Consider the following 72,089-nt stretch of genomic DNA (forward strand, 5'->3'; position numbering starts at 1 on the left):
TGCGGAAATAGCTGGAAATCCATGGAATTCCAGGATATTTGGAATTCTATGGAATTCCAGGAAAATACAAAAAACTGGAATAATCAAAATAATTTAAGGGCCAAATAATTACAACAAAAATGATAACATCACAATTTTTCATAAATCAAATCTATATTTTCAAAATAAAAAAATTATTTTTGCTGTACAATGTGTTTGGGGACAAATATTGCATACACACTTCTATGTATAATGTAAGCACATATTTTAGAAAGTATTATCACTGAAAGTATTTTACATCAAAGGTTATTTAAACAATGTTAAAAATCCACAGAAAAATATCATTACTGGATGATCACCTTGGTTTAATTAATGAGAATTATTATAATATACATGCATGTACATGTAGTAAATTACAGTCTGCATGAGAAACAAATGACTTTTGGTTAAAGAAAATCCTTTGTACCTAATCTCAAACATATGACATTTTTTTGATAATAAAACAAAATAGATTTAAAAAGAAACCCATTAATTATGACCTTTTGCTTCATTAAATGACCTTGGAAAAGGTCACTAAAGCCTTAACAGGGTATATTTGCAACATTTGTATACAGTTACAATGATCTTCCAGTGGTCCAGATACATTTACCATACAAAGTTAATGACTAGAGTGACAAACATATAGGTATCAAGTACACAAATATCTACTACACAACTATATTTGGAAGATCCCATAAAATCAACACATGCTATTTTTTCCCCCAACATGCCCCAAGATCCTAATTATTGAAGGTCCTAAACTTCTGAAGTGTTGGCTAGAATCACTTCCTCACTGGTTCTGCTAGAGGGTGGTCAGATAATTGGTGTCACGAATGGATTCACTTTTGGTACGATGGCTTCAAAAGCTCAGCAAGTTTGATGTTGATCATTCCCACACTTCAAACTTTTCTTGCTCAATTTCTGAAAGAAAAGATTACCATAAAGATGTACATGTATGATATCTACAAATTGTTGATATCCAATGGAAGGCCTTCTCACAAGGAAACACCTAATGACGTATGAAAGCCAAACCTGAATCCCCTTCACTCAAGGATGTTTAGTGACAAGTTTGGTTGATCCTATGGTTCTGAGAAGTCAAAAATGTAACACCAGACACTGATTAGAAAACTCACTTGAGCCTTGAGCTCAGGTGAGCTAAAAAGAAAAGGTTAGAACTAAAGTGTATAAATAAAGAGACATGATTGTGTCTAAGTTAATTAACCTTGAATATGAGAGAGAACATTGTAAATTACATAAACTATGTACCCTTAAAAACATTCAGCAAATAAAGTTAAAGTATGAAAAAAAGTACATGCACATTAGTAAATATAATTTATATACCATATAAAACATTCAGTTTTGCCTTGTCAATGGGTCGTCTTTTGTCTCTTAAGCTTCTGATTAAAAGCACCCTGAACAGGAGTTTGGACGCCTATGCTGCCTTTGACATATTATCCTCCATATTTGCAAAATCTGTTAACTGACCCTTGAAAAGAGGAAAAGACGAATTTATATGCATATGTAGTTGCTTTAAATGCATATTGGCATATTTACAATGTAACAAAAATATAGACAAAGCAAATAACATAAAGTGAATATATAGAATACATTTGTTCTACTGGCTTCAAACATGCAAATACATGTACATATTTTTTTTTGAAAAATTAAGGAAATATTAAATAAACTGTTATAAATACATGTAACTTCCATGCATCAACAATTCAGTATTGAAATTAAAAAAATATTTGAAAGAGTGATGTCTAATGTTTATAATAACTGGCTAACATTGATAAACACATAATTTCAATTCTTTTGATTTTATTGATTAGGAAAATGATTAAAAAATCTTACCTTTGTGTAAATTTCCATACAGCTCTGAGCTCTTGTCCTTTTCGTGAGCATTCCTGTAAATAATGCATGCATAATTTTATGTCATAGAGTATAGTCATTTTTAATATTTCAGGGATAGACAATTAACTTTCAGATTCACTTGCCCTTTGGGCAAGTGATCTCAAACTTTGACTTGTCCAAATGCAAAACTTGGTTGCCCACAATTAGGAAAGAATTTAAGAAGAAAATTATTAATTACTGTAAACGTTATGATAAGAAAAAAAGAGGCTGCCGACATTGAGCATGGAAGAGAATTCCATAATATCACTGCATGGGGGGGGGGGGAGCTTTATTTAAATTATCTGTGCAAGCACTAAAGGTCTGAAAGTAAGGAAGTCTTGAAATGCCTTTGTTGGTGGTAGTCTGTGAAACTAAATAGAGGCTTGGGTCTACCGCAACTAAGCTGTGCACAACTTTATATCATATAGAGCATTATTAGTCTACCACGTTTCTTCTGCCTTGTAAACATGGTAAAAATAGCCAATTTAGATGTTGCATCATGTTGGAGACACTAATAGTGTTATGATGTGTGTGTACGATGTAACGTGGACTGTCGTGGCGCAATTGGCAACATGCCACTCGAATATATAGCGAGGTTTAAGGCATGTACGAACGGGAGGAAATTCGGGTTGAAATCCACCCATTATTCAAACATATTTTGATAAGCGATGTTTAGAATTGTACTGACTTGTACAATAATTATTACAGAAATGAAACTGCGCTCGCCCTAATGGTTTCACCGTCGGGCATTCTATGTGTGTGGTGCCCAGACTGAGGAACAGTAGCAGAAGCAATTATCCATTCAACTTCAAGGACGCATAAAATACTGTACATTGTACCTACCGGGTCTTAAAATGTCTGCATCTTTTGTCAAAAACAAATTCCATTCCAAGCTAATGATGACAGCAGTTCCCTTCTTCCTGGCACTCTCTTTCCTTCTGTCCAACAATACAACATGGCAGCCGAATTGTTGAATTTTGGCGGGCTGTTGTTTAAATTAATTGTTCATCGAGCCCGACATCGAGCCCGACGTAATTGTACTATGAGCCGACAGTTCAAGAAAAAATTCTAAGTTATTTTCCACAGCTTTCCAGAGCAGAAAATGTCTAAGTTTCTCATTTTATCAGCTTTTCCATAGATTTCCACAACTTTCCAAGCCTCAAAATGTCTAAGTCCAAATTTGTTATTCAAATTCCAAAAGATTCCAAAAACTTCCAAAAACACTTTTACACTCTTGTATGGAAATGTTTGGAATTCCATGGAATTCCAAAACTTTTCCAAACCCTTTGGAAAATCTACATTAGGGTGCCGAGCATAGGACAAAATTTGCAGCTCTCCACCGGCAAGTGGTGGCATCTCCATATGCATATGAGTGAAAAATTCTCGAGAGGGACATTAAACAACATACAACATACAAACAAAATGTATTGTAGTCTAAGATTTTTGGGTTAATCGTGTGTGTTTAGACAGAAATTCAAAATAATGTTATAGTTTTAGCCGTCAATGCTATCCGTTAGTGTGTTATTGGAGCTTAGATAAATTATCCAATATTTCCTATTAGATAACCTCGCTTTTATGAGTCAGGTTTCGGATAAGCGAATTTATTTTAGTTACAAATGTACCCATTCGTCAATTCCTGATAATTTACGTCCATTCGGATGTATATCTTCACCCTTATAATTAGTCACAAGCTATCAGGTCCATTCGCATATACATGTAGTCTAATATTAAGTTGTTTGCAACATCCTTTCCCGCAGGCAAAATCGATCACTGGCGCCTGACGAATGGTTGGTGTATCCGCCCCCCCCCCCCCTTTCTGACAATTTTTAAAACTCGATAACTTAACAAATTTCCATAAATTTCTAGTTTATCATACCAATACTTCGATATTTGTTATCAGTTTTCGTTTTGGTTAGTTTTAGAGATTGCTCCTTTACGATATTTAAAAATATTAAAATCTTGTAAACATACACGATGCCCCGCTTGGAGGGTGATTTTCAATGTTAATACAGCAAAACCAATAAGCATTCTGAGAGTATTGCATTAGCAATACTAGTCCCCTACCGGCAAGTGTAATCTGGTTCCCGTTAAAATTTGAAAATAATTCCGTCAAAAATCAATGAAGCGGAACAAAATGCAAACTTGATCTATTACTCACCAAGGTAAAGTCACATACCAAAAAATCAGCTCAGTATCTGCAAGCCTTTAGAAAAAAATGCGGAAAACCCTGAAAAATTGAAAAGGTCTAAATTCCGTCAAAAATCATTGAAGCGGAACAAAATGCAAACTTGATCTGTAACTCATCAAGATATACTCACATACCAAAAATCAGCTCAACATTTGCAAGCGTTGGAAAAAAAGTGCGGAAAACCAAGTGGGACAGACTGACAGACAGACTCAGAGGAAGCCTATCGTCCCCTCCAGTTTCACCGGTAGGGGACTAATAAAATTTATGCAAGATGCAGTTCAGGGGGATGTTCTTTTACAAGCCTCTTACGTTTACACCCGGTCAAAATTATTTGTCCTAAATTTCGCGTTTACACTGTATTTACCCATTTTCCGTTCACTGGCAGCCAAACAGGTGGTTTTGATTGTTAAGTTGTGGAAATCATCTAAGGTGTTCCAATTATATGTTCTATCTCTGGAGTTTTCATTACGCTAAACTAAGTAGTACCTGAAGGCCTCCTGTTTGGCTGCAAGTGAAAGGAAAATGGTGTAATAAACCCGAATTTAGGACAAATAATTCATTTTGACTGGGTGTAAATGCAAGAGGCTTGTAAAACAAAATCTCCCTGAACTGCATCTTGCAATTTATTGGTTATGCTGTAATAACGTTGAAAATCTCCCTCAAAGCGGGGCATTGTTACAACGCACTTTGAAAAAAAAAATTCAAAGTGTGTTAATTTTGGGACCAAGTTAATGCACTTTGACAAAAAAATCTTCTGAAAATGCGTTAATATAGACCATATTAACGCACTTGGAAAAAATTAATACTGCTTGGAAAATATGCTTGCAAATTATCGGTATGATAAATAATTACTTGAACGTGGTTGGATAACTTTTCGGTGATGATGTCACTTCAGGATCTGAGACATAGACTTTTAAAGCTTTTTAAGGGTTGTCTTGTTCGCAAAAATTCTCGTAAATATTATAAAAGGGAATTTGAAATTTATTTATTTTTTTTTTTTTAAATTACGGAGAAATGCTTGTTTATAATAACACAATTGGTTCCTTTTTTTGTTCAATCTGTAATAAGTTCAGTAGATGTAGGGGTCGATAAGTGACTTAGAGCATCAATTTTTCTCGAGGAAAAGGGAGCAAAATGGGGTATAAGTTTGTATGCTCATTGAAAATAATTTTCCCGCACAATTTATAGTTATTTAATTAGTATTAAAAGGCATGAAAATTATTTATACAATTTTTTATGCCAATAAAGCCTATCTCAATTTTTCATTTATTTTACGTTCACTTACATTTACTGAAAGTACATCAATGTCATACCAGTTTATTTGGGTAGAAAAGATAAAGAGTTGGGCTGAGGAAGCTTTACCTATCTTCTCCTTGTTCTCGATGCGGGTAACTAGTAATCAATTCATCAGTTTCGAAGGAAATACATGTATAACAAAATAATGCTGTCTATTACTAAAATCTAGTTCTAGAATTTTTGTTTTATACATATTTTTTTTCATTCAAAGTGCGTAAAGTTTCTCCAGGTTAAAAAAATATTGATGTAAACTCTTAACACACTTTGAAAAAAAAAAATTAAAAAAAAAACACCCGAAGTGCGTTGATTTTGTCTAAAGTTTAACGCACTTTGAAAACATCTTCAAAGAGCGTTGATTTTGTCCCAATTTTAATGCACTTTGAAACTTTTTTAAAGTGCGTAGCCACAGGGCACCCTGTGAGTTTACACGATTTTGTTTCTTACCTTTAGTATTTTCATATACCGTAAAGGGGCAACCTCTAAAACTTAACAAAAGGCGTTTACACCAGTCTATGTCGCGGTGGTGTATTCTGTGTGTTTGCGTATTCCGTGAAGACTGCATGCTTGGTCGTACCTAAGCGCAACTGGAGGTTTGCAACACATATTCTTACGCTCATTCAATCGTTTATCCAATAACACATATGTTGTAAATTGAAATTCGTGCATTGACTTTTTAATTGACAAGTAATTGATTGATTGATAACTGAATGATTGCATTTGATTGACAGTTGCATTGGTGACGTTCATGCACTTGTGACCTATCCAGTGCATGATCAGCAATTTCGGTCGTCACATTTGTTGTATTGATTATTGATTGTGGGGCAGCCCTAACAAAAACTACTATAGTTAACTGATTTTACGCTTTGAAATCTCTAAAAAAGTTCCAGAGTAAAGTTTCATAGTAAATTAAAGTATCAAAGTTTTTACTATAGTTAAATGTAGTAAACTATAGTTAACTATTGTTAACTATATTTAATTTTTATTAGGGAGCCCTGTAGTCCCAGAAAGATGATCATCGCGGTCAGAAGCGCCAAATTAAACAAACATAATAAGATCTCTGTTTGGTAGGTAGGTATATTATAGGGAATCTGAAATAATCTCCCGGTATCTTGACCACACAACGGCCTGATTTTGATGTATTACTACAGTAACTACTTAGTCCTCTTCGTGCTAGTTAGCACGTAAGGCCGTCACCATAGATGGTCTGTCTTGTCTGGATCTGTCACCACGTGTAGCTGTTTTCTTTCATTTCTTTCTCCACCGATCATCTACAGGTCTCTTTTGGTTTTCCTCTCTTTCTCTTACCGGTCGGTGTCCACCTCAATGCAACCATTGGGATGGAGGCTGGTTGCATTCTACGTATGTGTCCTATCCACAGCCATTTTCTTTTCATATAGTTTGGGATAGAGGAGTGGTGTTAGTCCTTTTGTACAGCTCTTCATTGGAGATGGTATCAGGCAAAGTGCAAAGGCAACGGGTCTGGAAGGCATGTAGCTTGTTTGAAATGGCTTTTGTTACTTTCCACGATTCAGCACCATACAGGAGAACCCCAAGCATATTACCCTTAAAAATCCTAATTTTGGTATTTATGCTGAAATAATCTAAAATAATATATTATTATTATTTACTATAATACATTGAATCCATGAAATTTAAAGTAGAAAAAACAAGAATCCTCAATATGGATTTCATATTGGAACAGTATCTTTATTTTGGTTGTTTATTTTTTCTACCTCTAAAAGTGTTTGTAACTAGTGAACAGATTTGCTCATTCTATATTAAATTATTTTGTTCATACAAAGTTACCATTTTAATCACTACATGTAATAATCACAAGTATTTCGCAATAATTAATTTTCACGACTGAGAAAAAAATCAAATACTGTCGAGAAACTTGTGGAAAACAAGAATTGTTCATGGTGCATTCGCGAAAAACTAATAAATATGTAATCCAGAATTTTCCAGAATCTTGATTTTAACCCATACATTAGAATGATATATTTATAGTATGTGTTTTCATCTTCCATTAACTTCCGAAAGTGGTATTGTTCTTTGTCTGACTAGCTTCAATTTTCTGTGACCTGGAGACATTTTTCTATCTGCGGAAGTCGATCCATTTTTTTGCCTCTCGTGCAGGCTTTCTCCATTACAAACTTGACTAGGCTCGCTTGTTTTAAGGCAAAGTTCCTGCATTTGTAGAAAGCTACTTTCCAAAGTGAAAGCAAAGTGGTCAGAATTTGTATCATGATGCCTTCTGAAGGATGTCACACACACAAGTATCCAGTTGGGATGTGGATTGTAGCAGACCCCATACCCGTCATGTACAACTGGGCCATAGCACATGAAAGCGTCCATAGTGGTCGGAACCTATGTAGAAAAGACTTATTTATCATTAAAAAACTTGACACTTATTTTTTTTTCAGAAACGTGAATTTAATTATGTTGACACAGCTTACCTGACTTGTGGATAAGGAAAAGTGATTTGAGGTTTTATAGCTCTCATGTGCAAATATTTCTGGCATTGGTAATCCATGTTCATTGGCAATTTCTCTTAATCCCATTAGGTGACAGTCCATCCCGTGACCTAAAATAGTCTTCATACATCGAAATATAATGGTGAGTTAAAGAATGTCAATTACAAAGTCGGAACAATGATGAGTATGTTATCATTTCTTACTTGTGTCATAATGTCTGTTTGACACTGCATTGCCTTTCGAAGAAGCACAATCTTTTCTATATCCTGTTAAAGAGAAACCAAAGTAATTTAGTGCATGAGGAATAGTTACGTCCTTTATATAATTCCCCTATCGGTGAAACGGGAGTGAAGTATATGTTTCCTCATCGTCTGTCCACGTATAGGAGCATGTCTCGTATAATTGAGTTTTATCTTCGTAGTCGATATATATTTCCATGACATGTATTCTGGAAATATTATGCCCATTCACTTTATTCCGAAAATGTTCAGTTTGGTTTAACAAGTAGATACATCTGCATCTTTCATTCTACAATCTTTCTTCACATGGTAAGGTCATGAAAATTTAAGCTCCGAATAATTTCAGCAATTTTAACTTTTAAGTTAAACTACAATTTAAATTTTAAAATTCAAACAATTTTACGTGTTTTTAAGGATATTTTATTTGAGGGTGCTTATGTAATGTCTACGATTTTGACGAATTGAATTTTAAAGTGTCACATCTGACATTGTGACACCATAACATTTACACTAAATGAAAACTTAACTTTAAAGTATGAAACAAACATTTTTATTGTCATTTAAAGAATTATTTCTTAATTTTATATGAGAAAATGCCGAAAGTAAAGTCCAAGCGAAAAACAGCTTCACAGAATGTTGACAAGAAGGTGGATAGACCCAAACGATCCAAACGAACAGGAGGCCCAGCAGCTGGCAACTCTGCAGAGGATCCCCCAATTTCCCAGGAAAACTGTTTTTAAGGCACCAATCTTATCACAGGAGAACCAAACAATTACGGTTGCAGACCCGGTGCCAAATGTCCAACCCAGAGCAGAGATGCACAAAGTTCACAAGGTACACAAAATCAGATCTCTGATTTACCATTTAACACCAGTACTTTGCCATCTGAATGTATTCAACCAGTTTTGCTAAACACTACACAACTTTCACTTGGCTATTAAGCAAAAAAAAAAGTTAATGGGGAATATATCAATTTAGGCTCAGTTTTAGTACGAGACCCCACAAAACCCAGTCATCTACTTTATCTTTGGATGCTCAGGGCCACCTTGTAGCACAGCCCAAGCAAACACAACAAAGTAAATAGCAAGCTTCCACATATTACAAATGTAATGACTATAATTACAGAGCCGTTTGTCAGCGAATATAATGTCAATACTTGCATCGCTGCTTAAAATGCAACAACTTGCACCCTGCCATATATTGCGTCAGTGCACAGCCCACAGCTAATCAATATTTTGTTAATGCTCAGCGGCCATTTCGTGCAAACATGCCAACTCAAAATGCCAACCAATCCTTCTTTCAGCTCTTTGCTCACAGGCAATCCAAACCTCAATCTATAGGTCTATGGGATCTGGGCGCTTCCCCAATAAGGGTCAAATTCTATCACCAACCATTTGAGTAAGTATCCTGATAGTCATAGGCACAGGCACCCTGATAGGTCATCGGCACAGGCACTCGTTGAGGGTTTAACTAGGGGTTTCAAGCTTTAATATTCGGGGCCACGGCTCCTAGTTTTCACCAAAAATTTGATATCGGCACGCGAACATCCCCAGATTCTGCAGGAAAAAATTGACAAAGAGGTTAAAGACGGCCGCATGGCGGGTCCTTTTAATAACCATCTCATGCACAATCTGCACATTTCCCCCGTAGGTATCATTCCCAAAGCTGATGGCGGTTAGCGCATGATTATGCACCTTTCTTACCCAATTAGTCCATTAGTGTTATCCACAACATAGATCCTATTTATACAACGGTGACATACACCTCTTTTGAGAGTGTTATTGAAACAATAAGTCAAGTGGGTAAAGGGGCAATCATTGCAAAGTGTGATATAAAAAGTGCTCTCCGTCTTATCAGGGTCTATCCAGGTGATTTCGAATTTCTAAGTTTTTACTTAAATGGTAATCATTATATTGACAAATGTTTGCTATTTGGTTGTGCTATTTCCTGGAAAATATTTGAGATGTTCGCGGCTTTTTTAGTATGGCTTGTAAGGGACAGTACAAACTTGCAAACTCTGCACCATTATTTGGATGACTTTATTTTTATAGGCAATCCTAACACAAACCAGTGTCATTACCTATGTGCACATTTTAGGAATTATGTCGGGACGTGGGCGTCCCACAAAACAATGATAAAACAGTACAACCAACAACCTGTTTAATATTTCTTGGCCTTGAAATTAAGGTCAGGATCTAGTTAATGAAAGGTGCCTTCAGATTTCTCAAATTTGAGAAACAAGTTCTTTCACTGATCCTTTACAAATATAGCTTGGTGAAATTAGGTGTACCGCGACATAAGTTTTAGGTAAACTCAACGAAAAAAGATACTTTAAACTGACATTTTCAATGAAAAATGAAGGAAATCAAGTATCAATATGGGAGTTTTTTCCATCTTAGAAAAAGGAAATGTATCAATATTGCCTACAGTCTCTCAAAAACAGTTTTTCATATCTTCTTGATATCTTCTTTAAAATGATATTAAATTCAATATAGGTATTCGGGTTACTTTTGACATGATTTCAAATTGAATGCCATGAAAATGCTTCATTTTTCTACATAATTCTGTTATAGCGGTAAAGTACGGGAAAAATCAAGTTTAAATCAATTATGATGTCATAATGGCAAAAACCAAAAAGACAGTCTAAACTCATTTACTAGATCTTGACCTTAATACTGTTATGATGCAAATAGAAATTCCTCAGAATAAGGTTAGGGAACTCACATATTTGTTATTGCACTGGGTGTCAAAGGAAAAAATGTTGTCAGACCTTCAGACAATGGTAGGGAAACTACATTTCTTTAGCAAAGCTATACCGGGGAGTACGGCATTTAATCGGCGTTTCTATAATGCCATGTTAAATTTACAAAACACCTACCATCATATCAGAATAAATCACTCCATGAGGGAAGACATGGATACCTGGCTACGTTTCTTATAAAATTTCAATGGGGTTGTTTACTTCCCAGATAGGCAGTGGACTACCACTGACACCCTTCAATTATTTACTTATAGTGTGGGATCAGCAGGTTTGAGCTGTGGATGTTATTTTCATGGTCAGTGGATCTATTTACAATGACCACACTCCTGGGCTGATACTCAGATTCTACGAGATATCACTTTTCTAGAACTAGTACCAATTGTTTTCCCTTTGCACATTTGGGGTGAGACATTGCAGAAGAAAAAAATCATATTTTTTGTTGATAACATTGCATTGGTTCACATATTGAACAGTCTTCAAAGTCTGATAGGGTAATGTCATTTCTTAGACCACTAATACTTGTTGCAACGCATAACAATATACAGTTTAAGGCCCAGCACATATCAGGCATTGATAATAAAATTGCGGATGCAATATCCCGCACACAGTGGGAATTTTTTCAGGAGGCTAGCACCCAACGCAGACAAGGACCCACAAGCCATACCGGGAACATTCCAGATATTGTTATCGCAGACGAAGTGGAACGACTTCTTGCAGCATCTATGTCAGTGAACACACAAAATGCATATAGGGCAGGTATCCAAGCCTTCGAACAGTTCCGTGAATCACAAGGCTTGACCTTATCATGACCACCTATAGATGCACATTTAAACATGTTTATTGCTCATCTCTCATTGAAAGGATTCAATCATGCTACTGCTAAGTCTTACATTTCGGCAATTAGTTTTTACTGTAAACTGTATTTCAACTTGAACCCTACAAAAGCGTTTCTTGTTCAAAAATTGTTGCAAGGTATGAAAAGATCAAATTCAGAAATGACTCTAGGCTTCCAATTACCCTGGATATTTTAAATATCATTTTACCAAAAATACAGCTAGTTTGCAACAATATATATGAAGCTTTTCTCTGTAAGGCAGCATTCATCCTTGCATTTTATGCACTGCTCAGAGTTGGGGAACTTACTCTCTCTAAGGGTAATACACCAGATAGGATACTGCAAATTGGGGATGTGACCTTGTCTAATGATCAAATTACACTACGCATCAGACATTCAAAAACTGATCAACTCGGGTGGGGGACATCAGTGGTTATTAAGGCATCACCAGGCCTAACATGCCCGGTCGCTGCTTTGAGTAACTTTCTGGGAGTACGTCCAAATTTTTCTGGACCTCTATTTTGTCATTTTTCATGTGCAACACTTACTCGTTACCAATTTAGTTCAGTTCTCAACAAATTTCTTAAGATTTGCAAAATTGATTATACAAATTTCAAATCGCACTCGTTTCGCATAGGCACAGCAACTACGTTAGCAAGGCAAGGGACAGACAAACAGCTTATTCAAATGGCGGGTCGTTGGAAATCAAATGCTTATAATTCTTATATTCGCTAAGACCTTTGTTAAGTTTTATTTGCATGTGCTAACGCATGCTAAGTTTTTCTAGGTCAACACGAAAGCTGGATTGTTGGATTATCTATTGTTAAAAGGGCAGGATTAGCAGCCAGGGAGCGAACAGGGGGTGCAACCTTAATATACCCAATACAAATATTTGGTGGCAAGGATATGGAAGTATCATCCTTAGTCAATTGTTGTCTAAGCTTAAACTCTTAAGACGACTAGAAAACAACCCCAACATTATTATAGTTCATTGTGGAGAAAATAGCTTGGGCCTGGTACAGTTGAAATCATTCTTAGTTCAACTTCAGTTAGCCATACATATAACTAATATCTGCAAACTTTTTTGTACGGACTAAAATTGTATGGTCATGTCTTTTGCCAACTTGAAGGTTTGTTTGGCGGTATACACTAAAAGTCAAAGCAATGGAAAAGGCACGGGCAGATTGGGAAGCAATTAGGTTTATTTCATACAGGGGCGGTGCGTTCATTAGACATCCACAATTTGAAGGGAAACCAGTTCAGTTGTTTCATGCATATGGGGTGCATTTGTCACAGGTAGGCAATGACCTGTTCTTGGACAATTTGCAGGGTGCGATTGAGCGTTTTGTTACGTTGTAGGGCTCCATTACAAATGCCATAAAAAGTTTTTAGCTTTGGTCTGCGGTGAACATTTGTGTTGAGGTTCTGCCACCGTCACCATGGTTATTTGCTCCCCACTGGTGGTGGTTGCAGTGCCATAAACACCCGTGGTTTGGCTCGACCATCCCTCGGGAATTTTATGGCCCTAGCAAGTGGCGTCTATTGTCGCACCTCAACACAAATGGAGGAGTGCACTTAATTTATTGTTTCCAGAACATTTAAGTTGTACATATATTTACTTTATATTGACATTTACTTTAATGATCTTTAATTACTTCAAAATTGTTGCTTAATCTATGCATATCTTGCATAATTACCATTTATGACGTCACGTATTTGCGGTAAACCCAGTGCTTAGTCATATTTCGGCCGTCATTTCTTTGCCAATTGTTACTTCATATTTGGGGGCAGCCCTTTGGTAGCCCCCGGAATTATCACCGCGGCCAAAAGCGCCACACAAAATAAAAATACTCTAATATAACCAGTATGTTTATTCTTTTCGACAATCTGAGATAATTATTGATTAAAGCATAAAGTTAGTGAAAGTTTAATGACATCTTTTTAAAATCCTATCAAGAACCATTGGGTCAGAATAGATGTTTCAACCTATGTGAAAGATACATTACATACACAGAGTTAATTTAAGATGTTTTAAAATCTTGACCCCGGGGGTAGGGTGGGTATACATCAGGACATCAAACTTACAAAAAGAAAAATACAGAAAATAACTTATGAGGTGTAATTTGTCATATTTATAAGGAATAATCCTCGGGTAGTGTAGATTTAAGTTTGTTCAAATCATGACTCCTCGGAGTAGGGCGGGGCCATAACAGAGGATGAAAGTTTTACATACCAATATATAGGAAAAATCTTCTCAAGAACAGCAAATTCATAATTAGTCATATTAATACGCAAGCATACAAATTCAGTAGATTCAAATTTTCTAAAATTAAAACCCGTGGGGGTAGATTTGGGTCAGAATGGGCAATCCAAATATTACATAGAAATACACAGTGGGTTTTGAAACACTTTCTCTTGAGAACATGCCATTTTTAGTCTTTGATATTAATACAGAAGATCCTCAGGTAATTCAAATCATTTCCTTCAGGGGTAGGATGGGACCACTTATACATTTAAACTTTTCATTGGTGAACTATCTCTGCTTTTCTGTAGCCAACGTGTTCATGTGATCGATGTGGCCCAAGGGCCACTTGTCAAATTGTAGCATAAATTATTTAGGTGGCAGAGGATAGTTTCGGATTAAGTACCGGTCAAAAAATACAAAAAATAGAGAAACCTAAGGTTTGAAAGCATATTATATGTGATTTTATTGCTAGAATATTTTATGTGTGCATTTGGAGGGAATTGGTGGCCTTGTATATTTTATTGATATATGACACTTTAGTGTCACTACCACTGTTTATGGGATATGGACTAGAAATACGAAACTAAGATCAAAAATCACTCTTCCGGTATTTCACCAGAAAAGCGGGGTGGGTTCATAGGATGAATTGTAGCTTGAAAACGAGGTGGTTGAGCCATTATCTCTTGCTGTTCAGTGGTACGTACAGGTGTTTGTCTGCATTTTGTGTGGTAGCGTAGGGCATTAGCACGGGCCTGGAAGCTGTTGCGGATCTGGCGAAATAGTGAAAATAGGCTAAATTTTCATGAAATTTTGAGATTGTCCCTGTGCCATCATTAGGGCTCATTGTGTAAGTTGTACATGTTTTATTCCTAAAAGCTTCAAAATCCTCAAGGGCCTAGACCATACTATTGTTACATGTAGAGAGAATTTAAAATTTTCCAATGCACATTTTACAAGCAGCTCAATATTAAGAAAAACGTCAGCCAAACATTTTGATTGCCAAAAAAAACTGTCCTCTGCCACCTTCAACAATACATCAATTTTCAGAAATATGAATTTTAGTCTGATTTTTCTATAAATAGGTTTATTGGAGTATGTCAATTTAAAATCTCACTCTATTTCTTTCATTTAAAATCCGTACAATTGGATATATTCACTAAAAGGCAAGGGGGGTTACTCTTTTTCAGCATACACTTTCAAAGCCTTTGAACCATCAGCATAACAAATCATAAAAAAATTCAGGCATTTTTTGGCAGAGAATGAATTATTTGTTTGATTTTGATACTTTGGGTATTGTTGCATAATTCTAATCAACTTTTGCTTTAATTAATTAATTCTAATTAAAATTAAAGTGTATTAATTAGTGTGATAATATTGAAATTACATAAATTTGCTATTTTTTCAACTTACTTTACTAAATCAAATTATTTTGAAAATAAAAATCAGTCTGTATACCTAAATGTCACTACTCCTAGCCATATGTAGTACAAAAAAAAACTTTTATGCTTTATTTTACCAAATTAGGCCCACTTTATAATAAATGTTCACATGAAAAATGCCCCCCCCCCTTTCAATTTTTTTTATTTATCTATATTTAAATGTAATAGAATCTGAATTTTTCAATTGTTTCCTATGGAATGTATATTTTTCTTTGAATAATAACAAAACAAAGAGTTTATATTGCATATTTAATGAGGTAATATCAGTAAGATGTACATTTTCATGTAATTGTTGAATTGTGCTAGGCCCATGTAATCTGCCCACAAATGCCCAGGAAGGACAGAATAGTCACTTTTAATATTCAGGAGAATTAAATGTATGTATTTGATTACTCAAAATTGTTGAAAGTGAATATTAAACACTTAGAAAGAGTGCAGTTAGGAAAATCAGATTTCCACAGTGCATTTTCATTACACTGGAGTAATGGCTGGAGGGGTAGGGTGTATAACTGCCATTTCCAGGACACTTCTTCTTCAGCATGTGATGCAAGAGGGGTTTTTGCATATCATATTAAATATCCTTAAAGGTAAATGAGGTTTTAATTTTGTAAAGAAGCTGTAGATATATAAAACCAAGGAATAAAGAGATAAAATGGAATTTCACAGAACATGAAAAATAGGGGAGTATGTGATACATGTGAGTACATTTCATCAAGATGTGCACTTTTTATTTGACTTTCTACATGTAATTGTATTTGAAATATATTAAAGTTACCATTTAACACTTTTTTGATAGTATATTGATCCTTTTGAATTGTAAGAATTGCTTCTTTTTTATGTGAAACAAACAAAATGGGCTTAAGGTGGTTGACCGATAATTGGTGAGGTCTCTAATTTGGCCATAACTTTTTTATTTTTCAATGAATTGAGACATATTTGGTATATTTTTGCTCAGAATTGCATGTACTTTTTGAATTAAGGAAGTTTTATTACTTGCAAGACAAACTTTGAAAGTTAAAGGTGGCAGAGGATAGTTTTGGATTAAGTACCGGTCAAAAAATATAAAAAATAGAGAAACCTAAGGTTTGAAAGCATATTATATGTGATTTTATTGCTAGAATATTTTATGTGTGCATTTGGAGGGAATTGGTGGCCTTGTATATTTTATTGATATATGACACTTTAGTGTCACTACCACTGTTTATGGGATATGGACTAGAAATACGAAACTAAGATCAAAAATCACTCTTCCGGTATTTCACCAGAAAAGCGGGGTGGGTTCATAGGATGAATTGTAGCTTGAAAACGAGGTGGTTGAGCCATTATCTCTTGCTGTTCAGTGGTACGTACAGGTGTTTGTCTGCATTTTGTGTGGTAGCGTAGGGCATTAGCACGGGCCTGGAAGCTGTTGCGGATCTGGCGAAATAGTGAAAATAGGCTAAATTTTCATGAAATTTTGAGATTGTCCCTGTGCCATCATTAGGGCTCATTGTGTAAGTTGTACATGTTTTATTCCTAAAAGCTTCAAAATCCTCAAGGGCCTAGACCATACTATTGTTACATGTAGAGAGAATTTAAAATTTTCCAATGCACATTTTACAAGCAGCTCAATATTAAGAAAAACGTCAGCCAAACATTTTGATTGCCAAAAAAACTGTCCTCTGCCACCTTCATCACTGTATTCTAGAACTTTCAACCACTTTTTTTTCTAAACAATTACGAAAATGGAACTTAATGACATTCTATCTTAAAATCTTGTCTATTATTAATTCTCGAAGTTTTAATGGAATGCCCATGACTGGAATTCATCAGTCTTATTTTGATTTTTATTATTTATTATTAAAGGTTCATCGAAAATTATTTTTGAGTACATTCAGAGTTATTCCCCGTAAGACCAACTCTTCTTTATTGTCCGAGTTGTTGGTGAAAACAATCATGGCGTCTTTAGCAATGTGGGAGATTTGAAACTGATAACTGATTAGAATATGGAAAACTGCAGTGAGCCATTATGATAAACGTTATGTAAGAACAATGAATAAAGAAATTAAATTTACTTATAATATATATCGACGATGTATTATCAATTATAGTTTCTTTAATTTCCAGAGAACTTATAAAAGACACCACAAAGGCTGCCACATATGTTTCATATTCGATTGTTTTACTCACTATAGACGATTAGAGCAAGAACTAAATTGTAGGACAAGCTTTTCCATCGTCAAGTTTCATATTTATGTAGTAATATCCCGCTATCACTTGCATATGGTATTTACATCTCCCAACTTATTCGATACTCAAGAGAATGCTCCGAGTACGATCATATTTTAAACTGAAACAGACTATTGACAAATAATTTGATATTACAGTGATTTCAACAACTCGTTTCAGTCAGAATTTCATATATTCTATCGTCGTTATAATGACCTTGTTAGAAAATATAACCTATCATTGGGTCGCATTTTATCTGACTCATTTCATACCAATTGTTCGGCCTTTGTTTTCATACTGAGGTTGGCTACAGAATGTTCCGTCTACCTGATCAATACATAGGGCTCACGGCCGGTGTGAACGGTCAACAGGGGATGCTTACTTCTCCTTGGCACCTGACCCTACCTCTGTTATTTACAGAGGTCCGTGTTTTATACCTTCTTCACAAATTTGTTTTGTTTATAGATTTTTTTTATCGATCGCTGTTCGTTATCTTCACCTTTTTCATGTTTAAAATCTTGAAATAACAGTTGACTTACATACATCAATTAAAATAATATATAAATGCTCATGCTGTGATATTAAGAAAGTGACGTCATTAGTAAGGTAATGGATGTCACTGACAACTGTGGCCTCAAAGAAGAAAATAAGTTACTAGTAAATCGTGTACTAATCAACAAGGTACAAGGTACATATATATTCGGAATACCATGCCTATTTTTCACAGTTCAGTGCGCCGGCTGTGTCAACGCAGCCGCCATTTCTCAACATATCAAATTTCAAAGAGGTGGATACTAGTATTTAACGTCATAAAATTCTTTTTTAATTATGTCATTTACACAAAATTTGAGGAAAAGTAGTTTCAAAACAATATATTCTCGAAATCTGGGAAGTACATTGTACCGGGTAAAGACTTTTATTGTAGTATTTAAAATATTACCGATTTTTAATTGTTATTTTGGGGTACTGCGCCGCCTTCTTACACTTGACAATGAAATATTTAATTTAAATAGGGCTAGTCTGTGTAATTGCTCACTGTTTGTCTATAATTATTGTTAGTTTAATCTATGTATAAAGTTTCCTTGTTATATGGCACCGTGTACCGGTTCCTACAAAACAACGCTTGTCTACGGAGGGACAACTCTCGTATGTTAATGAGAAACCCTCGTTTGACCTTAAAATGCAAGCAAACTCGGGTTGTGTGCCTTCGGGTTTGTTAATCATTGCCCCGGTGTATGATGGGACAACAACAGGGTCGTGAGCATTATAAAGAAATACATTTTTTAAAATACGCATCCTAGTGCAGGACACAATTTTGTTCAAAACATGCCCCCAGGATTTTGATTAAGGGCACTATTTGGGTGCAATTTTACATCCCGATATGTAGGAAACAAAAGACCCAAGGGCTTTCACAGCCACCTGAGAATAAAACAATCCTGTAAAAGATCCATAAAATATCAAATCATTATTATATAACAATATTACAATAACACTGAAAAAGAAGATATTTTACAAGAAAACAAAAATAGTCAGTTTGATAATCAGAAAACAAACTCAGAAAATAGACTTTTTTGATATACTTTCTTATATGACCTATATCAATATCACCAAACTTCACAGCTCAATACTTCTTTAGCATAAAACACAGAATTTACATAGCACAATCGCAATCTTCATACAATTGCCCCCCTTCCTTTTTGAAAAACATTAATATACAGATATATAAGAAAGAATAACTGCACTTCGTGTACAAAATCTCCCCCCCCCCTTCAGGAAAATGAGATAAAAATGAAGTATCAACTAGTAGACTAATGCTTCACAGAAAAATTAAAAGTACCTTCTTTAAATATAATTTTCTTTTCTTTTTTAACTTTTTACGGCTAAATGTCATGAAAAGAAACCAGAAATAGCTGAAAAGATTAAAAATTAGAAGTAAAGTTAAACTAATCTTGACTTTGATCTTGACCAAATATTCAAGGTCAAAGGACAAGGGTCCCACTGCAATTAGTTCCGTGTTTCAACGACTTTTCCTTATGTTATGGGGTTTAAAGGAAAGCAAAAAGACTAAAAGAGCAAGAACTCACGTAAGGGGTCATCAGATCTTTTTGCACTGAATAGATTCCAGTTACTGAAAAATTGGAGTCTCTAAGGTTTACGGTTTCAGTGAGAGACCCGTTTTAATCGTTGGATATTTGCTCTGCCTTCTCCGTACATTTATGAGACATGATAACCAACTCGGACGAGCGCAACATTCCGTACCTTACGTCCTCCAAGTGGGCATTTATAATGTAGTAAAACTAAAGCGCAGTTTTCAATGTACATTTTCGCAAGTACTGCACAACAAAGATATCAAAGAAAGAGATATATATTCCATAATTTAGTTTTAAATAAATAATAACGATACCAGAGGCGTTGAAAAAAAGGGTCACCAATCAAGAAAGAATCAATTTTGACATCTACATGTACATAATGTTTATTTTTCCATTTATAATGTCGTTACTTTTAAAAAGACTTTCTAGAAAAGAGAAATAGGTTCTTCACCGTCTCGGCTGTAGGTTAGTAATGCTTGATAATTGTTTAAACCATACGCTAAGCTTTTCTGATTGAATTCTGTCTGGTGTCCATCTGTCGCTTGTGGCTTCTATAAAAATTTACACGTTTTCGACTCTTTCTCCGAAACCTCTGGAGTATTATCAGCCCAGCTCGACAATAATACTACCTAATGCTAATTATTTCGTATATAATGCTGTTTGGGGGAACTTTTTAATGGAATGGAACATATATTACGTATTGTTGGAAATTTACCGTAGCTTTCGTTTCGCCGGTCATTGCTTGGACCCATTCCAAAGCAGCAGGGGTGTTTGCTCGAATATTGTCAACTCGTCCAAGACGAAATCTTCTGACAGACGCACTCTCATATGTAGAAACAAATTTTCTATGTATTCTATAAAAAAAAGTTGCCAATGAAATTTGCATATTTTGGCAGAATTGTATATATATATATATATATATATATATATATATATATATATATATATATATATATATATATATATATATATATGAATTTTCCCTACATACGAGTATAGCGTTGAAAAATGTTTGTGATAAAATGTATATGTATCAAATTACATGTATAAGGATTTTCCTTTATCAATTCAAAAAAAAATTTAAGGTATGTCACTCGTGAATTTGTTATATCAAGGATTTTTTGAGAAGTATATTTAGATCAGTACTCATATAGCATGAGGCCATTCCAAGTTTTTTCTATGTTTAGCGTCCACCCATCTTTCAAATACCTACCTACCTATTCGCAAAAAAACACACAAACCAAACAATAAAACACAAGTCTTTATAGTCATAAAAGTGATGTCATTCAAAGGATTTGATTCCATTAATCTATTTTTCTCGAAGAAACATCTATTCTTCAGCAAAATCAAGGTATTAAATGCTTACAATATTCTAAATATGACATAAAGTAGACAAATACTTAGAGAAATTGACAGAATTCAGTGATTTCAACCAGAATAAACAATTTCAGGACACCTGATTTTGTTTGTTTTTTCTGATATAGGGTGTCAAAAACCAAGGCGCACGCGGACGCTAAACATAGAAAAGACTTGGAATAGCCTGATTCAAAATCGCAAAGAAAATTGGGGTAAGTGTGCAATTTACAGAGCAACGGTACAATTAACATTACCTTTTTGCACTTCGCCGTCACGGTAGCTCAGTCAGTAGAGCGCTCGCTCTGTGATCAGAAGGCCGTGAGTTCGAAACTCCGCCGCGACTGACCTAAGTCGATAAAAAAATAGGTAGCAATTGTTCCTTCGCCAGGCGCTCGGCACTTTAAAGTGAAAGTTGCGGGTCCTTCGGATGAGACATTAAAAACCGAGGCCCCGTGTCACGATAAAGATCCTCACTGCTCAATGGCCCTGAGTGCCGAGTAAATGTCTAAATTTGAAGCCATGGTGACGTCGCTATATAAGTGAAAAATTCTCGAATGGGACGTAAAACAACAAACACAATCACCTTTTTGCACTTTAATTGTAACTCTAAGGTTAATCATTTTAATCTTTATAATTTTTTATCAGATGTAATCATGGCAATAAATCTAATTTAATTTTACGTAAAATAGATTGAATAATATGTATCATGAACAAATCATGCAAATTAATGCGCATAAATTGCGTAACCTTTTTGCACTTGGGATGAGACCGAGGTCCCGTGTCACGGGCTTTGGCACGATAAAGAAGACTCACTGCTCAATGGCCCTGAGTGCCGAGTAAAGGTCTAAATTCGAAGTCCTTCACCGGTATATGGTGACGTCTTTATATGAGTGAAAAATTCTCGAGGGGGACATAAAACAAAACACAATCAATCAATCAATCTTCTAAATATCCTTACACCACAAGAAAAAGTCCCCCATAGATCTTGTTTCTTTATGACTTTGTGAGCATTTTTAATTTGAATATGGTATAATTCCCATTGATTTATTCAAATTTGTTATAAATATTGATTGAATTGAATAGTTTTGAAGTTCAAGGTTCTGACCGAACTTTTCTTAAAAGCTGACGAGTGACATACCTTAAAGAAAAAAGTGAAATATTAGACGTTGAAAGATGTTTGTCTTGTGTTTGTGTTATAACTTAGGATAGATGTTGAGTTTTCTTACTTGTAGTAGGTCAGTTGTAGAGCTAACTGTATGAAGGAATCTGGACTCATGTTCTGTGACTTCGGGAATTCTCTTCCAAATCGTTCGAATCTTAGAATATACAAGTCAAGGTCCTCTATCAATCTGAAAAAATATCATATCAGTAAAAGCTAGCAAAAACATCAATTACTGCGTGTACCACTATGTAAATATAATTTATGTTTGAAAGATTGTACCAGTCTTATTATGTTCCCCAAACGAAGTTTTGGAGCTAGTTCATCGCTTCAGTCACCGGAACGAAGTCGTATTTTGGTTCACTTTAGTTTTGTGACATAATTAGCTACGCTTGGACAACCATCAACTCGTATCAGTCCTTTCAGTACTTTGATTCAAAGAAACTTCTGATAGCATACAATGATCACGTGACAGCGACTTTTCTTAAATCATTTGTTCCTTACCCGGCGTCAGCGACAAACTTTGAAAAAATAAAATATCCCATTTTTCTGTTTTATTTCTATTGTAACTGTGTACGGCCAATTCCAGGTATTTTAAGAATAGAAATCACTTTGACACAATGCAAGGAATCATCGATTAAAGTTTCAAAATGATTGCTTGGACAGTTACTGAGAAAATCGAAGTTAAAGAATTTTCACTTTTCCTTTGTTTCCATGGCAACAATTGACAATTTGTAAATTTTAAATGCGAATCGCACAACTACAATTACTGATCATCATTTCTGTAAAGTTTCATGATGAATGTTCAAGGGACCAGAGAGAACACTCCCGGACAAAATTCGTCACTTTTCGCACGTTTCCATGGCAACGGTAGCCATTTTGAAACTGAAAGTCTGCACTGCACAAGTACAACTAGTGATTGTCTTTTGTGGAAAGTTTCAGGAAGATTGTCCCAGCCATCTGCGAGAAAATTCCCGGACAAGGTTTTTAGGCGTACAATAGCAAATTGTCGCCCGACTTCGTTCGGGGCGACATAACAACAACAACAACAGAATAATACACTTTTTGACCATTTCTAATAAAGCCAGTTCGGGGCGACATACGCTATTGCTTGTAATAGCAGACTTTCTAGTTTTTTTTCTTCTTCCTGGGTACTTTTTTGTCCGTGAGTGATCTCGGGAACTACTGATCCGATTGACCTAAAACCTTTTTAGGGTTGAGAGGCATGTTATGTAGATTTGCGGAACGAAGGTCATTTTGCGCGCACATGCATGCACGTGCGTGCGCGTGCAATGATTATAATGACCAATATACTTGATATAGCCATAACTTTCATATCTTTTGATGGAATGCTTTGATACTCAGAATATATAGACATATTACAAATGTAAACAAGATGACATGGTCAGCATGCACATGCATGCATGTGCGCGCACGTGCAATGCATAAAATGACCGATATAATTAGTATAGCCGAAACTTCTACATTTTTTGATGAAATGCTTTCATACTGAGAATATGAAGATAAATTAAAAGTGTAGACAAAGTGACATGCTCGTCATGCACATACATGTACGTGCTTGTTCGTGCAATGCGTAAAATAACCGATATACTTGATATAGCTGTAATTATTATATCTTTTTACGAAATGCTTTGAAGCTCATATAGAGACCTTTTTAAAATGTTGACAAGATGACTTGGTCAACATGCACATGCATGCACGTGCGCGCGCATACAATTAGTTAAATGACTGATATACATGTATTTGATATAACCGTAACTTTTACTTTTTTATGAAATTTTTTGATACTCAGCTGAATATAAAGATATGTTAATAGTTTAAACAACACAACGTGATCATCATGTATATGCATGCACGTGCGCGAGCGTGCAATTCGTTAAATGACTAATATACTAAAAATTACTTTAACCTTTTTTTAATGAAATCCTTTGATACTGACAATATAAAGATATATTAATAGTTAAACAAGATGACATTGTTTTCACGTGCATGCAAGCACTAGCACACGTGTAATGCTTAAAACGACTAATACCTTTGGTATAGCCATATTTTTTATACTGTTGCTTTGGTACTTAGAATATAAAGATATATAAATTGTGTAGACAAATGCCATGGTATGCATGCACACGCATACACGAGCGCGCATATGAAGTAAGTGAAAAGACTAGTATAATTGATTGAATGAATTTGACAGGGGATAAGGCAACAAAAGGGAGTTGGGGAGCGTTACAGATGTTTGGGGAACATCTGTAACGGTCCCCGTTACAATTTAAACTAGTTGCTATTGTATCAACAGCAAGGGAAGACAAGCTTTCTTAACACTGAATTAATTAAGAACTTGCCTGATCGTGATAGTGGACAACAGTTAACAAAAGTACCTGACCACCACCAAGACATTATATCCTATGTTATCTTTATACATAATAATATAATTTTGTGACAGTCACCTGTTCATGTTTTCAGCAGCTTCCTCAATGTCTGCCCCTATGTCGCTATTGATTTTCCACTGAAGACGCCGGGGCTGGGGCAATTCGCAAATAGACTGCATTCGAACCAATTTCCTTCCGAGTTCCTCCCTAAAACATACACAATACCCAGTTCTACCAACAGAATATTGTAGGATTCCTTAGAGCGTCCTTATAACTTAAATCATTAAAATCGGTTATATTGTGGTGTTCATTATACAGTCTATATATAATGAATACAAGTTTTAAGATAATTTGAAAATATTTCCAGAAATGTAAATTGCAAACATTCAAAGATCTTGCAATCTTGAAATACAAATTAAATATACACCAAGATACAAAATTTTTTTATCGTTTTATAATTTTGAATAAGACAAAAGGGGCACATGTAACTGTTAGAAACTTTTGCTCATATATCCTTTTCAAATCAAGATATTCAAAATTCTTTCAGTTCAAGTTTGAGATCAGATAGGTTAAGGTGGAATATATAGGCCTTTAAAAAAACTAAATACTATTTCTACCAACTTGGTGAACATTAAATTGCCAGAAAGGAAACCTCTCAAAATTCCGGAAATGTAAAAAAAAAAATTAAATGTCGGAATTGAAAATAATAATGTCGGAAATGAAAACAAAACGTGTCGAAAATGCAATGCAAGAATCCGGAATGAAATGCAGCGCATAAACAAGGCTAGCTGAGTCATCAATGGAAGTTTGTCTGTTTTCAGTTAATGTGGACTCGTACAGTGACAAAAGGAGTAAAGATTCTTTAGACCTCTGTAGCTTCTGAGGCCACATCCCCTTTCCCATGGAAGATACTAAAATACTTATTTAAATGTGTAAAATATATTTATAGGTAGTTTCATTCATTTGAGTACCGGTCTTGTAGAGTAGGCTTTCCCCTCTAAAATCTCCCCCCCCCCCCCCCGGAAAAGTGGCTCTAGAGTAGGATTTCTCCCACGAAAAAAATGACTCTAGAGTAGGATTTTCCCCACTGAAATCCCAAACCAGATTCAATTTTCCGGGCGGTTAGTTATAGAGTGCGATTTCCCACAGAGCCAATCTACCCACCCAATAAAATAGAATGGTTGTACTTATGTTATGAGGGGGGGGGGGTGAAGAGGGGACACATAGTTACAAGAGTCCCTTCTTTAAAATGGTGATCATTGGTGTATTGAAACATACGAAGGATGAAAAATGAAAATTTTAAATCTCATTTTTTTTTCTCAGCAACCGTCCAACCAATTTTTTAAAGCATTAAAATCTTATTCTTTTCGTCTATGAGTAAAGAATGCCAGAATTGGAAATAAACGGAGTCGAGTTGACAAAATGTGCGTGTACTGTGCATAATCAAGAGGTTAAGGAATAGAAGCATACTGGGTCATTGTCTTGTGGATTTGATTATTTTTTTTGTTCCCCGCTTTCACTGAAAGTGGGGGATATCAATTTGGGTCTGTCTGTCCGTCCGTCTGTCTGTAACATTTTCGTTTCCGCGCGATATCTCGAGAACCCTTTGAGCTTTGGCAATGAAATTTTGCATACCAACTTCCTATGGCCTAAAGAACAACCCTATTGATTTTAAGGTCAAAAGGTCAAAGGTCTAGGTCATAAATTCATAAATTCCATCTGTTTTAACACTCGTTTCCGCGCGATATCTCGAGAATCCTTTGAGCTTTTGCAATGAAATTTTACATAACACTTCCCTGTGGCCTAAGAAAGACCCCTATTGATTTTGAGGTCAAAAGGTCAAAGTTCAAGGTCGTAAATTATTACATTCTGTCTGTTTGTAACATTTTCGTTTCCGGGCGATATCTCAAGAAGCTTTTGAGCTTTTGCAATGAAATTTTATACCATAACTCCCTATGGCCTCTCTCGCCCCTCTCAAAAAGTCCCGCCCCGTTTTTTTTTTTTTTTTTTTTTTTTTTTTTTTTTTTTTTTTTATTAAAAGTCGCTTGGCACTATTTTTAGCACAGGGGCATGTGGAGAGTTATTACATGTAATACAGGTTGTCGGCGGACTTTATATTCTAATTACATCTATTAGAACTGTTTAGTAAAGGCTAAATTAGACACCATGTATTGTGTAAAATTTTGACAATATCGAACGTGAATATAAACATTATATGTGACCTAATGTTTGCATTTAATTTGATATATTAGCAAGTGCCTCTGTGGTATGATTCCTGTTTAGCAAGTGAGAGGTCCCGGGTTCAAATCCCGGACGATCCCCCCCCCCTTTTTTTTTGGGGGGGGGGTACTTAATGATGTATTCAACATATGAAATGAAAAAGTTATGACATCTGGCGTGTACAAACTCATAAAATCATTATTACAGTGTGATAATTATTCTATATAAAAAGAATCTTCTATACACATACATGTATTAAAGAATAAGCAATCAAATCTTTATATCCATATTGGCATTTTTTATTTGCTTCAATATACATGTATACATTTAATAATTCTGCAAATTCAGGGGGAGGGGAGTCCCCCCCCCCCCCCGAACTGCGCATGCTCTTCTTTTTTCCCTAAGCGGGGGACACAAATTCTCTAAATTAACTTGTTTTTTTTTAATACAAGAAAAATATCTCCTTGTTCATGATTTTTTATTCAAGTGTGATAACGTTATGCAGCTAATGCTTTAATGTGTTCTCCTCAATTGCTTTACTTAACAAAATATGATTATTGGCAGCAAGACGACTAAAGACTTTTTCATAATTAAACCCCAGCGCAAAATAAAATTTCAGCCATTTATCAATTGTTTGAATGATAATTACAAATTCAAAATCGATTTAAAATTTTGTAATTTTCATTCCAAAGTTTCTCGTACAACTGCTACAAACAAGAACACTATTTTGTTTCAACAAGATAACAAATTCGTTATTACCGTAAATCTGGAAATTTTTACTGTAGAAAATTTTTAGCAAATTTGCTAAAATTTCGCAAAAATATTTTTCTTAAAAATAAATCGACAACAAAAAATGTAAACAAACATTTTGCTGACAGCTGGTGTCTATTTTTAACCCGGTGAACAGGTGTTCGTAAAAATACAAGTGAACTTGTGATGAAAATTAAATTGATTTTAATGAAGGTCAGGGAGTAAACGTGAAAGTTTGTATTTTGAAAAATAAATCACATAAGGTCATATATAACAGATACAAGTTCAATTCAAAGAATTACACGCTCACACGTTTTTAAAACTCGGAATAGTCCAGAGTAAAACTTTGTATTTTCTTGATGACAGAATGTTCAGTACATCTAATATTCACGTCCGGGATTGCACACGGTGGTTCTCAAACTTAATCTTTCACACAACATTCGGCATTTACTCAAACTTCTATTACCACATTTACGCAACTATCATACATACGAGTCGGACGTTCTTTGAGGCAAAGGATTGACACTAATTCCTTCAATAAATATTGACTGACAATTTCCTTTTTATTGTCTAAATATTAATTGTTAGATAGATAATTTTAAGTATATTTCAGAAATAAGCATTAAAATAATTATTTTTGATAAAATCAAATTCTGTTACATTGTAAATTAACTTTGTAAAATTTATTAAGTGACAGTACTAGTAAGCAGTGGTCATTTTAAGAAACCTGTTTATACTACAAGCTCATTACCCGTTATAATCCGTGCGTGGAGAGTGCCTTCAACACACTCGATATCATATGCTCTTCTTATAACCCAGTACAGAATGATTTTATCTCAAGGTTAGTTAAAGCTGACATCGTTTTATACATTTTATGTTTTATCTCTTCTAATATTTTTATTGAACGTTGGCATCGTTTAATATTGTATTTACATGCGTATTTTTTTTAAAAAATAATATATTGCATTTTCAATGGTATGTACGTGCATAATTTATGATCTGATTATTGAACGATGGCATCATTTCATATTGTATTACATGCGTAATTTATTGTATGTACATGCGTAACTTATGAACTGTTATGAACTTTTTAAGCGCCAAGGACAATTCGCAAAATTTTGAAACGTTAAAATTAATCAACAGCTTTTTGACCCAGATCCGCAAAAATAAATCGACGTAAAATTTTCCAGAAATACTGCATGTAGTGCAAAATTTTCACCCAAAGAAAACGATTAATGAGATACTGACTCAAACAGTTCTTTCGTTCATTGGAATCAAGCAACATACAAGTAGTTAAAAGTATAACAATATGACTTTCTTTGAAAACAAATTGAATCTTTAAACTTTAGATAGCCTTGATATACTGCACATTAAAATGTGTGACAAATACAAGTACCGCTGTGCCATTAGAGGTGTTAAGACATCGAATCTGAGGAGTTTTACATTCCTCTTGAAAGCTAAATATTCGGGTTGAGACTCCATGATTTTAACTATATGCTTAGAAAATTCTTACTTCAACTGAACAGTGTAGAAATCGAAAAACACTTATTTACCATTAAAAAAAATCAGTTTCTCGTTTATCTTTTTTTCCACAAAAATATTGCGGCTGTGATTTATATTGACTCTATAAGTCCTTGAGGGGGGGGGGGGGGGGATCCTACTCTGAGAAAGAAAGAGGGGGAAATTTGGCTCTGGTGTGAAATTTCCCCTTGGGGAAAATCCTACTCTAGAGTACAATGTCCGGGGGGAAAGCTGGGTATGGGGGAAATCATACTCTACAACACCGGTAAATATTTCGATTGTTATCAGCTTTGATGAAAACATTTTGACACAAAAATAGAAGGAACTGTGCGGATCTGCTGTATAACTTTCAAGTTATAGACAGCGCCCTGCACTTTTCAAAGATTCTTTAAAGTACACCCTGCCTAGTTACAGTAATTTCATACATGTGTATATTTTTTAGGGGTAACTGAGATGGTGTCACACAAGTTTATCAGTACTTGTGCCATTTTCAATTCAATGAAAGTTGGTGATTCCCTGAAAACAAATCCTGACAACACCCTCTGAACAGTGGAAAATTAAACATTTTTATGCTTTCAAACAACTCACGTATATTTAAGGAGATGTTCTATAAGTTGTACTACGGCTATTCCCTCTGATGGCGAATGTTCATAGTTTAGGCCACATGCTCCGTCTTCAGAAATGATAAATTGCATAGTTTTGTCATACCAGCGATTGGCACTATTCAGATGTGTTCCAAGCCCGTGTAACATTTGGTTGGCGAGTGAAACATCATCCCTTACGTTACTCTGTGTTTCGTCAACGCTATTTCGGTGATTCAGTGCAACAGGGATAGCCGAGTCCATACACAAAATAAATATCGAGCGTTCTATTGCATCCAAAGAATCGCGATTAGTCGATTCTGCAATTAAAAATTAAAGTAGTGACACTTTACTGCACACTGAACAATTTTAAGAAAGTATTTACTTCATCAATAATCACCTTCCATAAGTTTTCCCCTAGCTATGGCCCAGCGATCTCTATAGGCTGCCGTTAATATTCCAACAGGCTCCACACTCTCCTGGTTCTCTTCTGCCATTTTACATATCCGACTCAACTGCGTGAAGAGGTCTTCCTCGCTTAAACGTGTAAAGTTGATGACAACATCCAGTACAAAATACTGAAAATGTATTTAAAAAATCACGTCAACAAGGACTGCAGATTAGTATATGACTGTCTGTCTACAAATATTTTCAAAGATGAAGGTTTCAATGAATATGTGCACCTGGAAAGAGAGAAAATCAAAGTATTGAAAGTACTCATGGGAGTTGAACATTGTAATGTGAAAGATCTCACAGGAAGTAGAGGAGCTATTCTCTCCTCCCGTAAACTCGAGTTATCGTTCTTAGCACGAGTTATCTGTTCCTTATAGCAGGTATCGTAAAACTTCCGACTCAAGGAATTCAATGTATAACAAGCAATGTTGAAGAATGAAATAGTATTACATATTTTCTCATCTTTAGTGATTGGAGGCTTTAATTCCAAAGTTACATAAAGTTTTGACCATACATATTTGAAAAATGTAGGATTTTCAATTCATAACCCCGCTGTTGGAAACAGTGATGGGGGTGTTATACCATAAGAAGAATTCTGTTACCTAATCTCACTTTCAGACTGTAATTTTACTCTAGATGAACGAAAATAACATAGATGCTTACTAATAAAAGCGATTTATTTCCAAAAGTTGCAATAAACTAATAAAATTTCCAGTTTAACATACCTTACTCTGTGTTAAGTGTGCATTTATTATAAAGACATGAATTTTTAATTATTTTTTTTTTAATTAAAAAAAAAGAATGGGCTAAAATCACTTTGACAGAAAATGACTTTAATCAATACTGTACAAAAATAAAATGCATAAAATATTTTTTACCATGATATTTTGGAATTATTAATTATTTATATCCCCTACCCCCTATTTTAGCATTCAGTTAGCTGATACACAAATATAACTTTACATTTTCATCACATTACTATTATTATGCCATGTTCATATATTGATAAGATTATAAATCAACATGAATAAATTAGCCTTTTGACATTTTAAACAATGTCCTTGACCTTTTAACCTTGGAAAAAAGTACACTTTATTCATTCACAATTCTGGGAGAAAAAAGATTTATAATCCTGTCTTTATGATAGCTGAAAAAATATGTTTTGTTCCTGATATGAACACAATAATACTAAAATCATGACAATCAAATCAATTTAATAATTAAATATCTATAATGACATCTCCCTCCCCATCTATTTTTCCAATGAATACATAGGGTTTTTTTTTATTTAAAAAAATGCTTGCCCAAAATCAAATGTGTGCTCCCTTCCCTTAAGAATAACTGGTCATTTGCTGCTCATTAAGTATGAAAATTCTCATTCGAAAGTAGGTTCGCAGGTCCTCCTTGCCCTCCGCACTTTTGTTGCAGTATTACTTTCACGGAAAATGGAAAATGAGTGAGAACAATAGAGACCCCCTTTTTCCCCCACGAAATATGTTCTTCGCTTTTTAATAGTTTTCAGTTTTTCCCTCAATTTTTGTTAAATCCTTTTAATTTCTTTTATTTGTTTGCCATTTTTTGAAATTTGACTTTTCAATCCCCCCTTCTTTCTTTTGAAAAGCGATACCACGACTACGTGTCTGCTATGTAGAATGTCTTGAAAATGTGATGCCGCAATCAATGATGCGACATGTTCCACACAATTTCCATAGACTACAGTGTATTTTCAGATTAATCTCGAGTTTTGTTTCCAACACCGTCTACTTTCCTTACATACGGTATTTATTCGCATGATCATTAACGTGTGTTAAACTTGTGTTTCGGTCAAACCTTTAAATTTCTTATTGTGCATAATAGGTCGGAGACTGTTACATTTGTCCGAGGGATGACCTTTAAACACTTTAGGAAAAGAAATCTTAATTTTTCAAAAATATTTGGACAGATTGTCATCTGCAACATTCTTTTCCTCGGTAGCTATTAAACCGGAAGTTTTTTCAATATCTGCTGTAAGGAAAAAGATGACTCGTGTTAAGAACGATAACTCGAGTTTACGGGAAGAGAGAGTATTTAGATGCAAGTCAACTATTGCAGATTTGATAGAGATACAACACAAAACATAAGAAATAATTTCAAAAGCATTTCAATAACAAAGATCATGGGCCACAATACTCCCCTGAGTAATTTTAATGACTTTAACTTTATTGTTCTTATTCAGATTTTCAAAAACTTTTACCACTTTATATATCTTAACTCTGAAGGGTCTCTAAATCTGCACAACAATGAGATGTTTTAAAATTAATAACTATGTCTTGCAATTATGAAGATTTTTTCCTGTACACATACATTCAACTTTAATCCCATTTTTAGCCAATTCTCACCTAGGATCCATATATAAATTGTTAAGCAAACTGAATCCACACAACTTTGAATGGTTTGCATACAAATGGTTCAATTGCAGCAAAGTTTTCTCAAAACAAACGAAAATTTGGAAATCATTTGGATGTAATATATGAATGGGTAAAATATTGACGACCATGCTGATACAGCTCATCCCAATTTCTTAAAATAAAATCTTTATCTTCTGGTCGCCATTCTTTAATTTTTCTAACATTGATATACTTGTCATAATACGTATGAAAGCATTGGAAGCACAACACCCTCCTTACTCTCTTCTGAATATGTACAAGATCCTTGGTGCCAACAAGCAAACACGCACTTTTTATTTTCATTTTTACCATCATCAGACACTAGATTGTCATTTTTTTCTTCCTCTGATTGAAACAAGCAGTTGATATTATCTTTTGGGTATAAATTTTTTCCTATCATTTCTGAAACATGACATTAATATACTTCTTGAAACTTGGAAAGGTACTGATCCTAATATTTCTATACCACAATATAATATTTTACAAAAATGTAGAAAGAAGAAAAAAAGATCTAAGAGATTTAGTGGTGGAATCATCATTGCATATAAAACTATATTACATAAGGGAATAACTGAAATCAAAGATGCAACATCTTCAGAAAATAGATTATGGTTGAAACTAGACAAAACTTTTTTTAATTTTTCAAAAGATCTTTATGATTCCACCTGTGAACTCTGTCTACTACAATGATGATTTTTTCTGAACTTGAGATCGAAGTATCAAAAATATTATCTAAAAATACTTGCAATATCTGATCCCACATATTTATCAGATCATGCACAAATATCTGTGTATATTCAGTGCAATAAGCTAAATAGTGAAGTTACTTCTAGCTCAAGAGCTTTACAGTTGAAATTTCTGAAATGTTCGTATAAATGGGAAAATATTTCAAAAACTAAATTATTAGATGCTATGTCTGATCCTAAATTATTAGAACAAATTTTATCTTACGAAAATACAAATTATGAACAAAATGCAGAAGGTATAGATAAAGCTACAGTAGCACTGAATTCAATTTTACAAGATTTAGCAATGAAATCTTGTAAAATCATCAATTTTAAGAAAAAAAGGCTAAGAGAAAAAAAAACCATGGTTTGACACTCAGATTAAAGATTTGAAAAAAAAAACTGTGATAATGTTAGGAACTAAGATGAAAAATGAACCTTTTAATTCAAAAATTAGGCATGATTATTTTACTCACTGTAAAAAAATGAAAAAAATGGTAAAACAAAAAAGGTATTTATTCCAGAAAGAATTATATGATAAATTATTGAATTGGAAAGAAACAAACCCCAAACAATATTGGGAAGTGCTTAATTCTCTCAAAGGAAATAAAAGCTCTAATAATACAGCAGATATATTAGTTAACATCAATAGAGTTATAAAAAACAATAAAGAGTTTCAGAAAAGGATTGAAAATCATGTAACTCAGTATAAAACCTTTTAGAAGAAAACCTAATTACTGACCAACCATTTACCATCACTGAAGTTAAGAACTTAATTCATAAGCTTAAAATTAATAAAAGTGCAGGACCAGATCTTATTCCAAATGAAATATTAAAACATAGTTCAGTGGTTACTTGTAAATCTATAGTTAAACTATTTAACTTAATATTGCATACTGGAGAATACCCATCTGCATGGAGAAAATCATTCATTGTTCTTATCTATAAATCTGGAGATAAGAATGACCTAAATAATTATAGAGGTATCTCACTTCAGAACTGCAAAGCAAAACTTTTCAGTGCTACACTTAAAAGATTAATGCTACATTATGATAAATTATTCTCAAAACAACAATTTGGCTTTAGAACAGATCACAGAACAACAGATAGCCTTTTTGTTCTTAAAACTTTAATAACAAAATAATTATATTGTTCGAAATAAAACAAAAATATATGCATGCTTTGTAGATCTGCGCAAAGCATCTGACACTGTTTGGCATAATGGCCTCTTATTCAAATTAATGAACAATCAAATTGGCCAAAATTTTTTTAAAGTTATTCAAAGTATGTATAGATCATGTGAATCAGCTGTTAAATTCGAAAACACTCATTCCAATTATTTTAAACTTGATAGAGGGGTAAAACAAGGGGATAGTCTAACTCCAACATTATTCAACTGTTTTATTAATGACCTACATGACACATTTGATCAGTCCTGTGATCCACTTATTCTCAAACACACACATGTATCTATTTTAAGCTTTGCAGATGACCTTGTTCTGCTCTCAGAGTCCCATATTGGTTTACAGAATACACTGAACAAATTGCAGAATTATTGCTTAAATTGGCAACTAACTGTTAATACTACAAAAACAAAAGTTTTAACTTTTCAAAAAATATATAAACCAACTCCTGTTCTTTATTATGATAATCACCCTCTTGAAGAAGTAAAAGAATATAATTTCCTTGGAACAATAATTGATCACAAAGGTAGTTTAAACAAAGGAGTACTAGAGCTGTCCAAGAAAGGCTTAAAAGTAATATTCTCCCTAAGAAAAATCTTCTCAAATTTCACACAATTACCTGTGAATTTGTCTTGTAAATTATTTGACACTCCTATTCGCCCTATTCTATGCTTTAATAGTGAAATCTGGTTTATAGATGATTATCTTCCTTCATACAGAGCAATACTTAGAGCAATGAAAAATAACAACTCATGTGATAATCTCGCTTTACAAGAAAAATCTGTCTATGAAAAAGTACATGCTAGATATTGTAAAACAGTTCTAGGACTCAACAAAACAGCATGCAATATTTCATCATTGTGTGAACTACATGTAGGTAGACTTCCAGTTTCTTCTTTTATTAAAATCCAAGTTATGATGTACTTTGTACGACTAAACTCTCAGAATGTAAACCCCATGATTGAAGAATCATATAATATCAATATGTCTTTGCATGAAGAGGGATTTTACTCGTGGCATACCCTTGCACTGTCTATATTTAAAGAAAATTATTTAAATAGCAATGACTACAGGAAAAAAGATGAAAATTTTGACAACGTTCGAAATTCGGTTAAAAAGAAGTTTAAGAAAATAGTACTAGATAATTATAAAGGCAAAACTATGGAAAAAGTATCCAAATTGACAGAAAACTCCAAACTGTATTTGTACAGTAAAATAAAACACAATCTCAATATGGAAGAATATCTTATGCTTGAAAATAGTTTCAAGAATAGACAATTGCTAACTAAGTTTCGAACAAGTGACCACTGCCTACTGAATGAAACTGGTAGACATAAGAAAATACCTCGAAAACAAAGATTATGCACTTCATGTAATGCTGTTGATGATGAATTTCATTTCTTTTTACAATGTAATTTAAATATACAAGCAAGGAATATACTTATAAAAACCATGTTAGATAATTGTAGATAAGGTTGATTTTGCATATCTAAAAGTCATGTTCTATCATCTCTAACAAGTCTCCAGTTCATATCTTGTATTTTATGCATACATGTAGTATGCATAAAAACTAGAGGGGTGGATCTCGGAAACTAGAGAAGATACCATCATCATTTTTTTTCACTGAATTGGTAACTGACCACTAGTACCCTACTCTCAAAATTCCAGATCCTGTGACACATGTTAAATTTTTTTAACTGCGAACTGTGTTCTAGAATGCAGTTCGCTTTGAATTGCGAATTGCAAACTGCGAATTGCGTTCTAAAATTTTATTGCCGTAAAAACTACTGTTGTGAACAATCGTATTATATTTTGAGATATATATTTTGTTTGCTTTACGTCCCTAAGAGAATATCATTCTCTGTCTCATATTGGGACAATCAATTACCGATGGAAGGCAGCAAATATAAACCTGTACTCGGAACCTATGGCCATTGAGCAATAAAGGATCTGTTTTTGTCAGTATCTGCTGTGAGACGGGACCTCGGTTTATATGATCCCATCCAAAGTGATCTCCGCGACCTTCGCCAAGCAGGCAACAATATAATAAAGAATGAAGCTAGTATTTCTTGTTTGAACTCATGAAAGCTAGTGTGATTAACTCATCGCGGTTAACGAACATAGTGATATTACCGTTGTTATTTAATAAAACTTCCCCATAGTAAAGTATCCCCTGAAAGATTCCATATATAGAAAACCTTTCCCACGGGAAAGATTTACTATATCCTAGTACTATATTTCCACTTAGTAAACCTTCCCACCCAACCGTTAAAAGATTCTATTGGAAATATAATTATATTTTAGCATTGTTCATCATATATGTGCTTAAGTCCTATAACATAATCATAAGTTTAATTTTGTAAGCATGCAATTTTTACACATTATTTATAAATCACAGTATTCACTTTTCAGGATCACACCTATAAATTTCATTTCTCGTAACACTGGGGAGAGTGCAAGTTTTTAAAAAACAATTATAATTGCATTGGCTTCATGAAATGTTACAATTTACAACAATGGGCCATCAAGAAAGCCCCTTATCCATAATTCCATATTAAAATTAGTTAGAAGAACAAAAGTATTATATTTATCGGAATCTTGTAGGATATCGAAAAAATGCTACATACATGTAGGAGAGGTTTGCTATACATGAAATATGAAGATAACGAACAGCATTCAATCTCGAAAGTCCAATGAAACGATACAAATCTGAAGCAGAGCAACACGGACCTCAAAATTTAAAGGTGGGATCAGGTGCCATGGAGGAGTGAGCATCCCCTGCCGACCGGTCACACCCGCCGTGTGCTCCTTGTCATGATCGGGTAATAACGGAGAAATCCGTAGACAGTTCAGTATATAAATAATGGCCTAACAATTGGTATGAAAAACGTCAGTCAGCATTTGACTTAATGATAGGTTGTATGTGCTGACAAGGTCATTGTATCGACCGTAAAACTTGCGAAAAGATGACTTCAAACGAGATTGTTGATATCCTTGTTTCATCAACTTGTTTGTCAATAGCTTGCCTCGTTTTAGAAATTGTTCATACGTAGAGCATGCTCTTGCGTATCGAATCAACTGAGAGACATAAACCCCATATGCAGGTAGACAAGGGTATATTGCTACATAAGTAAGGGAAATTGACGATTGAAAAGTTGAAGTCATCACGTTTATCATAAAGCTTTGTTGTTAGGTAATTAACCATTAACGTCTTTTTCTAGTAAAATATCTAAATATGAAACAGATGTGTCAGAATCTGTGGTATCTTTTATTTCAAGCTCACTGGGATATATCGAGTCAACATATGAATGAAAGTAACTATTGTTAATTGATAATACGTCGTCGATATATCGAAATGTCGAGTTGAAAGCCACAGCAATTGTTTTCTTCTTCTCATGTAGAAGTTTTTGAATAAATTCTGCTTCATATGAATACAAAAATAGGTCTGCTAATAAGGGGGCGCCATTGGTTCCCATGGGAATTCCAACAGATTGTTGGAAGACCTGATCTCCAAAAACTACATAGATATTGTCAATCAGAAACTCAAGCATCCTTTTCATATCAACTTCAGTGTACTTGTGTGTACAATCAGAGTGCTTTTAACAAAATTATTCTGTAAATGACTAATGAAAAGGTAAGTATATTTACGAGTTCCATTTTTATTGAAAAAGCAGCTGTCTATAATGTCAAAAAGCCTGGACTTATATTTATCGTGGGGAATGGTTGTATAAAGTGTTGAAAAGTCGTACGTTTTGATGCTATTGATTTCAGTAAAATTTTGTGATTTCAAATTTTCCAAAAGTTCTTCGGAGTTTTTAAGTATCCACATCTGATTTACACCACTTCTCGAATATACTGTTGTACAGTACTCCTGAAGTTTCTCCTTCATTACAGTAAATATTTTAGTGAGGAGTAAAGAAAGGGGCTTGGTAGAACATTTACTGGAACCCGCTATGTATCTTTGTAAGGATTTTTATGAAGATTAGGAATCCAGTAAAGGTATAGTAATTCAAATTCATTTTGATTGTTGGGAATATTGAAAGTATCTAAAAAGGACAAATGATTTTGAAGAATTTCCTTTTTAGAAAGGGGGGTATGGGTGTAAGTTGGATTACCACCCGTACAGGTGGTAATACAGCAATACACCATACAGCAATTATTCCAAGGGGGAGCTTTTCTATGTACGAGTAAATATTCCGGGGGGAAGGTTTGCTGTGCGGAAGGTTTACAATACGACGCCGATTTCCGATGCCATACAACCATCCAGGATCATACATACCTGGTTTTTGCAAACAACAATAATGTGTTCTGGATCTGGGAGAAGGTGGCTATTATTGGAGGTCAGAGAGTCCTTTTTGATCCCAGGAACCCTATAGGATGTGAACAGTCTGTAATATTGCTCCATACACAGGGGTTGCCCTTTCTTATTATGTCGTGCTCTATCCACAGGTAGTCCTCGACTACAAAGTAAAACAACAATTGTCATGACAGAACTTCCAACTCTGCCATTGTTATATCACACTTGTAAATGGAAAGAAAGTCAGTTTATGAAACCAACCCCTGTGTTAACGTATTATATCCCCGAATATTACTTGAATTATAATATTAAGGAACTTTTTTAAAAGACTTAATACCATTTATTTTAACATTGTGACCACTATAAGTAGCCATCATATTCAAGTTTAAAAAGGTCCAAAATTAAATGCAGATTCTTATAAAATTGAGGACATTACGCATCAATGATAGTCTTATAATCCAATATCCCCGATATCAATCTGGCAGCGTATCTGAAATTTAAAGAAAATAAATATTTGAAAACTGAACATTACAGTACGGTATAACAATATAATTTTAAAAATGATTTCATGATAATGTTGGCTATCGGGAAAAAAATCTATCTTTCAAAATCTGGAACAAGCTTTATTAGCTCTCAAGCACACACTGAATTGTGGATATTTAGAAGACACAATATTGGACGCTATGTTATACACATGTACATACCGTAACTGAGCTCTGTGGTCGGAAAAACTCTGGCTTGGGAAGACCATACCTGGATTAGAGTTGATAGGCAGCGGTAATCTTATTTTTAGGTACATATCCTCTAACCACCAATGGTAAGCCTACAGTTGATATAATACAAATTGTCAGGTTTTCTATTCTTTCACGGAAAATTCGTGTCCAAAGTATTTATGTGAAAGACAAAGAATTCTGTTATTGTTGATGCAAAAATCACCAACATCTTGTTCAAAAACTAAAATTTTGCACTATTTTGATAACGTACATGAGGAAAAAAAGTTTTAAAAAACTACCAGTTTACCATCCATCCTCTGATCTCAATATAATAACACAATTAGAGGGACAATTTTAGACATAGAAAATCTAAATGAAAGCAAAGTAACCTTTTAGAAAGAAAAGTATGACATCTTTTTTTAATTGTAAAAAAATTATGATTTCATTAGTTAGTTTCAAAGACGGAGCTTCTGAAGAATATTTTATTTTCAGTCCTCAAATTTTCATGACATTTTATTTCATTACACATGTACTGCTTGACTAAACAACAGTTTTAGAACTAAATCACTTTAATCAATAATATAAATAGACTAAAACTTGTTTAATCCGGATGTTTTGTATCCCAAAATCTTTCCTATTACAATGTAAATTTTTGATCCCTTGCATTAAATTGATTTGTTTTAAATGTTGTTTAAAATATATTGAAAGTTGTCTAATTGGACCAATCCCTATGAAACCGTGGTGTCCGGAGTACACAAGTTTTACTAAACTAATTAAGATGTAATGCCCCTCTAATAAGATAACTTTAGAAGGAAATTATTCGAACTGTCTTGCCGCGGTTTACTATTGAGGACCATTATAAAGTCAATTCTATCAATTTTGAATTATTTTACAAATAATTTACTATTGCTACTGATTGCTATATTACTACTGATTTACTATTTTCTATTGCCAATATTTTTATTAATTACTTATTATAGTTTACCTAAAAAAATTTATTCTCAGCTCCTATAAACTGTTAAAATTGATATATACGATCGTATCTATCTCTTAACATATAATTCTCTTAATTGTTACAGGAATTTTCGATGCAGAATTTTTGTAATTAATTAATTTTTTTCTCTTAAAAATATTTTGAAGAAAGATAACTCCTGTAGATGGAATGATAACTCTTGTAGATGGATGCATTTTTATTTTACAAGCACTGAGACAATGTGTTATTCTGATTTAAAAAGCAACGCTCCATTATGTTTTCTGATATGAAATAAATAGGTATGACAGTAAATATTATTTTCATATATAACTCATACTTTTAATTCTATGCTGAGATAAAAAATTATTCATCTTTCTACTCACCATATGAAATTTTCTTCATTTCATGATTAGACGTAATATTCATTTTTGAAAAAGTAAGCAACGATTAATAATTCAAACTATTTTCCATTTGAATCTAATGCTATTGTTGTTGATGAAAATCAATGTTGGGAATTTAAAAAAAAAATGGTGAAAGGAGATGGGTGAATATGACGAGCGAAAAGCCCATAGTGTGACAAACATGAAGGTGAAAAATTAAATCTCAATTATATCAAAATTTTCCTTGATATTTCGTCTAAAAGTAAGATATACTTTATGTAAAATCTCTACAATTTGCAAAACTCTCGCAAAGATTGAAATTATTTGCTTATGGAATATTATACACACACACTAAAGAGAGCAAAAAGAGTCATTTTCTCATACCTATATCTCTATTTTTCGATGAGTGGATATTCAATCCATTTTTTTTGAAAGTTAATCCTCTAAGTTTGCATAAAAATGTACATTTTTTGGTTACCAAAAATATGGAGCAACGACCCACTATACCTTAAAAATATTTTTATGACATAACCTTCGCAACTTTTTTAAGAAATACTTGAAGTCCATTAAATCAAAGGTCATATCACAAACATGATTTAAATGCCACTATTCATCAGGACTTGTGTAGTCTAGTGGTTAACGTGCTAGTCTCGAAAGAAAATGATACTCGGGATTTTATTGCTAGGGTTAGAACCCACGAATACCACATTATGTTTTTAATGAAAGAATAAATTTCGCCGAGAAAAATTTCCTGAGAAAAGTTTTGCTTATCATAATTCCATAAATTTCAATAATGAGAACTTAACTCTAAATACTAAATTCACAAATTGAACATGATTTTTATATATCTGAAGCTATAGGCTCTCTGCACTCAATGTTCACCCTTCTCCTTTAGAGCAGAGGGATATTTCACCTTAAGTTGGGTGTCAGTAGCTCCCCCAAATAAAAATAAAAGTTTTAAAATATGGAAAGATTTTTTTTTCTGATCTTAATTCTTTTTTGGGGGTGGGGGGTGGAGGGTGGGGGAGGGGGGGTCAGTCCAAAGAATATTTATATTCCAAGTTATGTTAACTTGACCTTAAGAAAATAATTATGGCATTGGATCATGACACAGCTGTTGATCATGAGCAACATATGTCCATATATGACTTTTTGCTGCTCCTTCAGTTTTGTCTTAACACTTTTGAACTCTGTGAATTTGACCTTGTTTAAATAACCTTTTTTTAAGGGTCATGACATTTCCTATTATAAAGATCAACTCCAAGAGGGAGAGGTATGCTCTTCTTAAGTTATGTCATTACAAAACTATGTTATGGATTTTATTCATTTTACACTTGAACTTGTCAAAATAACAGTAGTGCAGAAGTGTTACCCTGTTGTCACTAAGTATCTCCGATTTAACTATAATCTACTACATTTCTCACTTCAAATTTATGGGTAAAGCAATAATTTTACATTTTTTAAACCAATGACCTTGAGTTTATCCAGATTACTCTGGCTTAAGGTCATGGCATATTCTTTAGTCACAAACAACCTTTATTTCATTATTTGTTGTTGTTACTTTTTAGCTGTGACCTTGACTTAGTCCAAAATGATCTTGTCAAAGGGCAAGGTATACCCTTGGTCACAAACTATATTAGTATCAAGTTTGTTCCTTATCAGGTACAAGTATAAGCCTCGAAGAAATGTTAATATAGAAAGTACAAGGAAATTCACTTTAATATGGATACCAACTTCCGCCCGGGTGTTGCTAAAACGCGGAACGGAAAACGGAAAATCTTATATCAAATTATTTACTTTAAGCATATATAAATCAGACAGGAACCAGTATTCTTTATCATATAGTTTATGTCTCATTAAAAAAATAGCATAACAATGCAATTTATTCATGACCCCCCCCCCCCAAGAACTACATGCGACAGTCAATGAAATACATACTAATTAGACACACAGCCCAAGTATCTATCTGATACTCATTCATCACTTGTCCAAATCTAATTTTTAAAGCTTATTCACCAAAGACAAAACTCTCTTTTTTATCATTTATTATGAAACGGGCAATGGTGTTTTAAAACGGGGGGGGGGGGGGCAGAGAAAGAGAATAATTATGTATACATTTGTGTTCCAGATAACGATCACTGACATTAATGAAAGAATAGAGGACATGCTTATTAAAACTACAGGCATGTGCGGATCTAGAGTGGGTTTGGGATGGGGTTCGGACCCCCTGAAATTTGCGGAGTTATTACGTGTACATTGTAAAGTAAATACTTATTAAGAAAAATGCTCCCCCCCCCCAAAAAAAAAAAATCATGGACCCCTCTGAAGCTGATGGGAAAAGTACACATTAACCCACCCACCCCTAAAAATATCCTGAATCCGCGCTATCCACCGTCAGGCACTTGAAGCGAGGACAACGTAGGCTACATCTATGCATCAACCCCCCCCCCCCACCACCACCACCACCAAATAATATATAAATTACGAGAGTGCATTTTCTGGAAAATGTGTGATTTCTCCATCATAGAAATTTTAATGTTATTCTGTGCAATCGGTCAGTGTTGTTTTCCAGTTTTACAAGTTGGCCAAATACGGGGGATGGGGGTGGGTGGGGGATGCAGAGTTGTACGATATCATGGTTATTCGCGCTTTAGGTGCCTGTGCATCGAAAATTATGTTGTGTTTTCACATATAAATATCGAATACTGGCTATTCATGTTGATCAGAGTGGTCTTTTATAAAGTTAATTCACTCATATCTCACCACAACGTTTTATATATACCACGTGTATATATTTCATGTTTTCCGTACCCTATGCTTTGCTTTTGTACTGGAAACTTCATATGAGAATACCGGTATACATGAAGAGATCAACTCATTCTTGATAATCAAGGATAAATATGAACAACACATATAATTTATATCGTTTTTGGTATAATTTGTATTTTTCAAGGGCTATAAACTGGTATCATATTTTCCGTTCCGTTCCGTTTTCCGTTCCGCGTTTTAGCAACACCCCTTCCGCCCCAACCCGGGGTTGAACTCTCGACCTACGGAATCTGTCTCCTTTATGATTTACATAAACGACCGATTTAATTAATGCGAAGTGTTAAATCGTACAACGTTGTATTCTCTCCCACATATTACTATTACATAATAATTTAGATACTGAAATAGTAATGAAGTAAATTGTACATGTAGAACAGAATTAGAAGAAGACTAATAATTTAAAATTCAAGAGCCCCATTAAATTTTGAAATGTTAATTAACACTTTCGACGAATAGTATTGTTGAACATTATTCAAGAACTGTACTATCTTGTTTCAACAATACTATAATTATTCGCCAAAGTGTTACTTATAATTAACATTTCAAAATTTAATGAGCCTTCAAGGTAGCTCAGTCGTCAGAGCGCTCGCTCCGTGATCGGAAGTTCGTGTGCGAATCACAGCCACAACTGACCTAAATCGATTTTTAGTGCTTCATATATATATATATATATATATATATATATATATATATATATATATATATATATATATATATATATCAATCTGAAAATATCAGTTACCCATGTGTTCAAATTGTATATTATATTGATTCTTAAAGCTTAATACTAGAGTGTACCAAGGGACGCATGTATAGAACCTGCTTCGTAGTACCATTAAAGATTGAAATAAATCTAAGGATGGTCAGATATTTATTTGCTACTGGCATTATAGCAAAGGAAAAATGCACAGGAGCGTAGCACGCGGGGTGGGGGACTTTTCTGACAATAGTTTTGCTACTGGCATTATAGCAAAGGAAAAATGCACAGGATTGTAGCACGCGGGGTGGGGGACTTTTCTGACAATAGTTTTTTGATGTACTTTTACTATGTAAATTGATATTTGGAGGCTGCTTGCCCCCCCCCTTTTGTTGCTGTACGGTCGAACTGGAGAATTCCTGCATTAAAAAAATGGACCGAAAAGTTAGACAAATTATAAGGTCCAACCCCACCCCAACGAAGAGGGATTTTCGAGTTTGGGCAGTTTTGAAGTTTTCTGTTTGGGTTTTTTTTTTGGCTATGGACCTTAATCCATCAATAGTAAGACCGATAGAATAGCATTTATTATATAAAATCTGACAATCAAAAAGGAATATGATTCCCCCACCCTCAAAGCTAAAGAGAACAATGAAATAGTGTGATATTATAAGAAATCATTTTTAAAAACTCTCAAAATAAAAAAGACAAATTCAACCAAACATCCGGTGTATATTTGCAAAATAGGTCAAAGGTCAAGGTCAAGTGGACTGTAACGCTGTATTTTTCATAATATTTTATGGCAAACAGTGCACATGCTAAATAACATAGACTTACCTCTTAAATGTCAAAGATATGCTGTATATCGGCACAATCAACTAATTTGAAAAGTAGGTCAAAGGTCAAGTTCAAGGTCACGAGGTCGGTACCACGGTATTATGCAAAAGCCAAAGTGCCAAGCAATATGTATGCAAAATATCAAATCCATGCCTCTTACAGTTCTCAAGATATAGGGTGTGACAGACGGATGGACAGCTAAGCAGACGCTGGGTAAAGTGATCCCTAAGTCTACCACTGTTCTGTAGGCGAAACAAAAAGTTTCAAAGATAAATCCGGTGTAAAGACGAATAATAACCCACGGAGAAAAATGACCGGGGGTTATCGAAAAATGACCTCTCAGTCGTAAAAAATGTACTTTTTTTTTTTAGAAAAAAGAACCCTAAGGGTGATTTTTCAACATGTGCAACCTGTAAGTTATTGATCCCCTTTGGAAAATGATCCCCATCCCAACTGAGTGATACAAAGTTTAAAAGAGATGATTCCAAGGTTTTGGTCTCAACGGGTAATTAATTCTCACGCGTTTTTCTGATTAACTCTTGACGAACACACATTTAAAATATATTTAAAACATTACATGTGTTCTTATTTATTAGACCTATTGTGTTCTCAGCACACAATTAAAATTGCACAATAGATCCGTCACAGTGGCTATTGGTTAAAGTTGTCGTCCGGAACGTAAGTCAGGGAGACATTTTGTTATCGCTTAATAAGACTTTTCAGACATGACGATCAGTATTTCTAGATGTTCATTAAATATTTTGATTTTTCAATCTGACCACGTTGCCATGGAAACAAAAAAGACAAATTTTGTCAACGAATGTTCTGACGGTTGGCTTGGACAATCTTTATGAAACTTCACAAATGCATTTACATTTAAGATTTTTAAATTTGTTTTCATTGCCATTGAAGCGGTTGGACAAACTTTTTCACACAACGAATAAGTTAACTGACGTGTGCAGTTCGATTTTTTTTCTTCCAGGAGGAGGTAGAAAATCTGCCGTCACGTGATCATTGTGTGTGTCTATTGCTTGCAATAACAAACATTGTAGTCTTAATCTTTTTTATCATCTGTTTCGTATTTCGATATTTTACTGATAACAGAGTGTATGGCCAACTAACAACTAAACTACATGACAAACGGCATGACTTGACATATTTTAACTTTAAAATTATAATTATAAAATTATAATTGTTCAGACGAATTAGATATTTGTTCTGACAAAAAAAAGATAATAGTTCTGACAACTTAGTTCTTCGTTTGGACAACAAAATATTTGTGTATAAATAAGTTCTTTCTTCGGTTGAATTATGTATACTCCTGCGCTATATTGATTGACTGATTGTTGTTTTACGTCCCATTCGAGAATTTTTCAGTCATATAGAGACGTCACCATATACCGGTGAAGGGTTTCAAATTTTGACCTTTACTCGGCACTCAGGACCATTGAGCAGTGAGGGATCTTTATCGCGCCAACGCCTGTCGTGACACGGGGCTTCGGTTTTTAAGGTCTCATCCGAAGGAACCGCAACTTTTACTTCAAAGTGACGAGCGCATGGCGAAGTAACAGTTGCTACCCATTTTTCATCGACTTTGGTCAGTCGCGGCCGAGATTAGTAGATTAAGTTGTCTTTGTTCGGGCGAACCGGATATTTACTTGTACAGTTTAACGAATTACATTACTTTATATTATTTGTTGATTTGTTGGACAAGATTTTCTCTTATAAAGGAGAGCATCCACAAAATCAAAGATGGTGCAATATAAAGCACATGTATCAAGTGCACGTTGGTTAAGAGACGGATATCTGATTAAATTATTTTTATTGAATCCATTCTTTTCCGGTTTCTGGGATTTCATGGAAGTTTTCTTGCAGTTTAGGTTAAAATTGCTTGCATCTCAGCTTTGTTTGAACTTGATAGTCGATAAATGTTTGTTCTTTTGGGTTTAATGGAAATCTACGAAAGTCTCTAAAACATCACGTAATTCTTCTTTTCGAATTGTAAGATACTTTCGCTATATATCCGAAAATTGAATGTATGTACACTGTTTAAATGTTTAAATCATTAACTTAAAAAAAAAACAGGCTCTCGGACGCAACTTACATGTAATTAATCGGTAGATAGACATTGTAAACAATTCTCATAGTGTAGATTAATGTAACAGTTGTCAATTTATCATAGACTGACTGAGACATTTGAAAGATTGAATGAGACTAACAGATGATCGCTTTATCCTCAATTTATCTCAGGTGAGCATTTTGATTCACAGGCCTCTTGATTATAATTCTTAATCTTATTAACCAAAAAGGAAAATAATCCCTAATTAAAATCTACAAGGAGTCATTTTCCTTCATGTAGGGTATGCAGATTTTAAGGGTGATGCCACTTTTTCTACAGACAAAAGGGTCATTTTTCAACGGAATAATGACCGGGGTTCATTTATGACCGAGAGTCATTTTACGGCATCAAAAAATGACCCCCAGTCATTATTCAACGGGGATTATTCGTCTTTACACCTGACACCGTTGTTCCAATGTACCCAAAACTTCGCGTTTATCTTGATTTAAAGTATTGTTTTTTCAGGAAAACTGAATAAGAAGATGGATTATTTAAAAATAATAGCAAAGCAACAGTTTGTAAACTTGGTGACAATAGATAAAATGCAGATAAGAATGTTTAAAGCTCAGACATTAAAGGGTCTCGTTTCTCTAGATCTGGATAGCGTTGTCGTCCTTGGGCTTCTTGTTAAATATCCACTTTCATATGATAAACAAGCATCTCAAAAGCAAATCGCTATAGCAATTCTTTCTTATTACTCTTTTTGCAGTCTTGAATTCTCGAATGGAATTTGAATCAGGTTCATGACCATTTTGTCTGTTACAGTATATCTGAGTAATCGTTTTATATGATATTGTATAATGTTTCCCCGTTACTAGGATAGGGTCTAAGATTCCTTAAATTATGTTCAAATGACGACCTTGGGTCATTGCTGTTACAAATAGACAAGCTTACAATTAGATATCAACAGGTTAGGGTTTTTTTCCTCTTTTCTACATTTGTATCTCCCATGGCAGATCTAGAGAAATAAATGCATTCTCAATATATAATAGAGGAAGCCACTCCGAAGAACTTGAACCAATAATATTCAGAGTCTTGAGCCAAGTTATTATTTACACGTATGAAAGTACATGTACATATATCCCTTAAGGCCGGTATACACAGTGAGATTTGTATTCTAATACTTTTGTAGTAAAGTACTTTTCTGTATACACGCTAATGCAGATTCTGTAAGATTTGAAATAAACGTAGTTAAATCCACGTGCTGTTTCCCTCAATATTTCTCTCAAAACTATTTCAGCAGTTTTTGAACCACAGTGACTCTTTGTGGTAATTCCTTTATTTTATTTTTCAGTTCTGTACCATCCCTAACAAAAAAATACTATAGTTAACTATAGTTTACTATAGTTAACTATAGTTTACTATCGTTAACTATAGTTAACTATAGTAAATCAAAGTGTCAAAGTGATCACTATAGTAAATCAAAGTTTTCAAAGTGATCACTATAGTGTCATAGTGATGACTATAGTAAATCAAAGTTTTCAAAGTGATCACTATAGTGTCATAGTTATCACTATAGTAAATCAAAGTTTTCAAAGTGATCACTATAGTAAATCAAAGTTTTCACCATAGTAAATCAAAGTTCTCATAGTGATCACTATTATATAGTAAATCAAAGTGTCAAAGTTATCACTGTTGTAAATCAAAGTTTTCATAGTGTCAAAGTTATCACTATCGTTAACTATAGTAAACTATAGTTATCTATAGTATTTGTTTGTTAGGGATAATAGTAGATACATTTTTTTTTTATTTTTGCATTTATCTGAGTCGCTTAAATAAGAGGAAGAAGTTTATGACATATATTATGATATTCTTTGTAATTATGGAAATCTGTATCTATGTAAACTGTTTAAGTTAGAAATTTTTGAGTCAAAGCAATAAGTAATATAAAAAAAGGATGATGCTTAATATATGACCCCACTATACATACAGAACCATTTGATTGGTTGGGATAAAGGTCAGCTAAGATTTGTATTAAGAAATAGAACATAGCTCTATTCTTAATACAGTTTTATAAGATTCGAAAAATCTTATGATACACTGTATTAAGAGTGTACACACGGTAAGACTTTGTAGTATAATACAAATCTTACCGTGTATATTGGCCTTTACATGTCGGTGTATACATATGTATACACTGTAACCATTTGCAGCTAGAAATATTGTTTTGTTTAAAGAATGGCACAGACCCATGAATATTACAGCCTTTTCTTCCATGAAGCAGAATTCGAGTTAATTAATGAAACACACTGTCGATAAATAACTAGGTTTTCTACAGGATAATTATAGGACAAAATACAATTAAAAATCGATTATAAAATTTTGTGCATAGTTATTTTTAGTTAAATGGATAATCATGAGAGAGAGAGAGAGAGAGAGTTAATTACGTGCTTTTTGAGGTTCTGACTTTGATTGATAGGATTTTATGTTGAGGTCAAATGATTTTCTGTGTGTCTTAAAAATATTGCATTTTACATGACTGAAGCTTGATGGATGTAATCGACTTTTCTCGCCGACATTGTGGTGCCGTAATAATACATGTGCTTTCTTTTACTTTTTCTTTGAAATGATATTACTTACATAGTAATGTATGTCATTTTGTATTTACCTTCTCTGATACCTGGAAGTTCGACTTACTCGATAGAAGATTAAAATTGATGCGCTTACAAGAAGGTCTGATTTGTATGTATACACAGTAACAAAACTGACCATTCAAGTGATGTTAATATTCGAAAGCTAAGGCCAAATGCTGCATATTGGCTTCTATTAAGAAGTACATGTAATGTATATATACACATCACATGTCAACATGCATAATGTTAATGTGTCCAAGTGCTCAATTAACACACACATTCGCTTTTTGCTTGGTTATACAAATCACTGCCATCTGGGTTGCAAGGTGGCTTGTTTCTTTTTTCTTTAATTTAGTCCTGAAACCTATCGTTTTTTTTCTAGGATTTTAAACAAATTTCAGAAGCCCGAAAGAAAGTTGACCGGTGCTCCACCGTCCTCCTTTAAATGGTCAAATTAACTGAAACATAGTTGCTTACAATTGATATCCAGTCTTATTCACAATGACAGTCTTCATTGTTTGTTTGATAATTATCTTAGAAAATTTATTCATGATTCAATTTGGAAGCAATTTTTGCAACCCTAAGAAATAGTGAAAGTATATTATTTCTAATGGACACTTCATTGCTCTATGAAACCTTAATTCTGAGGATGAAAATAGTTTTACCTGTTGATAAAAGATCATTTAAAGCATCATCTTTGATAATTTCAAACAAGATGAATTTAACAACCATTGTATATACCAGCAATAAAGTTGTTTTATGTATGGAATCTAGAAACTCCATATTTATTTGTGTCTTACTTGTTTTGGTTGCTACTGCTTTCAACTCAGTACGAATATCGAACGTTTCTCCGTTCTAACGACGCTAATTTTGTCAAAATGCCAAATCCCTTCCTAACGAAGAACAAAATTATACCTTTTTACCAGGAAATCGTTGCAAAATACCACAATGCGAAATCATTGCCAAATATTTCTAACGATTGTCTAACGTGGTTAAAACCTCCATCTGTCGTGCAATATCGTACTAATTAAGGTTTTCTCTTTTTCCATTTCCTTTAATGACAATTGTTCATACAGAAAAGGTTTTGTCAAAACAGACCAAAGCTGTGATGATTACCCAATTCTCCTTGGTATCTGCATACTGTAGTAATAATTCCTGTAAATTTTCGCCTTGTCCGCTTTTTTCTCCAAACTTACGAATGATTTCCTTTGTTTTCTGAAGTTGTGCAATGCTGAGAATTGGTTGCAATATATTTTCATACTTGACCAAAGTTCTTTGGAGATCTGGTACTGGTAATTTAGGTAGAGGTCGCTGTAAAAGATAGATCAATCTCACGTCAAATTTAATTATATATACAAGTATATTTTTTTTAACCTTTGCCGTCTTTAGCAACAGTCTTATACAGCAAACTGAAAGTAGTTTTTGGTTTTGTATTTCTTAATTACCTTAGTATAGATATTAGACCTGCAATATGAAAAACAGTGTCAATTAGTTTTCTCCTATTGCCAATTAGTTTTCTCCTATGATCCCTTGCACTTCGTTATTGGATGCAAGGGATCATGGGACAAGACTTAAGTGTAAGTCTCATCTTCTCGGGCCTTTCCGACAAGCTCGGATAAACACTTTTTTCCGCTTGTTGGAAAGGCCCGATAAGTTTCAACCAATGAAATAATAAAAAATTTCACATCATGCATTTTCTACAAATCACAGAAGAAAGAAAGTGCATACTCTGAAGACTGTAAAATATTTCAAGTCTGTATTTCTTTCAAGAAAGACGGTAATAAACTCGGTTACAAACTCAAAACAAATCAACCGAACTGATCTTTCGCATGTTCAATCAAAATTTCGTTACTTTATTTGATAAAAGATTTTTGTTTTGCAATTTGTAAATTTATCAATTAAGATTTCCTCAAAACTTCGCAAATTCTATGGTCGATACAATGACCTTGTCAGAAAATATAATCTATCATTAAGTCGAATGTTCACTCTTGTTTTTCAAATTGTTAGACCATATGATTCTTTTTACTCCAAATTGTCTACGGATTTATCCGTTTGCCCGATCATGACAAGGAGAACACGGCGGGTGTGACTGGTCGACGTCGGATGCTTACTCCTCCCTGGCACCTAATTCCGCCTCAGATGTTTTTAGAGGTCCGTGTTTGCTCTGCTCCTAATTTGTATTGTTTGAGCTTGATTACTGTGCGTTATCTTCATATTTCACCGGCAAATACAGAATACAAACACAGAAAAACATATTGGAAAAGCTTGTTGATATATATATATATATATATATATATATATATATATATATATATATATATATATATATATATATATATATATGGGATATATTTATTACATTTTCAATAATGAAATACTGTGATTTATTTATTGAATAAAAGTGATATTCTCTCACAGTGTGAAAGGATATCAAGGAAAGTAAAAAATAATTTCTGGCCTGCCATAAGATAGAGATAGTAACTAAACCATTTTGATAGAGACAAAACTGTCAGTTTCTTCCGAAATATATGTTGCTAAAATCCATGTTAACAATGATCTCTAAGCTATGACGTCTCAACCGCTCAACTGTGACGTCACAGCCTTTGACACTGTGTTACGAAAAGGCATGACAGAGACAAAATGAAACAAAATGTAATTAACAGAAAAATCAGTGTTTTTTAGTTGGATATCGAATTTATTTCACCCGCGAGACAGGATTTTTTTTATATTTCATTCGTGCTTCGCACTCGTAAAAATATATTTTAAAAAATCCTGTCCCACTCGTGAAATAAATTCCATATCCAACTAAAAAACATTGAATATCCTCTCTCTCTCTCTCTCTCTCTCTCTCTCTCTCTCTCTACAAAGACACAAACAATAGAAATTGTCAAATTTTCGGGACATTCCTTCCTCGACCGGGTCTATGAGACAAAGAAAAAAGTTAGAAAGTCATAAAAACAAAGGAGATAGAGTAACAAAAAGAACTAGCACTACAACTGAACAACCAAACATTACTTGGCGCAGTGGTTAGAGCGTTCGCTCTAGAGTCGCACAGTAAGGGGGTTAATCCTTACGTCGCATTTTCGAATCCCACTGTGGGAGTGGAGACCGGTCCTTCGGATGAGACCGTATAAACCGAGGTCCCGTGTCGCAGTAGGTGCTGGCACGAAAAAGATCCCTCACTGCTCAATGGCCCTAAGTGCCGGGTATAGGTCAAAATTTGTAGCTCTCCAGACTCAGGGTTCGACACTAACATTTTTAGGCTTTAGTCCGGCCGGACTAGTGCTTCTTTACTTTTACTAGTCCGCACGCGATTTTATGAGTCCGCGTCCAAAAAAAGGAAACATCAATTTTTTGGAACGATAAATTTAAAAATAAACATTAAATGTACTTTTTATACTTTTTTGAAAAATAAAGAAAGCATTAACGTGAAGGGTTTTATGCCACAGATTCATTGAAAACTCGCAATCAGGAAGTACGATCGTATTCCCGATCTCGTTCTTTTTTTCTCCATTCACTACATCCAAAACGTCCGACATCTTTTTTGTGTCATACTAAATCATGATCGCTAAAATGTTGAAATTCATATCAATCAGTCCTAAAATTGACTCGGAATTACCTAACTACCCGCCAAAAAAGTTAAGCTAAAAATACTTGCGGGGTTTTCCAGTAAAAGTTGTCGTAGAATCGAACATCGGTAATTTATTCATTTTGTTTTCCAGAAATCTTTATTAGTCCGTTCGGACTAATTAGCCACAGATTTCACTAGTCTGAATGAAATTGTACTAGACTGAGACTTACGGACTAACGTTAGTGTTGAACCCTGTCAGTCCACCGGCAAGTGGTGGCGTCTCCATATGATTGAAAAATTCTCGAGAGGGACGTTAAACAAACAAATAAACAAAAACCAAACACTATTAACATATTTACAATTTTTACATGTTTGATTAATAGTTGATAGCCAATTGCTTTAAAATAATTCCGGATCCCTATAAAATACATCCGGTCCGGTTATGTCTGATGTACTCCGGTGAAGTACGATAGAGATTGATTGATTTTTTGTTGTTTAATGTCCCCATCGAGATTTTTGCACTCATTTAGAGACGTCACAATATAACAGTGAAGGACGTCTAATTTATACCTATACTCGGCACCTTAGGGCAATTGAGCGATGAGGGTTCTTTATCGTGCCAACGCCTGCCGTGACACAGGACCTCGGTTTTTAAGGTCTCATCCGAAAGACCCATGACTTTCACTTTTAGTGCCGGTCGCTTGACGAAGGATCAGTCACTACCTATATTTACGTCTTAGGTTTGACGCGGCGCGGCGAACGAGAATCGAACCCGGGCCTCCTGATCACAATAGAAACGCCCTACCACTAGGCTACCGTGACGGTTTTCTCATTAGAAACATAAACTGAAGACGAAAATTAATTTCAACGCATTTCCGTTCCTTAATATTAACTGAAACATTCTTTGAAGATTTACCCGACTCTTTGCACAATAATCTAAACCATTTAATAGCTTTTTGTTAGAGAAAGAAAACTCTTTAGCATTAACAATAGGTGATATCAGGATTGCACGAGGAACGTATTCAATTACCAAGAAGAAAATAACTACAGTTGCTGAATATTATTTGAACACTATTACTGAACTACATGTGAATTCAATGTAAACAATGAAGGGTGATCTAAAATCAATAGCGCAGGGGATAGAAGGCTTGTTATGACTAACACACATCCCTCCCACACGTTGTAGGTATGTATCATTTTAATTCTTTTCTCACAAAGAGTTTGATGTGAGTATGGCGAAAATTTGTCCTTTCACGGTTTTGACCTGTAATATACCTAATATCATGACCATTCTGAGTATAAGTGCGATTGTTATCAACTATATTGCTTGGAAACATTAATTTTGAAATATGAGTATGGCAGAAAATCTAGTGAACTTTCACTGCCAAAGGGTTATTCACTCGTCATGGCTAACCAGTATATAAATCTTGATGATTATCAAACTAGGTGTTCTTTTTGTTATATATCAGTCAGAAACAATATGACAATTTTTACAATGACTCTGAAACTACTATTCTGTTTAATCAATGCGAAAGCTTAAAGAAAAAACTCTTGACTCCAAAACAACATATTCTTAGGCAGAGATTAAAGAAAAAATTATGGCTCATCAGAAAAAATAAAATTATTTTATCATATTGTAATCTGATAATAAATGTTATTAAAAAAACTCACACTCAGATCCCAACAAGGGTACTGTTCTTGGTCAATGGATGCCACTCTTTTAACATACTCCTTGACATGTCGTGTTGACATAATGTAGAATTTCTTTAATCCCTGGACTCGACTCGGTTTGAATAGAAATATATATACATTACACTTCGAACAATGGTAGTAATGAGTGGACATACATTGATTTCTAATTGTCAATCCATGTTATTTGAGTCCTCTCTCTCTCTACATGTTCACGATCTGAAAAAAGGAAGACTAGAAAGTTTTATACTTCTTATATTTTCATCATTGACTAATTTATTCTCAATTTCTTTGCTTTTAATTCGAATGACAAATAATTTGCTTATGTTTTAATTTTAAAAGTGACAATTATATCTTGATTTAAACATGTATAAATAAAACAAAAATTAAAAAAAAAGTCTTCAGAAATATTTTTCTGTGTATTATTTTTAAACCCCTCTATCAATTCTTACTTTTTTTCCCACTGAAATTGCATTCATATGATCTATTTGGATGGTTCTTTAAATAATTATGGAGTATAGATATAAAAAACTGTTAAGAACCAAACTCTGAATCATATACTTTTTATCTAACTGGTTGTGTGTTTTTATCTCCCCCGCTATGGCTCGGGGATAAAACACACAACTCGTTGGACGCAAAATCATATCCTACCACAAACCATGGGAGATCCTATATATTTAAAAAAAAAAAAATGACCGAACACATATTTATCAATTTGCTCTAAAATATAGGTGAAGTGATATTTTTCAAAGATCTGTGAAATAAATAATAATGCCTTATGTTGGAAATAGACTTTCATGATCAAATTCAATGTATTTAGACTGTAGTAACTTTTGTTTGTCCAAGTGATGATCATGGCCGATGCTAAAAAAATGTTATACCAAGTCAGGAGTGCAACAGAAAAAATGTAATGTTGCCAAAAATAATTAATTTTGAAAATGTGTATGACAATTAAGTCAAAAAAGAATGTTCAAAGTGTAAAACAATAACTTATATATTTTTTAAAAGGTTATCTGAATCACAAGTAGCATTAAAGAGAGTCAAGTAACCATTTATACCCATATATTCAGGAGTGCTACATTTGGGGGTATTTTTTTTTTTCTTTTTCTTTTTTCTTTGCTCCCTAGCATGGAAAACTTTTTTTTTATCAGTTTATGATTCTTTACTTTCTATTTTGGTAAATAAAGATACATGAATTTTTTTTTCAAATCTAACAATTACAGGATTCTTCTGTGTTTCAGATCTATATTTCTACGGTCAGGAGTGCAACACATTTTTTTAAGATCCAAGTTGACCTCAGTTGCTAACAGTGTTTGTCACGTGATTTTATATGTCCTATAAAATATACTTTTATCTTTTTACCATATGTTTAGGTAGTTTTGTGACATTAAAAGAGAATAGTTCAAGATATAAAGCAAAGTTTAAATAATTTTATTCGTTTTAGCCATGATATATCTGGGATTAGAAATATTGCACGAATTCAATACAACTTGTTGTTGCCATAACTTTTTGAATTCTGTGCACTATGCTTTTAATTTTAAATTTTACTGCAATCAGGAGTGCAACAAAACTATTTTATAATTATCAATGAACTTTACCTAGCTTTACTAAAAAATGAGTCGCAGAAAATGTTGATACTAATTGTAGATGAAATCATTATGTATATCAACAAATTACACACAGTTTTGAACATTTTAAAGTCCTTTCAAAGAATTGCTTTCTTCACTAAACATATTTTTATACCCCCGCTCCGAAGGAGAGGGGGGTATACTGTTTTACCCTTGTGTGTCTGTCTGTCTGTCTGTCTGTCTGTCTGTCCGTCTGTCTGTCTGTCTGTCCGTCTGTCTGTCTGTCTGTCCGTAACAAACTTTGGTCGCAGTTTTCTCAGCAACTACTCATCAGAGGTGCTTGAAATTTTAACACACTCTTTGTTTAGGCATGCCATATGGTGGGATTCATTTTTGTATGAATTCGATGTCAACTTCCTGTTTATCCGTGCGTTTGTCCGTACACACATAACAAACTTTGGTCGCAGTTTTCTCAGCAACTACTCATCGCAGATGCTTGAAATTTTAGCACAATCTTTGTTTAGGCATGCCATATGGTGGGATTCATTTTTGTACGAATCCGATGTCAACTTCCTGTTTATCCGTGCGTCTGTCCGTATCACACATAACAAACTTTGGTCGCAGTTTTCTCAGCAACTACTCATCACAGGTGTTTGAAATTTTAACACACTCTTTGTTAAGGCATGCCATATGGTGGGATTCATTTTTGTACTAATCCGATGTCAACTTCCTGTTTATCCGTGCGTCTGTCCGTACCACACATAACAAACTTTGGTCGCAGTTTTCTCAGCAACTACTCATCATAGGTGCTTGAAATTTTAACACACTCTTTGTTTAGGCATGCCATATGGTGGAATTCATTTTTGTACGAATCCGATGTCAACTTCCTGTTTATCCGTGCGTCTGTCCGTACCATACATAACAAATTTTGGTCGTAGTTTTCTCAGCAACTACTCATTGCAGATGCTTGAAATTTTAGCACAATCTTTGTTTAGGCATGCCATATAATAGGATTCATTTTTGGAACAAATCCGATGTCAACTTCCTGTTTATCCGTGCGTCTGTCCGTACCATACATAATAAATTTTGGTCGTAGTTTTCTCAGCAACTACTCATCGCAGATGCTTGAAATTTTTTCTTTGTTTAGGCATGCCATATGTTGGGATTCAGTTTTTACAAATCCGATGTCAATTTCCTGGTTATCACTGTGTTTGTCCATAACTGAACTTGTGTATTCACATCAGAGCGGGGGTATTATTAGTGAGCATTGGCTCACAGACTTCTTGTTTAAATATATATTACAAAAGCAAATAATGATATTTTAAAGTCAATAAATTATGAAAAACATTAAATGATAAGTACATGTAATATCAAAACGACGAACTGCTTTACAAACGTTGAATGAGTTACTGTGTGTTATAATTTCTAAAACAATGCTTAATTATAAAAAAATATATCTGATTTCAGGAGTGCAACAAAATAAGATCACTTCAAAGTTTCGTATTTTTTGTAAGAAAACTTAGACATTAAAAAATTAATGGGGGGGGGGGCTTACATCTGAAAAATTGACGAAATAAAGAAAAAGGTATTTTTCTGAGAATTTATTGTATCATATTTCTTTAAAATAAAAACTTTTCAAACCAGAATTGAGACAATTAATGTAAAACAACAATCAAAAAGTCAATTGTTTTCACATATGCAAGAGGTCAAGGTTAAGATCAAATCATTTACCCGGGTATACCCCTGACACAAGTCTGAAGTCTGAAAAAAAAAATAGAATTTCTGTTGATTTGTATTTTAGAAAGTCTTTTGGGATTTAGTAATATTTTCTTTTTTCAAATGAAGTTCTACTAATACAAATTCTGAAACTTTTTTATGCATTCGTCTATTCTATACATTTGTCACTTTCGAAATTTTGTCTGGAATATATATACAGTATGATGTTAGAATTAAAAAATGCGTTATTGTAAGTTGATTTAAAACAACAAATTAATTTGCCGGTCATTATTTTTTTAATTCACCCATATATATCCTCATCTGAAACTTTCGTCATACTCTCATTATAAGACCCATCTCATACAATTTACATTTGAATCAACGCTTTGAATATCATTTCTTCTTTTAAAGGAGACTTTTACCATCATATTTGTAACCAATCTATGGTTCTATGTTGTAATATAGCCCTACCTGCATGGATGAACGTATGCACAAACTGGAGTAAGATGTCACGCTTGTGTACTAGTACAAACAAAATTTTCCGCAAATAGCAAGAGTATTAGTAACAAAAACTATAAAGTCTGCTTTTGCAAGCAATAGCGTATGTCACCCGAATTGAACCATCAGCTTTAAGATTATTCAATGCTTAAAGAAATGATTTTTTGTAAGTAAAGCCCCCCCCCCTCCTTTCTCAAACAAACGAAACACATTACGCTTGCTAGCTTTGGTCGAACCAAAGTGAAGGGAAGCAAAAGTAGAGCTTGCGGATTTGTGCAAGGTTCACGTCAAAACATGATTTGAGCAAAATAATTCCTACATTTTCCTCTTCAATTCTGGCATTTCTGCATTGGGCAGGGCTGATGTTTGTTTATGAGATGATAAACTATGTGTAAACTTTCTTAGTTTAGTGGAATCATGGACATTTCCGACGTGGTGAATGTTTTGTGTACAGTAGTGATAAGCCTTCACGCACCTGCGGGAGCGGATCCCAGGATTTTCAATTAATAAAGACGATGGAAATTAAATTCAAATAATTCTAAATATCATGGAATGGAATTATTCATATGCAAGTAATACATTCACAAGAACACCCGAAATGCTAAAAAATACAGTTGACAATCGCTACGTTTTAAAGATAAATTTATTTTAAATAATTATAAATTCTACAGACAAAACAGTAGAAGAATGGATGCTGGCAAAATATCAGATCACATCAGCGGAACTGAATTTTATTAATAAAAACTCTTAAGATCTTCCCTCTTAATTATAAATTTTATATATTGCCTACTCTTATCTTGCTGTTTCGAAGGGAGTGATCTTGAAAATAGACACGTTAATTAACCATCATTTTGTGGTAGGTATGAAGCCTTAGCATTATGAAAACTTTATGATGAAGGGTTGTGTTATGTAAGTCAAGGTCATTTTATTTAGATTCCAAAAAAAGTTGGGAGATTCTTGGGATTAAACCGGGGTAGCCCACGTGAAAATCCAGCACGCTAAAAATTGTGCTAGCGAGGACCACCGCTTCAAAGGGGGAAATGATGAATATCTAGAGTATGGGTTGATCATATTTAAAACAAATAATATATTTAGCTTTGTGATTAGATTCTCTATTAATCGTATTAATTTCGTAGAAAAATATTGAAAAACAAAAAAAAAGTTGAAAAAATGCTCTATCACGTCAGCAAGTTTCATATATCTGTAGCCGTTCTCGAGAAAATTATGGGACAAAATTCCATTTAAAAAATACAAATTTGACCAAAAATCGCGAACGGAAGTGAATTTTGAAAAATTGAAAAAACGTCTGGAGATATTTTCATGATGCATCTTCCCTGAAAAAATCTTTGAAATCCGTCCACTCACTGCTGAGTTACCGGCCAAACTATGAAAAAAGAATAATAATTAGACTCTTGTTGCCATTGTAACAAAAAGGCCTTCCGTTCTATATTAATCTGTAAGAATTCGCTTTCTTTCTATGTAAAAAACATACATATAATATTGACTGTGAAAGAAAGAAATAACTTGAAAAATACCCTTTCAGTACTTAAGGTACTTTGATTTTAATGACCAATATCTTGTTTAATGCATTTGGCCCCTAGAGAAAGACCTCTATCAGAGCTATACGTACATGTATATCATAAAAAATGTTCAAACAAATCTGTATGGAAAGAAGTTTTTTTTTTCAGTAACCTTTGCAACACCATTCAGTATATGTTTATTTTCTGATTTTTGGCCACGTATTGCATATTGGATGAAAACTAGTATGAGAAACAATTTTTAAAAACTTGTTTGCAAACATTTATAAAGACAAACAAACAAACGAACGAACGCCGTACCATCAAAAACTTCATTGTGTGTGTAGAGTTTGATAAAATTTTATATAAATTGCACATATCAACATGCTGTCCTGTAAAAAATTGTGAAAATCCATCTAAATATCTCTGAGTTATCGCGCTAACAAAATTTGGGAGGCATAATAATAACTAGACTCTTATTGCCATTGCAACAAAAAGGTCTTCCGTTCTTCTATATTAATCTGTAAGAATTCGCTTTTTTCTATGTAAAAAACATACATATTATTATTACTGTGAAAGAAAGATACCATTTCAGTACTTAAGGTACTTTGATTTTAATGACCAATATCTTGTATAATGCATTTGGCCCCTAGAGAAAGACCTCTATCAGAGCTATACGTACGTTTATATCATAAAAAATGTTCAAACAAATCTGTATGGAAAGTAGCTTTTTTCAGTAACCTTTGCAACACCATTCAGTTTATGTACATTTTCTGACTTTTGGCCACGTCTTACACATTGGATGAAAACTAGCATGAGAAACAATTTTAAAAAACTTGTTTGCAAACATTTATATAGACAAACAAACAGACGAACGAACACCGTACCATCAAAAACTTCACTGTGTGTGTAGAATTTGATGACTAGAAAGCATGATGCTTTAATGTATCAAACATTTAAATTTAAATTATAAAAAAATGAGTACATTGAAGGATATTTGTCATATTTTCAGTGCTGTTATTTATTTTCTGGCATAATTGTGATGTTGTAATAGAACATACAGGGGCTGGATCAAGAATTATATATTCCAATTTAAGTTCAGTAGGTTAAAAAAAAACAAAATATTTATAGTAATCATTATACACAATCTAACGAATATATATAGCTGAGCTGTAGACAGGTCAGCTTTCCTATCTCAGTTCTCTCCCAAGCTATTATGATTGCGATTTGATCTAAGTAAGAGCACCCCCACCTTTTTTTTCTGAATTCGGCGAGGATTTGCTTATTTGCACATAATGATTTAGTAAACATTAAACGTAAAGTCACTGAGTTTTGAAAAATAATATCATGATTTGACAGCATACCAAAAAACGTGTAACTATAAGAAAGATTATTCAATTATTTATTTAGCAATCGAAGTTCAAAATAAAAAGATCTGATCTAGACGCAAGAATTTGAAAAGTTTGATAATCATACAGCGTCTCCTAACCCTCAATCCATATCCCCATTTTATTTTTTCAAAAGTTTGTTGCATCAGATTTACTGAAATATCATTTCGAACTACTTTACTGCAGTACATACGGCGTCAAGTGATTTTGAATAACAGACCAAACACATGTGCATTTTAAGCAGAAAAATACACGTTTTATTCGTGACTATGAAATCAAAACACATTTATTAAAGAATGGGTGACTGATATAGAGCGTTTCTTTGGTCTATGTATATGAATAGGAGGATCGGTATTAAGAGGGAATCTCTCTCTCTCTCTCTCTCTCTCTCTCTCAGACATGTACATGTGAATATTTCAGTATCATAATGTCATATTATAAGAAAAAAAATCTACCATTATAGAATATGAAATTCTGCAAACATGTATGCTGTAACTATAACACATATTCTGGATTAAAATCTAAAATGAATATATAATTCAAATGCCTATTTACGCGAACTTTTCCAAAGATCCGGAGGGGAGGGGGGCTTCACAAGAAGTAGATATTTTATGAATTATAAGGAAAACTAGTTCTAATTGTAACGGAGACCGTTTCAGATGTTCCCCAAACGCTCCCCTACTCCTTTTGGGGCCCCATTCCTTATAAGCTTCATTAAGTTAAGCAAAACTTTTCATTATTGACTTTTACAACTTATTTTCAGAAGTATTTTTTGGGGAATTACAGTGCACATATTATACAATACGAATAAGCAATTCAGATTAAAGTACGAACGCATGCACATGGTTTTGAAAATTACCATATTCATGTACATCATGTAAATCATATACGGTACCAGTTTTGATGCACCAGATGCACATTTCGAAAAATTAAGTCTCTTCAGTGATGCTCATACCGAACCGTTGGAAATCCAAAATATTAAATTAAAAAAAAAGACTTGAAAGGGCTGAAAAAAGGTGCCAAAGACTGGAGCCAAATACGTCGAAGGATCAGAGCTATGCATGAGGGAGATAATCCTTAATTTTGAAATAAATTTCTAAATTTTACCACAGCAATTAAATATATATCCGTATTTTCAAGCTAATACCGAGGTACTAGATTACTGGGCTGTAGAGACCCTCGGGGACTAACAGTCCACCAGCAGAGGCCTCGACCCAGGGGTCATAATGTAAATCATATACGGTACCAATTTTGATGCACCAGATGCACATTTTGCAAGTTATGTCTCTTCAGTGATGCTCAAGCCGAACCGTTAGAAATCCAAAATATTAAATAAAAAAGACTTGGAAGAGCTGAAAAAAGATGCCAAAGACTGGAGCCAAATACGTCGAAGGATCAGAGCTATGCATGAGGGAGATAATCCTTAATTTTAAAATAAATTTCTAAATTTGCCACAGCAATTAAATATATATCCGTATTTTCAAGCTAGTACCGAGGTACTAGATTACTGGGCTGTAGAGACCCTAGGGGACTAACAGTCCACCAGCAGAGGCCTCGACCCAGGGGTCATAATGTAAGTCATATACGGTACCAATTTTGATGCACCAGATGCACATTTTGCAAGTTATGTCTCTTCAGTGATGCTCAAGCCGAACCGTTAGAAATCCAAAATATTAAATAAAAAAGACTTGGAAGAGCTGAAAAAAGATGCCAAAGACTGGAGCCAAATACGTCGAAGGATCAGAGCTATGCATGAGGGAGATAATCCTTAATTTTAAAATAAATTTCTAAATTTGCCACAGCAATTAAATATATATCCGTATTTTCAAGCTAGTACCGAGGTACTAGATTACTGGGCTGTAGAGACCCTAGGGGACTAACAGTCCACCAGCAGAGGCCTCGACCCAGGGGTCATAATGTAAATCATATACGGTACCAATTTTGATGCACCAGATGCACATTTTGCAAGTTATGTCTCTTCAGTGATGCTCAAGCCGAACCGTTAGAAATCCAAAATATTAAATAAAAAAGACTTGGAAGGGCTGAAAAAAGATGCCAAAGACTGGAGCCAAATACGTCGAAGGACCATCGAAGGAAGGGAGATAATCCTTAATTTTGAAATAAATGTCTAAATTTTACCACAGCAATTAAATATATATATAGCAGTCTAAAAAGTTTCAACCAATCAGAATTCAGCAAACGTGCACACATGGTGTTGTATTCAATTTTGATAGTAGCATGATGTAGGAAACAATCACACCTATCTATATTCTAAATTTCATCCTCTTCTGTTAAAAATTAAAGAAGTCATAGTCATTTAATGTTTCAACCAATCAAATTGCAGCACATGTACATGTACATGCGCGTGTTTTCAAGAATTTCCGTATATAACATGTAGAACCTTATAATATATACTTATATTTTAAATTTCAAAGTATTTTAATTCTCAAAAAACAAGGGAGTTATTGAGGTTTTTGATTTAGCCAATCAGAGCAAATTGCACGTGTATGCACGTGAGTTCTTGCTAAATTACTATGTCATACTGTCTAGGCTCCGAATATATCATTATACTTTCAACGCAATTCATAAAAAACTATAAAAGTTACAACAATATGAAGTATATTGGTCAATTCATACATTGCACAAGCGCGCACGTGCATGCATGTGCGTGCTGACCATATGATCTTGTCGAAACTATTAATATATCTCTACATTATTAGTTTCAAAGCATTTCATTTAAAATATGAAAATTACGTCTATATCAAATAAATGTCATTCCACTTATTGCACGCGCACACACATGCACGTGCATGCATGCGTTGACCATGTCAACTTATCTACACTACTAATATATCTTTATATTCTGAGTTTCAAAGCAATTCAACAAAAAAATATTAAAGTTAAGTTAATATCAAGAATTTTGCTTATTTTACTCATTGCGCATGTTCGCAATGCGTGCATGAGCATGTTGACAATGTCATCTTGTCTACACTTTTAATATATTACTATTTTCTGAGTATCAAAGCATTTCATCAAAAGATATAAAAATTATGGCTACATCAAATATATTGATTATTTTACTCATTGCAAGTGCATGCACGTGCATGTACGTGCATACACGTGAATATATTTGTGCGCTGATCATATCTTCTTGTTTATAGTACCAATATATCTTTATATTCTGAGTTTCAAAGCAATTCATCAAAAATACACTAGTTAAGACTATAACAAGTATATTGCTTATTTCACTCACTGCGCACGTGCATGCATGTGCATGCTGACCATGTCCTCTTGTCTACACTATCAATATATCATTATATTCTGAGTATCAAAGCATTTCATCAAAAGATATGAAAGTAATGGCTATATCAAGTATATTGGTCACGTGCGCACAAAATGACATTCGTTCCGCAAATCTACATAACATGCCTATTAACCCTAAAAAGGTTTCAGGTCAATCGGATGAGTAGTTTCCGAGATCACTCATGGACAAAAAAGTACCCAGGAAAAAGAAGAAAAAGGCAATTCCGCAAATCTAGAAGTGATGTTCTATTATCTCTAATAAGTATCCAGTTCATATCTTTAGCCGTTCTTTAGATCTGCCGCATCCATATGAGTGAAAAATTCTCGAGAGGGGCGTTAAACAATTGATCTGCCGCGGAAAATTTCCATTTGAAAATCGGGAAATTGCCCGTAACATGGAACCAGAAGTGAATTTTCCAAAATTCTTTCAAATGTAACAATGGCTTTTTAAAACGCATAATCCCTGAAAGTTTGACGAAAAACCACTGAATAGTTCTCGAGATATCGCGTGCATATTTGTCTAAAAAATATTAATAACAATTACCGTATGTGTACTTCATATTTTAGCGGCTTTGGCACAGACAACGATGCGCTAATTCATGAATACCGCTATGAAATCATTTATAAATACAATATAAGGTACGGACATTTATAGCACTATTTCATGATTTCGCCAACAACTCCATACCAAGTGATTGCACTAAATTTTGATTGCGCCAATTTATGTACACGTACAATATATTATTAATTATCAATTTTCAAACAAATTATATATTTGCATTCTGAAAAGAGTCTCTATTAACCCTACAATTATCATCGAAAAATATTGAAAAACAAAAAAGTTGAAAAATTCGACTTTTTAAATTCGCTTCCGGTAGCGACCGGAAGCAGTGACGACGCACAAAAGGGCGATTCTGATAATTTAAGAGACATGTTCTATAATCTCTAATAAGTCTCCATTCATACCTTTAGTCGTTCTTTAGATACGCCGCGGACAAAATTCCATTTAAAAATCAGGAATTTGCCCATAATTTGGAACCAGAAGCGAATTTTCCAAATTTTACTTGTGGTGAACAAAGTTCATACGATATCACATTCTTTGTGAAAGTTTCATTGAAAACTACTGAATAGTTTTCGAGAAATCGCGTCCACAAAATTTTGTCTAAAAAAAAGAATAATAACTAGAAACTCATTGCAAGCAATGAGAGGTCTTCCGTCCGATTCTGAAAATAAAAACGAAAATTCAAGCTGAAAAATTGATAAAAGAAATTCAGACACTCTGGAGATTTAACTCTGGTCGTCAGCGTGAAAATCCAACGTGCTAACCATGAACCATTCATTTTTTTGCATCACTTCCTGTAACCACCGGAAGTTACGGCAACACACAATTTTCATACGATGCAAATAAACTGATGACGGACTATCAGTTCTTAAAATGTTTCAGACTTCAGTCGTTTATTGTTGCCGAGCAATTATGAGAACAAATTCTAATTTTTAGGACAGGAACACACGCGGCCGGAAGTGAATTTTATAAAAAATCTCAAACGGGTCTCCAGACATTTGCAGTATCTACAACATGTATTAAAACATTTCAATTCTTTTTCTATAAGCGATATTTATGAGAAAGTTAAATATCGAAATAACGTATTTTATCTCCTAAAACCGGAAGTTGACGTTTATGTTTCCGGAGGAGTCTAACATATTTCAAAACAGCGAAAGAGATGCAATAAGGTGATGCAAGTTTTAATTTAAACAAGAAAAGTGGAATTTTTGGATTTCTTTGATCACTTCCTGTGACGACCGGTAGTGACGGCTGACAGTTTAACCCAAATGATTTTGCTTACTCTTCAAGGTCTAATACTCATATAAGTTTGTTGTCTTGATCTCTTTCCGTTTCTGAGATCTCGCTCAGATATTTTCTCACTTAGAGGACAGAAAAACACGCGATCGGAAGTGAATTTGGAAAGATAATTGACGTTACTCTAGACATTTGCAATCTGAATAACATATCTAAAAATCATTTCAAATACTTTACCTATAAAAGATATTTATGGGAAATTAAAATACTTAAATTATGTAGTTTTTCTCTTATAACCGGAAGTTGTCGTTTTTGTTTCCGGTGGGACCAACATATTTCGAAACTGCGAAAGAGTTGCAATAATGTGATGCAAGATTTGATTAAAAAAAGAAAAGTTGAAATTTTCGATTTTTTGAACACTTCCGGTGACCACCGGAAGTACTGACGACGAAAACCAAGGTAATTTCGAACATCAAGATGTCATGGTCTATCATCTCTAACAAGTCTCCCGTTCATATCTTTAGCCGTTTCTTGGATCCTTCGAGGACAAAATTGCATTTTAAAATCATGAAATTGTCCATAGCTTGGCACTGGAACCGAATTTACCAAAAAACGGAATTTTATATAAAATTCATTTAAAGACCTTTTATCCCTGAAAATTTCAAAGAAATTCATTGAACAGTTTTCGAGAAATCACGTGCACAAAATTTTGTCTAAAAAAAAAAAATAATAATAATAATAACTAGAAACTCATTACTAGTAATGAGAAGGTCTTCCGTTATACGACTTCCTGTTTGCATGAACGTCGGTATTAGCCTCAAACTGATGTAGAAGCAAAATAACTTAAAAAAATTACTTTTTTGCTTCGTTTCCTGTCACGACGGGAAGTAATGACTACAAACAATTTTTACACGATGCAAATGAACTGATGACTGACTATAAGTCCTGAAAGTTTTAGACTTCAGTCTTTTACTGTTGCCAAACAATTGTGAGAACAAATTCTAATTTTGAGGACAGGAAAACACACGACCGGAAGAGAACTGAATAAAAATCTTTGAATTTTCTCTTGACTTTTGCAGTATCTACAGCATATGTAAAAATATTTCAAATACTTATATATAAGTGATATTTATGAGAAAGTCAAACCACGAAATAAAGTAGTTTATCTCTTAAAACCGGAAGTTTAAAGTTTTTTTCCGGTGGAATCTAACATATTTCAAAACAGCTTAAGGGAAGCAAAAAAGTGATGAAAGTTTGAATTTTAAAAAGAAAAGTTGAAATTTTCGATTTCTTTGATCACTTCCTGTGATGACCGGAAGTGACGGCTGACGCTTTTAACCCTATGTGTTTTGCCTTCTCACCAAGTTTCATTACTCCTATAAGTTTGGTGTCTTACTTTCATGCCGTTTCCGAGATCTCGCTGAAATAACTTTTCATTTTGAGGACAAGAAAACACGCGACCGGAAGTGAATTTTACTAAGATATTTCACGTCACTCTAGACATCTGCAGTCTCAATAACATCTATAAAAACATTTAAAGAACTCTATCTATAAGCGATATGTTGGGGAAAATTAAAAACACCTATTATGTAGTTTTTCTCTTATAACCGGAAGTTGTCGTTTTTTGTTTCCGGTGGGACCAACACATATCGTAACTGTGAAAAAGATACAATTATATGATGCAAGTCTTATTCCAAAAGAGAAAAGTTTAAATTTTTGATTTTTTGATCACTTCCTGTGACGACCGGAAGTAACGGCTGACGCTCCTAACCCAATTTGTTTTGTCTACTCCTCAAGGTCTAATACTCCTATAAGTTTGGTGTCTAAATCTCTTACCATTTCTGAGATATCACTCGGACAATGTTCTCATTTTGCGGACATTTAAACGCGCGACCGGAAGTGAATTTTACAAAGATATTTGACGTTACTCTAGACATTTGCAGTCTTAATAACATATTCAAAAATCAGTTCAAATACTTTATCTATAAAAAATATTTATGGGAAAGTAAAATACTCAAATTATGCAGTTTTTCGCTTATAGCCGGAAGTTGACGTTTTTGTATCCGGTGGGCCAACATATTTCGAAACTACAAATAAGATGCAATAAAGTGATGCAAAAAAAGATTCAAAAAAGAAAAGTTTAAATTTTCCATTTCTATTATCACTTCCTGTGACGACCGGAAGTAACGGCTGACGCTCTTAACCCAAATGGATTTGCCTACTCCTCAAGATCTATTACTCATATAAGTTTGGTGTCTTAATCTCTTACCGTTTCTGAGATCTCACTCGGACAAAATATTTTTGAAAAAAACGGAAATCGGACATATCTGACGACCGGAAGTGAATTTTGAAAAAATGAAAAAATCGTCTGGGCGTATTTTCATTCTCTATCATCCCTGAAAATTTCAAGAAAATCCGTCCAGCCATCTCTGAGAAATCGCCAAGAAAAGAAAAGGGGAAAAAAATAATAATAATAATAACTAGAAACTCATTACTAGTAATGAGAAGGTCTTCCGTTATACTACTTCCTGTTTGCATGAACATATCTTTTCCAAAGTCGGTATTAGCCTAAAAATTATGTAGAAACCAAATAACTTAAAATAATACTTTTTTGCTTCGTTTCCTGTCACGACCGGAAGTAATGACGACACACAATCTTTACACGATGCAAATGAACTGATGACTGACTATAAGTCCTGAAAGTTTTAGACCTCAGTCTATTATTGTTGCCGAACAAATGTGAGAACAAATTCTAATTTTGAGGACAGGAAAACACACGACCAGAAGTGAACTGAATAAAAATCTCTGAATTTTCTCTTGACTTTTGCAGTATCTACAACATATGTAAAAAAAAAAAAAAACATTTCAAATACTTATATATAAGTGATATTTATGAGAAAGTTAAACCACGAAATAACGTAGTTTATCTCTTAAGACCGGAAGTTTAAAGTTTTTGTTTCCGATAGAATCTAACATATTTCAAAACAGCGAAAGAGAAGCAATAAAGTGATAAAAGTTTTAATTTTAAAAAGAAAAGTTGAAATTTTTGATTTCTTTGATCACTTCCTGTGACGACCGGAAGTGACGGCTTACGCGTTTAACCCTATATGTTTTGCCTACTCACCAAGGTATATTACTCCTATAAGTTTAGTGTCTTAATCTCAAGTCGTTTTCGAGATCTTTCTGAAATAATTTTTCATTTTGAGGACAAGAAAACACGCGACCGGAAGTGAATTTTACTAAGATATTTCACGTCACTCTAGACATCTGCAATCTCAATAACATATATAAAAATCATTTAAAGAACTCTATCTATAGGCGATATGTATGGGAAAATTAAATACCCTTTTATGTAGTTTTTCTCTTATAACCGGAAGTTGTCGTTTTTTGTTTCCGGTAGAACCAACACATATCGTAACTGTGAAAAAGATACAATTATATGATGCAAGTCTTATTCCAAAAGAGAAAAGTTTAAATTTTTGATTTCTTTGATCACTTCCTGTGACGACCGGAAGTGACGACTGACGCTCTTAATCCAAATGCTTTTGTCTACTCCTCAAGGTCTAATACTCCTATAAGTTTGGTGTCTAAATCTCTTACTGTTTTTGAGATATCACTCGGACAAGTTCTCATTTTGCGGACATTTGAACGCGCGACCGGAAGTGAATTTTACCAAGATATTTGACATTACTCTAGACATTTGTAGTCTTGATAACATATTCAAAAATCAGTTCAAATACATTGTCTATAAAAAATATTTATGGGAAAGTAAAATACTCAAATTATGTAGTTTTTCGCTTATAGCCGGAAGTTGACGTTTTTGTTTCCGGTGGGACCAACATATTTCGAAACTACAAATAAGATGCAATAATGTGATGCCAAAAAAGATTCAAAAAAGAAAAGTTGAAATTTTCGATTTCTTTGATCACTTCCTGTGACGACCGGAAGTGACGGCTGACGCTCTTAACCCAAATGGATTTGCCTACTCCTCAAGATCTATCACTCAAATAAGTTTGGTGTCTTAATATCTTACCGTTTCTGAGATATGACTCGGACAAAATATTTCTGAAAAAAACGGAAATCGGACATATCTGACGACCGGAAGTGAATTTTGAAAAAAATCAAAAATACATTTGTAGGTATTTTCATTCTCTGTTATCCCTGAAAATTTCAAGAAAATCCGTCCAGCCATCTCTGAGAAATCGTCCGAAAAGAAAAGGGGAAAATAATAATAATAATAATAATAAAAAGAAAAAGAAGAAACAGTAGAATCACTATAAGGTCTTCCGACTGAAACGGAAGACCTTAATAAAAAGAAGAAACAGTAGAATCACTGTAAGGTCTTCCGACTGAAACGGAAGACCTTAACGAGATACTCGTTGCGAGCAACGAGAGGTCTTCCGTCCGAATAACCATCCTAATATTATCAAAAAATATTGAAAAACAAAAAAGTTGAAAAATTTGACTTTATATATTGTCTTCCAATAGCAACCGGAAGTAATTACGAAGCACGAAAAAGTGATTCCGGACATCTAAAAGCCATCATATATCATCTCTAACAAGTCTCCAGTTCATATCCTTTACCATTTTTGAAAAAAGGGCGACAAAATTTCATTTTAAAATCAGAAAACTGTCCATAACTTGAAACCGGAAGCGAATTGTTAAAAAAATCTTCCGAGTGTAACAATGGCATTTAATAGCGCATTATCCTTGAAAGTTTGAGAGAAAACTATTGAATAGTTCTCGAGATATCGCTTGCACAAAATTCTCTTTCATCAGAAAAGTTGATTCCTCACTCACAACACTATCTGTTTGACGTTGCGTATCCCTTTTATTTCCTTCATACATAAAATACTTTAACACGTAAATTGTATAATATATCGCGTAATTCAAACGGAAAATAATATCAGATATCATTTCAAAGATACAGTCTTATATTTCAGCTGAAAAAAAGTACAAAAAAATCCAGACATTCTGGGGATTGAGTCCAGGTCGCCCGCGGGAAAATTGAACACGCTAACCATTACGCTAGCGGGACCATTTCTTATAGGAGTCTCTATTATCCCTAGTAAATTCATTAAAAAATATTAAAAGACAAAAAGTTGAAAAATTAGACTTTTTTAATTCGCTTCCGGTAGCGACTGGAACTATTGACGACGCACAAAAAGGCAATTCCGC

At 34.0% G+C, this 72,089-nt stretch overlaps 1 protein-coding gene and 1 long non-coding RNA gene across 2 annotated transcripts; both read right to left on the reverse strand.

Moving 5' to 3' along the window:
• Positions 1-243: 243 nt before the first annotated feature.
• On the reverse strand, positions 244-2,828 carry LOC133184572 (uncharacterized). Its single transcript, XR_009720820.1, has 4 exons — positions 2,752-2,828; positions 1,870-1,922; positions 1,360-1,504; positions 244-939 (listed from the first exon to the last, which is right to left on the reverse strand). It is a non-coding gene; the product is annotated as an uncharacterized LOC133184572 (long non-coding RNA).
• A 4,288-nt stretch (positions 2,829-7,116) lies between these two features.
• On the reverse strand, positions 7,117-55,300 carry LOC133184108 (choline O-acetyltransferase-like). The gene is made up of 13 exons (XM_061318961.1): positions 55,106-55,300; positions 50,980-51,174; positions 39,450-39,568; positions 39,182-39,235; positions 38,728-38,908; positions 30,061-30,238; positions 29,668-29,980; positions 24,667-24,795; positions 22,266-22,388; positions 20,399-20,537; positions 8,070-8,132; positions 7,849-7,986; positions 7,117-7,759 (listed from the first exon to the last, which is right to left on the reverse strand). The coding sequence occupies exons 1-13, from the start codon at positions 55,277-55,279 to the stop codon at positions 7,409-7,411; spliced, it is 2,157 nt and encodes a 718-aa protein (XP_061174945.1). The 5' UTR covers positions 55,280-55,300; the 3' UTR covers positions 7,117-7,408.
• Between the last annotated feature and the right edge of the window lie 16,789 nt (positions 55,301-72,089).

This window comes from Saccostrea echinata, unplaced genomic scaffold (assembly GCF_033153115.1).
Source record: "Saccostrea echinata isolate AGI-Se365-2 ecotype Australia unplaced genomic scaffold, CSIRO_AGI_Sech_v1 ptg000010l, whole genome shotgun sequence".
In the NCBI taxonomy this organism is placed as follows: domain Eukaryota; kingdom Metazoa; phylum Mollusca; class Bivalvia; order Ostreida; family Ostreidae; genus Saccostrea; species Saccostrea echinata.

Coding starts and splice junctions, on each gene's coding strand:
- LOC133184108 (XM_061318961.1), bottom strand. CDS start 55,279: ATGTCCACTCATTACTACCATTGTTCGAAGTGTAATGTATATATATTT. Junction 51,175..55,105: donor ACCCTTGTTGGGATCTGAGT/GTGAGTTTTTTT, acceptor TATCTTTTACAG/CGACCTCTACCTAAATTACC. Junction 30,239..38,727: donor TTGTTGTTTGCAAAAACCAG/GTATGTATGATC, acceptor ATACATTTTCAG/TATTTTGTACTGGATGTTGT.